General features: G+C 35.9%; 4 protein-coding genes across 6 annotated transcripts; 2 read left to right on the plus strand and 2 right to left on the minus strand.

The window, feature by feature from the left end:
• The first annotated feature begins 2683 nt into the window (after positions 1-2683).
• Positions 2684-6579, plus strand: LOC134753888 (surfeit locus protein 6 homolog). 2 transcript variants are annotated; one of them, XM_063689850.1, is made up of 5 exons: positions 2684-2703; positions 2850-3012; positions 4616-4975; positions 5338-5549; positions 6375-6579. In XM_063689850.1, the coding sequence occupies exons 2-5, from the start codon at positions 2898-2900 to the stop codon at positions 6543-6545; spliced, it is 858 nt and encodes a 285-aa protein (XP_063545920.1). In that variant the 5' UTR covers positions 2684-2703; positions 2850-2897; the 3' UTR covers positions 6546-6579. The 2 variants fall into 2 exon arrangements, with proteins under 2 accessions (XP_063545920.1, XP_063545921.1); XM_063689851.1 differs by lacking the exon at positions 2684-2703 and adding an exon at positions 2771-2793 and having other exon boundaries at positions 2888-3012.
• Positions 6580-18713: 12134 nt separating this feature from the next.
• LOC134753964 (zinc finger protein 664-like) lies at positions 18714-21524 on the minus strand. 2 transcript variants are annotated; one of them, XM_063690000.1, is made up of 3 exons: positions 21418-21524; positions 19181-20019; positions 18714-19054 (listed from the first exon to the last, which is right to left on the minus strand). In XM_063690000.1, the coding sequence occupies exons 2-3, from the start codon at positions 20012-20014 to the stop codon at positions 18863-18865; spliced, it is 1026 nt and encodes a 341-aa protein (XP_063546070.1). In that variant the 5' UTR covers positions 20015-20019; positions 21418-21524; the 3' UTR covers positions 18714-18862. The 2 variants fall into 2 exon arrangements, with proteins under 2 accessions (XP_063546070.1, XP_063546069.1); XM_063689999.1 differs by having other exon boundaries at positions 18714-20019.
• A 1086-nt stretch (positions 21525-22610) lies between these two features.
• On the plus strand, positions 22611-25174 carry LOC134753981 (large ribosomal subunit protein mL51). The gene is made up of 4 exons (XM_063690024.1): positions 22611-22823; positions 22956-23075; positions 24695-24842; positions 24964-25174. Exons 1-4 carry the CDS (start codon positions 22762-22764, stop codon positions 25105-25107), a joined length of 474 nt encoding a protein of 157 aa, XP_063546094.1. The 5' UTR covers positions 22611-22761; the 3' UTR covers positions 25108-25174.
• A 308-nt stretch (positions 25175-25482) lies between these two features.
• Positions 25483-48176, minus strand: LOC134753947 (glucose dehydrogenase [FAD, quinone]-like). Its single transcript, XM_063689974.1, has 6 exons — positions 47256-48176; positions 40723-40939; positions 32676-32877; positions 29935-30146; positions 26241-26390; positions 25483-25748 (listed from the first exon to the last, which is right to left on the minus strand). Exons 1-6 carry the CDS (start codon positions 48131-48133, stop codon positions 25539-25541), a joined length of 1869 nt encoding a protein of 622 aa, XP_063546044.1. The 5' UTR covers positions 48134-48176; the 3' UTR covers positions 25483-25538.
• Positions 48177-72089: the final 23913 nt, after the last annotated feature.

Raw genomic sequence — 72089 nt, forward strand, 5'->3', positions numbered from 1 at the left:
TTGATTATTTCACTGTAAAATGGTATATAAATGGTGTATAGTGCCGCAATTTTCAAGTACGACTATAAAAAATCCAGACAAATTGTTTGTTTCCGTTCCAACAAATCCTAAAAAAAGAAAAATGTGGTTAAAACTAGCGCGAAGAGACCCAAAGAGCATTTTAGCGCATACAAATGTTTTTATGTGTGAAGACCACTTCGATGTAAGTTATATTTAACTGTAAATAAATATGGTAGTTAAAGCAGCGGATTTTGTTGTATTTAACGAAACAAGATCTAGGTATTTAATGTATTACTACATAACCTCATAACATAGCTCTTTCAGCATTAATAGGTAGTTAGTAGCATACTTTTTCTTTCAAACTAAAGTGCAGTATGGAGATACTATTCTCGTCATCGTATTCTATATATATATCGTCGTCGTATTCGTATCATCGAAATCGAAATGTTAGTAAATAAACAATTTCTACGTATACTCACACAGCTGTTTTTACATTTCTAAGTTCCGCAGCATAGTAATCCGGATTATCTTTAAAGAAAAGTGCGTCTATGTCTGGTAGGTTGCCGCTATCAGCTTTCACATATTTCGGCTCCATTTTGAGATTCTTATGAATATTGTGCTACTAGATATACGGATAAATCGGAATATATCAGAAAACTGTGGAACAATAACAAAAATTAACTAAATACAAATAAAACAGTTAAAACACTCAAGGCAATCAAGAATGTTTACCCGCGTGTGACGTCATCCGAGCGTTGACCAATCACAGAGCGTTCACGTCCCTGATGAAATTTCAAAAAATATTAAATTTTCTTTCGTTTATTTTCCAAAAACTAAACATAATTTACATTCAAATATAGTGAAATATACTTTATTAGTTTATTTATTTATTTATTATTATTTATTTATTAGTTTATATTCGTTATATATTTTTAATGTTGTCAAATACCCTAGTGGCCTAACTAGCGCCACCGGAGAGATTAGCAACTAATATAATTTACAGCTGAAAGCTGGTCACTTTTGCAATAGTTCTGCGTTCGCAGAACCAAAGAGTAGTATAGGCAGAACGTCTCTCTTTGGTTCTGCCATAAGAGATTGTCGTCCTTTCTATACCGTCCATAATGAGAACATTTATTTGTGTTTACATATGATAAGGCCTCAGAATAATGAGGATAAGGCCCACGGTCATGGAAACTGTATAAAGGAGCCAAATCTCTATGTATGAAAAGTGTCATAGACCTAGCATTACATAGACCAGCTATACGCGTGCGCCCGTAAGGGATAGACATAGATGACGTCATAAACGTGGGGATACCATATTGGTAAAAATTACCCCAATATTTGATATCACGTTGGGGCGATTACCCTGGAGGCAAAGTTAGCTTGTTTGACGGTATTAAAAAATTGTTAAATAAAATGTCAATGGGCCGTTCTTTTTAGGCGTATAAACAATGAAATACCTCCTATAATTCGCGCAGGTGGTACAAAACTAAACATGTTTAGTAAATAAAACGTAAAATAAAATGTATTATGGGTTTTAATTTAAAGAAATCACAAATCGCAATCACACCAATTAATGTACACCACATTTAATCTTCACAACATTTGTTTACTTATTTTTTGGAATTAGAAGTACGAAAAAACTTCGAGGTGAAAATTACCCATAAAATTATGATATTTTCATCTGGTCTCCCTAACATGATTGTTATGCAGCTAAATTAAGAAGAAGTTTAAAAATGGCTGACCTCAGACTCTTACCTACCTACGTAATTTGGGCGGATAATTTTACAAATAATGTTTTGTTAATTTGCGTAAATAATTGTGATATTTTTATTGAAATCGTTTGATTCTACATTGCTTTGAGTGTAACGTAATTTTACGATGTTATTCTCACATATTGCGTTAAGAGGAAGGTGTAAAATACCGTACTTACGTGTGAAAGGTTATGATCTCATATTTTTGCTCAGAGCGGCTATTACAGCCGATTACAGAACAATTCACCAGTATTTTATCAAAGTTCAAGCATTCAAAACGCTAACCATCACTATATTTCATAAGAGAAAGCACAATTTCATACAAAACAACGATAATTAAACAAGCAACGAACAAACATGACATGTCACGTACTTATTTGTTTGCCACAACCTCGGTTGTGGCAGCGGTGGAAAAGTGAAACTATGACAAGGACAAACAATAATAGCGCTTTCTCTGCTACTCCTACTGAAAGATACATAAGACTATCCCGTTCGGTCATTTTCCCCCACTCCTCATGACCGATCCAGTTATACTAGATTCATGAAAAGTGTCCATCAAAAAACAGTAATTAGGCGGCGCCACCATACACCGAAATACTACCAAAAACAACCTACGTAATTTGGTCGGGTTATTTGTTGCCTTATATGGTTCATGTTATACTCATGTCCCAGAGCCTAACTAGCGCCACCGGAGAGACTTTCACAACAATTCTGCCATAAGTGATTGCGATCCTTTCTATACCATCCACATGACCATCCATAATTATATTCTTTGCCCACGGGCAAGTCAGTATTGTCATTTTTTTTCTTTTGGATTTTATGGCCTGGTTACTAGACCTTTAAGCCAAACAGTATTGTCAGTGTCACTAGTTCACTACACGACTACACGTCCGTCACTTCGTCAGTGACAGTGACTATGCTCACGTTTTTGGATATAATAAATTTGTTGGTTAGTAGGATTTGCGCGTGGTATTATTTAGATAACATTTAAATTGTTTTAATCCTAATTTTTTGTGTGCTGAATGTAATAGTAAAAGAGGTAGAATATAATCATAGTATTCTTTGTGTGTATTTAGAAATAACTTGTTGTTTCAGTTAGATCAAAATATAATAACTTGACATAAAGCTTAGAGAAATATAACGATGTCCATCCAAAAGAAGTCTATTAAGTCTAAGCAGTTGAAAGTGGAACTGAATAAGGAATTTATATTCCTACAAAATGTCTTTTCTGTTTTGTCCATACCGCAGCAAACAAAAGGTAAGTAAAGACAATGTTATAAGTAACTGCGAGTTGTGTTGCCAAATGAATTACATTTATGACTATGTATGTATTTTGTAATATGTGTGTGTATACTGCTGTAATTTAAGCTTATTGTGTTTTTTTTCTGTGACAATAAATGACTTTTTTTTATTCCACACAAGGCACACAATATGAATATTGCTTAATATAAATTTAAGCTAACAACATACTTAATTATTAATTTTATAAAATAGCTTATTGCTATCACTATGATTGCTGGACCTCTTCGCGAGTAAAGGCCTTCCCCAGCCTCCGCCATTCTGAGCAGTCCTGTGCTACTACATCTTGCCGTTTGTGTGGCCGCGGCATGGTGTCGGTGATGTCATCAACCCATCTTGTGGTTGGTATGCCAGATTTTCTTTGTCCTTGTGGCTCTTTCCAGTGTCACACGTTTGGTCTATTATTGGTCACTTATCCTTGCTATATGGCCTGCCCATTGCCATTTAATTTTTTAGACAGTTTTAATTTTCTGCCTGTAATAGATGGATCTCGTTCTCTTATTTTTGTGTTCCTCACTCTGTCTAGTCTTTTTAAGTTTAGTATTCTTTCTTTTTTGGGGTCTGGCAAGTTTGAATCTTGTGTCTTATGTCTTTGGTGTAAGTCCAAGTCTGACAGCTGTAGGTCAAGCACGGCCATGCTATGACTTAATTCCATAGCCATGCTATAGGTAACTGCTTCTAAGAATGAATGTTTTAGGACATTCAGGAATTCTTAATTTGATATAATTAAACACTACTACACATACTAACCAATCAAAGAAAGACCACAACAAGGCTTGATGTAACAATTGATGCTGCACGATTTTGTTGTGTTAAATAAGTATAGAAATTTTATTAGCAAAGCATTTTGCTTACACTTAAAGTTATTCTCTTTGGCAGTGGGTTTTGTTTTGTTGTGTTAAATAAGTATAGACATTTTATTAGCAAAGCACTTTTACACGAAAACGTTACGGTGCATTACACGGGGGGAGGGGGTGTTAAAAATCTTCTAAAATGACGTTATGTAATTTTTGAACGCCCCCTACTACTATTAAACAGCTTTAACAGATTACCACAAACACTGTTGGGATGTATTTTAAACTCATTAATGTGATATAATATGTTTATTTTCTTTCCTATGAATAGCTATCACGGTAACCAAAAAAAATATTCCATACATTATGTGCATTGGCGAGAGACAGGGAAAAATGGATAGGGATGGAAGAGGCCTTTGCCAAATGGCATACAGACCAAACCGATGTTGTCTGCAACAGTAATATGTTAAATTATGTATTTCGATAAGTTGTGTACAGTAATATTTAAACTCTCAAATGGTAAAAATGGTCTGAATAAAAGGCTTATATAAATAATATATTATATTATTATAATGTGCATTATTGGCATTGCTTACCCCATCAAAAATAACATGCTATTGAATTACCATTGTTAAGTTTATTTTGGACCTGATTGGCGCGCGATTTGATTATTTATTGTAATGTTTTGTTTTCTAACTACATAAATATACTGCTGACTTAAATGAGTTATGCATAGACTTTAATTTATTCTAGTCATATATTTTTCAGATGAGTTTGACGATGATGACATTGAAATAACCAATGGCGAGGCTAACGAAGAGGGGAAGAAGCTGCCGAAACGGGTGACGACTATTGCAGAGTTAGAAGAAAGACTTGAGAAAATCAAGTCACAAAACAACTTCCACTTGAAAACCAAACTGGCTAAGAAAAGTCTTGCAAGCAAGTTGAACAAAAAAATCAAGAAGAGAGACAGGATAAATAAAACTAAAGTAAAGCCATCTGTAGACAAACCTATATTACCGAAGAAAGAACACAAAATGGAAAATGATGTTGCACCAAAACCAATTTTTAATAATGATGGAAAACTTGTCTTTTCCAAGTTTGATTTTGCAAACACTGGACATAAAGGTTTGTTGTTAGATTTATTTGTACATGACAATAAATAAATCAATTTGCTCTGAAAGCACAACATTATTTCTGCTTAGACACTAATCTGTGCATTTCTAAATAATTAGCAGTTTTATCACAGCCTGCATTTAGATATGACTGGGTCATGTCATGTTGCTATATTTGTTTAACATTCAAAAACCTATACACAGTCGGGCTGGTCTGGCTTTTCAGTGGTTGAACACATTCACAAATTATTTAAACATGAGTCGATGATTTCTCAAATTGTGAATGATGTTGATGAAAATGCCCCCTACAGTGTAAACATCAAATATCAGCCATATAAATCATATTAATCATTTATGTTCTTATATTACTTATAGACAGGCTAAACAAGGGTGAGAAAGATCCTAAAAAAATCTTAGAAAATCTCAAGCAACAAGAAGAAAAGTTCAGGCAACTAGAAGAAAGTGAAGAAAAGTCTAAAGTGAAGGAATTGAAAGAAAAAATTGCATGGAAAAATATGTTGCAAAAAGCTGAAGGCCGAAAAATTAAGGATGACCCCAACCTGCTAAAGAAATCAATTCAAAAAAGAGTAAGTCATCTCTTACACAAAAAGCATAGTCATAGATGAAACTATCTATTTCTTTCTAAAAACTGTCTAGGGTCATTCCACAGCAAGAGTAATGTGAGGCAGAGGCACCATTTTTAACAAACTTCGAGAATAAGGAGGTTCTCAATTTGTCTGTTTTTTTTTTGTATGTTTGGTCAATATAATCAAAAAGTGTGACCAAAAGACAAGTTAAAATACCAGATTGCATATCGTTTTTGTTACGGTATTAACAACATCAATTGACAGCAATGTCAATATGGAAATTTGTGTGAGTGAGATACAGCCCTCCGGTTTGATGCTCTCTTTCGGACTATTTTCTCTAGTGGCCTATGATCAACTGTCTTGCTTGGTGAAAATGGTCAAATTGTGATTAGCAAATAGTATAATTACGATACAAGTGCGAAAAGTAGAAAATTCGCAACTAGTGGCGATAAATTAAAACACGACCGAAGGGAGTTGTTGAGAGTGAGAAATGGTCACGAGTTACGAATTAGTATACTTGTGAGAAAAGGTATTCGCACGTGTATCGTACAACCTTTTACAGTACATATGACCCTTTACATTTTCAACATAGGCATGTAAAGTGTTAATTACTAAAGTGGTAAAAAATTACCGCCCTAGTGCGGTAAAGCAGCACTTTAGGTGCCTATGTACAAGTTGTACAACAGTACTATACAGGTTATAGGTATACACACGGGACTGCACTTATTTTTTAGCCACCAATAACAGATTAAATTCAGATATTTGAAGTTTATATAGGCCTTCAGAAATCGAATAATTCTAATCAAATATATGCAATTATTACAGGAACAAAAGAAGAAGCACAGTAAAAAGCAGTGGGACAACAGGATTCAAAATGTTAAAGAGGCCAAAGACGCTAGACAAGCTAAACGGACCGAAAACATTGCCAACAAAAAGAAAGAAAAGAACTCTAAAAAGATAAAACAGGCTGTTAAGAGAGGGCGTGTTGTAATATAAGAATAACTATAAGTAAATACAAGGTTTGATAAAACATTTTTTTATTCGTTAGCCTAATGGAAAGAATCGGAATGAGAAGGGCAAATGTCGCAAAGGAACAAACATAGACTTCCTAGATAGACGGTTCCTTTGTGGCACTTAAGGCTAGTTCGGACAACGTCAGTCGAGTCGAGTGGCGAGTATTTTGGTTACTAAAATCGATCACCTCACCAAAAAACGTTCGCACTACAGACGAGCGAGTTACAAGTGAATACAGAGGGCCTACCCCGAACCACGGTCGACGTGTTGCCTCCCTGTCACACTTACGTAAGAATTTACAAGTGCGACAGAGTGGCAACACGTCGAACGTGGTTCGCGGTAGGCCCTCTGAGTAGGCAGTTTTAAAATGAATTGCTGGTTCGAACTACGTTAATTTAGTCGAGTGGCGAGTATTTTAGTTATTAAGGGGCCGTAGTCGATTTTGGAGCAAAAATTTTAAATTGATAGATTTAGTCGTTGAAATTATACACGTTTTGTTACGTAATATATAAATAACAAGTATTGGTTTCTATTAGCACGTCTTCTCATCTTGCCTCTTAATAATGAGGTCGCGAGCGTGTGTCACCGGTAATATATGAAAAGAAGGGGTAGTTTTTAAAAATTCATCAAAAATTTATGGTGGTAAATTATACAAATTGATGTATAAGAATAGTTTCAGCAAATGTTGTAGATTGTTTAAGTATCAAAATTATGTTGAAATTAAGTCGATTTTCAGAGAAATTGTCACTTGTTTTAAAGTAATTTCTGGAGAAAATTGATTTCGTCTAACTTTCATTTACACTACTTCAAAGTCATAATAATAAAAATGTAGTCTGATAAACGTCAAGTACAGGATATGTGTAATACAAAATTACCATGTTTAGCCGTCCAAACTTTACGAAATTTACAAATAAGAGCGACAAAATCAGTGCTTTACACGCGTTTACCTAAACGTCCATCAGAAAAGCCAACATTAATAATTTAGTGAGTCTGTTTTCAAAAAATTGATCTGATAAAAGGTAAGATAAGAAGACGTGCTAATAGAAACCAGTACTTGTTATTTCAATTAGGTAACAAACGGTGTACAATTTCACCGACTAAATCTATCAATCTTACATTTTTGCGACTAAAATCGACACCGGCCTCTTAAACGTGACTGAACACCAAAAATTAAGACATGTAGTAAAAGCTCGACAATATAAATAAATTAATAAGTATACTAAGATCTAGCGCCGGAAAACGATCAACGATTTCAAGAGCAACGAGACCGGAAGCCCTAGTGTAAATTTCACTCGATAGCGTGACTTGCGTTCGCGTTGGCGTTGTCTCATTTTGTTGAACAGCGCGCCAAGCGGGACTTTTGGAAACTCAAAATAAATAACTAAATATCATTTCTTACACAGATTGACTAAGTCCCACGGTAAGCCCAAGGAGGCTTGTGTTATGGGTACACAGGCAAGGTCACTACCCACTAGGCCAGACCGGTCAAAAATCCAACGCAAACGTGTACGTCACGTCACACTATCGAATGAAGTTTACACTACTAGCTACTTAGCTAGGGTTCTGGCTAGTTAGTCTGTTATACTGTCCCGATGACTAAATCCGTGCGTTTAGAACTGGCAGCTGTTGATCTGTGGAAGTTATAGGTACCTATATTGTATTTAAAATATTATTATATGAAAAATTTACACATCAACCTAGTTCCTCAGTAAGGCTTGTGTTGTGGGCCCTAGATGACGATCAATTATATACGGTGTGGAAAAAAATTATGGGCCCTGGAGGTAAACTATCTTAAAACCTTAAGTTAGCTCATTTTACTTAAAGAAAACATTCTTTTATTTTTAAAAAGAAACAAACCTGCATTCAAAGATTCTTTTTATTTAGCTTGTCTCGCCCGGGAATCGAACTGACTAAAAGTTCCAAAAAATAAATACCATCTATTTTATTCTACTAGTCAAATACAGTTAATTAACATTGATAACATTTCTCCAAGAAACATTAGGTCTTACACTCGTCTGTCGTACAAAATATCCATAAAATCCAATATTAGTACTTACTACTTACTCAAGAATATTCTTAGACAAGCAAAATTAAAAAAAGAAATGAAAAATCTATGAATGAAGTTTTATTTTTTTAATAAAAATGTTTCCTAAATGAGCTAACATAAGGTTTCAAGGCACTTTCCGTCCAGGGCCTATAATTTTTTTCCACCCTGTATAAATACATAAGAAGTTTCGAACCCACAAATACATAAATTAAATAAATACATTTGCTTCTTTGGCAGGGTCAGGGTCACTACCGACTAATAGGCTAGGATAGGAGGCCGTCGTTATTACAAGCTTTTATTCAATTTGCCCTGTATCTTCAAATCTTGAACGCTAAATATGACCCACTTCTCGATTTCCGATTGAGCTGAAATTTTGCATACCCCCTTGAGTGGCATGGGACCGGCACCCGGACCCTACGGTAAGTGGCAGAGAGCCGGACCCTGACATTACAAGTCGTTGAATGGCCGCTCCTCTGATCTGATTGAACGTGGCACGGCCATTTTGGAAAAATATACGTTTAGTACCGGGGCCTCCGCGGGTTCGCGTGTTAGAGAAATAATTATTTCTCAAAAAAAAACCAAAAAGTATGGATGCTGTATATATTTAAACCTTGTATAGTTGGTTTTATCATAAACATTCTGTCGATCGCAGTTTACCTTAGCATGTTACCACTCGACCAAGAAAAATGGCTTATTTGATTAATGCCATTCCATTTATGTGAATTTTGCTAGATTCGGAAATAAAACAATTAATTGTAGAAAACACAGATTTAATTTATACGAGGTTCTAATGCAAAATTTTATTCATTTTATACAACTGCGTACTCCGTAGAATGCTTGCGACTCGACGGTCGGCGCCTTACGGGCGAGGTGGGTAGGTAGCGTAGATGACGCTATTTCTAACGAACGCGGGAATTCGACCGTTAGTGAATGTCCTTGTTTATTGACGAATGCATCTGGCAAGTGAGCAAGCAAGGAATAGCTTTAACGGTTTTATTTTAGGCGCGAAATACGACATCGCGCAGGGTCCGGGAGGCGGTCTCGGCCACTCACGGGCTTGTTATTACCTTATTACTGTCGGATGGTTTTTTTATTGCATTTTAGGTGAGGGTTTCAGAAATGCTGTCAAAATAATACGTAATGAAACAGTAAGGAAACTTCGTTTATTGGTGAAAGGTATACGTAATATATTCTCGTATGTTATTGTATTAGATCAATATATAATAGTGCGTAAGCTTAATTCTATCTGACCATTAAAATAATAATTATTATGTGTTTAGAACATTATGTAAATGTTAAGATTATTGATAAAAGTCAATAATAAAGCAGGAGGCATACTGAAACAATCAAAATATGCACATGGAATTACTCCGATGTTGTTTGAATCTTATCAATCTTATCATTTATCGTACCAGAATGTACCTATTGGAAGTCTGCACCATTCATACGAGGGGCGGATGAAGGTCTCACGGCCGAGCAAAATAATATACTCCCTAGCAGCGCTGACAGATTGTTTTAGTCGGTGGTACATGAATGCTAAAAGTAAGTAGGTACATAATATGGCGAAGCACTCCAGTAGACAGGAAATGCCATGAGATAATGCGCTATTAGTTATATATCTAAAAATAGTGTTGTAACAGGCTCGAGTTCGACAGCACTCTTAGCAACGACCCACGAGTCTCCCTCTTTCCAAATAAGTGCTGTAAATCGTTTTCTGAGAAAACCAAAAAACCCACTTCCTTAAGAAAATTTGTTAATTTTTTAGTCACCCGTTCTTTCCTAATGGTTGCTTTTACACTATCATGGATGTCCACGGCCATGCTACGTTTTATGCAGTCAATTTTAGTTTACCGTCAACAACACAGTAATTTAAAAGCGACCAAAAGGATAATAGTGCCCAATGTAAAAAAAAACTATTTACTTCGAAAATTTACAATACTGCATAACTGACCGCAAAATTACCTTCCGCCTCTCGAAAAAATCTGGTGAAAATAAAATTACATTACTAAAAATATTCTATGATATACTAAAATCATATTATGAACACATTTTTTCTTAATCCTACCTCTAAAATAAAATCCACACCAATCTAATAACTACCGATACAACACATCGAATGAGTTTTCTTAATGGTTGATGTCTAACCGGTTGATTCAGCAGTAATACAAACGTGAATTCGGTTTTGTTATGATAGTCATTTTATGCAGGTTTTGTCCTGCATATTATTTTTAAATCAAGATTAACCTTAAAATATGAAGCGATCAACGCGTTGAAAGAGACACCTGCAAGTGCGCACTGGGTGCAAATTATAAATCGAGTCGGCAGTTTGTTTATATTTAGGAATCGTTGTCGCAACAATAATATGGGCTTCATAAAAATAAGTCGATTGAAAAGCAATTAGTGGAGTTTTGTTGATAGAAACTTGCGCATTTAGGATTTTGTACACAAAATGGAAGACCTGGGATGTTATAAAGAGAGAACAAGCAAAACGCTAAAACTGACTGACTGCAGTTGGAATTGGAAGTATTTAATTTTGGATAATTCCTTCGGACTGTTCAGTGGGCTAGCTAAGATAGGTATTTAGATCTCAATTAAATTTAATCAAATATTTGCTGGCTGTGGGGGTTAAAACATCTACCTGTATAAATGACTTCGAACAACCTCAATTAATCGGTATGAAATGAATGCTTGTTGGGTTAGGATAAGAGTAACACCAAAGATAGATATAACTCCGTAATAGATGGATACAGTCGGAAAAAACGTGCCTCGAAAATCAAGAAAATTTGATTCTCGTTCAGAGGGCGCTACTAGTTTTGGCCTACAGTTGTATAGATGGCGTTGACGGTTTCGTTTGTTATTTAACAATTTTAACGCATATCAGTGAAAGAACATGGGTCAAAATCATAAAAATAATTAATGCAAATAAAAAAAATCATTTATCTATATTTAAATACATTCTATCGTATTTTTATAAATCTTCATTTTTAGTTTTAAAGTGTGTCGACAGATGGCAGTGAATTTAATGGGGTTACAAAATTTACTATGACAGTACCGCTCTAGTATAAGTTACTCTATGGTAACACGAACCTATCCGCCGCCAATACAATCGAAGTTACGCTCTCGTTAAAACTACAGTTTGAGCTAACATGAACATTCAATTAATTGACATGTAGGTAAAGTATAGTTCATTGTAAATTCTTGTAAAGGACTCGGCAGGACAGGCTTAGCCTAGTGTCAGAGTCACTGTGAAAACATTGTTAACAATGTTTTCTGGCAATAAATATTTTGTATTTTTTTTTATATATAGAATTGGTACGCACTAGAAAATTGTTATTTTTTTAAGCAAACGTTATAACAAATTTATGAATGGTCAATTTTAAATAGTAATGTATTTAGCTTTTAAATATGTATAAAGAAAAACCTCTGTTATGTAAATAATTACGAACTTTTTTCATAATGGACCCCATCATCTGCACAACACTTTTGTCGATATTTTTGGCGTGTTTTTCCCATGTAGATCGCAACGAATTAATATCCTGGACAATTTGACTAGTCATGTTTTAGTTATTTGTGCAACAAGAGAGGAAAGTTGTTTTTTCTTGCGAGTGTTTATTTTGAGTACCGAGAAAGCGAAAGATTCTAAGGTAGAATCTTAAGCGTAGCGAGGGACTCAAAAACACGAGATGTAAAATAACTTTGCTCTCGTGTTGCACACATAATTTTTCACCCCAGTAGTGAGAACATATTAAAGGTTAAAATGTATTTCGAATTACACAGAATAAACAGAAAAAAATGTAATATAATACCATACCACTCCATACCATAAAAAAAATGTAATAAAAGTATGAAGTGGCAGTTCATGGCCTTCACTAAATTAAAAAGCTACTTTGTTTCACTCCCTGGAGTGAGGAAAGTCGCACTTTCCTCACTCCAGGGAGTGACGAAAGTAGGCTTGTTCGAGCTGCATAGATGAAATTTTTTTTTTCATGATTGCCCAGTAGTTTTCGATAGATCGAAATTAGGGACAATTCGCACTTGGCCGGTTTTAGCATCTTAAGCGAATTATAGTTGGTCAAGCAAATGTTGTCAGTAGAAAAGGAGGCTAATTTAAAAAATGTAGGCGCGAAGGGATATCGTCCCATAGAAAATTTGAATTTCGCGCCTTTTTCGACTGACAAGATTTGCTTGACCCTGTCTACGTCCCAGACCGATCAATCTCTTTTTCTCAATTTCTATGGTCGAAAACTTTAAAATAATATACTAGTATAGCAAAATAATATTTTCACCATGAATACTTTGAAGGTTGGTGATTGAACTGTAATTTTATTGTTATTTTTTCGCCATGTAAAAAAATAATTAAACCAAAGAAAATTGGAGCGGGTAGAACTTTTACATACAAAACTTCTACTCGCTCTTATTTTCTTTGTAAATCAATTTTTAGCAACAAAAACTAGTACCAGACAAGATACCTACGTTACGTAAACGTTCATGCCAAATTTCATGTACAGTACCGGCCAATAATTTATCACTTTTGAGTGTTTTTGTATGAGCTTGTATAGAGTAAAGAACATAGGTTAGTTAGTAGATTGCATATTTTACTAGTCATTTTATACAAATATATGATGAATATTGCAATGAAATACTGTGAATTACAATAGGATACTCAGCATATTACTAAAAAACCTCTAGTAAAAAATTGAAGTTAACAATACATTTAAAAAAAAAACCTCTATGAAAAACCATTACATGAGACCAATTTTTCTCATCGCCCGTACAAAGGTATACTACTAGGCCAAGCAATAAGAAGGTATAGAGGAAAATGCTAGGAACACAATTTTTGACTTCGTAGCTTTGTTTGGACTAGTTAGGAGATGAACATATCAAAAGTCCCCGACCGTAACCCTGGTGCTGGAGGGGAGAGGGGGGTTTAAAGGTTCAATTTTTCGGTTTTTCGATTATATCTCGGAAACTATGCGTCTGAGCGACATGGCCACTTATAGAAAATGAAAAGTGATTTAATTTGTTACAAGTTTTTTGATATCTTGTATAGTTTTTGAGATATCCGCTCTTGAAAGTTTATTTAGGGCTCTCATTTTTATCTTGATTATCTACATCAGTGAAGCTGCTAGGCCGGGTTTGGTAACGTTTTCGTATAAATCGTGGGTGCTAATTTCATTTATGGTATCAACATTGACACCTTTCCGATATAAAAAGATATAAACTTTAAACAAATAACTTTTTTTAAACTTCTCTTCACGCTTAAACCGCTGAACCGATTTAGTTGAAATTTGGTAAATAGATGTTTTAAGTCCCGAGACAAGATATAATATAGTTTTTACCTCAAAAATCATACTTTGAAGGTGTGAAAATTGGTGTGAGGGGAATTCAGCTTCTTCGCCGAAGTTGAATTTCTGAGGTTAATACTGTTTAAATTTAGGTTTGAAGTTATGTTTGGTATCATTTTCAATTAAATCAAACATGTAGACCATCCCAAATATTATTTAAATAGGTTCAGCGGTTATTGATTCCCTATACAAATTTCCACCCCACTTTTCACACCCTTAAATGATGATTTTGGTTATAAAAACTATCCTATGTACTGTCCCGGGACTCAAACCATCTCTGTACCAAATTTCAACGAAATCGGTTCAGCGGTTTAAGCGTAAAGAGGAGTTTTTTGTTTTTACTTAGGAATGGTGTCAATGTTGATACCATAAATGAATTTAGCACCTCCGATTTATACGAAAACGATACCAAACCCGGCCTAGCAGCTTCACTGGTGTAGATAATCAAGTTAAAAATGAGCCCTGAATAAACCTTCAAGAGCGGATATCTTAAAAACTATACAAGATATCAAAAAATTTGACCTAATAAAACTTGTAACAAATTAAATCACTTTTCATTTTGTAAAAGTGGCCATGTCGCTCAGACTCATAGTTTTCGAGATATAATCGAAAAACCGAAAAATGGAACCTTCAAACCCCCCCTCACCCCCCCCCCCCCCAGCACCAGGGTTACGGCCGGGGACTTTTGATATGTTCACCTCCTAACTAGCCCAAACAAAGCTACGAAGTCAAAAATTGTGTTCCAAGCATTTCCCTCTATACCTTTTTTTGGGCATTCATTTCCTGGCGTATACCTAAAACGGTAAGGTAGAAGTCACACACAAATATACTACATATAAAAAAGTTATACCGTAAAAACATGGAGGTGATATATTATTGGCCGGTACTGTAATTTAAGCTTGTCGTTATTATTTACAACGACGGGACTTAATCGCGTAAAATAGTTTGAAATTTACCTCCGACGTTTCGAGGACGGCGTTGTCCCCGTGGTCTCGGAGAAGACTCCTCCTCGCCGAAAACGCTGTCCTCGAAACGTCGGAGGTAAATTTAAAACTATTTTACGCGATTAAGTCCCGTCGTTGTAAATAATAATGAGTAAAAATCGTGAAAGTTTAAATCAGTGTTAAGCTTGTCGTTTTAAAATAAGAGCGTAACTTGGATTGTATGTCCGTCCGTAACACCGTTGATGTTTTGCACTACTTTGAGAGTTTAATCTTTTTACCGGTCTAAAATCTATGAAAATAGAAAGTCTGTCAAGCCATTTACGTCAGTAGAATAGAGCAGCAAATTTAAAAACTGTAGGCGCGAAGGGTTATCGTCCCATAGAAAATTTGAATTTCGCGCCTTTTCTACTGACAAACTTGTTTGACCGGCTATACCTATATATGTATAATTGACTTTGAGTATATTTCCAGATACCATAATGTAGCCATATTTTCCTGTAACTGCATTGCTGACATACTATAGTGAAAATTAGTTAAAAATTACAAAAAAAACCGCAAAAGTCAGTCATCAAACTCATCAATTACAAAATTCAAGTGAAGAAACAATCATTTAGATACTGCTCATTGCTCAAATTAGCTACACACTATACACAATGATACATATTATTAGCATTTTCTTTGTATTACCAACTGATCAAAACCATTTAGGTAGTGGTGGTGGGATAATTTTAACTCTAGATTAATGTTACCAAATACAAGACCAAATAACTATTGGCAGAACCGAAACATGGTACTTAACTGCAATGTAAACTATAACTTAAATTACTACATAATTACCTCGGAAGCTAAATATGAATTTAAACAATTGTAAATAGTAGATAACAAACGAATATTTATAAAAAAAGCCTCAATATATATTTTTATTTAAAAGATCAACAAACAAAATTCGATTAATATTTATAAAAAAATTGCAAGACTGGGAGTCTTGATTACCAAGCCCCTATTAAGTATTGTTTAGCCTCGTATGCGTGGGCGTCTTGAAAAGGCCTGTACCGGAAGAGTCTTTTCGGCTCTACTGTATTTGTTAGAGAGATTTGGTTCCACTTTCTGATAGGTTACAGACGTTTATAACGCCCGCCTGTACCTACGTATGATTATGATGACATTACGACACAATAAGTTAGTTTTATGCCTCAAGCCGGACCAGACAAACAAAAAATAAAATTAACTCAATAACTTTTCTACTTTATTGTATTTTTTATAGAATTTTGGTTGTTTCACTCTTTCAGCGAATAGATCCTTGTAATATTTTTGGTCACAAATAAAAATAAACCATCAAAATGATGTTATTTGTGTAGAAAAACAGTAAACTACTTAAGAAAATCAAATCATTATACAACTTATGTTTAGGTAGACCAGCATTTACTATGCATAAAGTAAACAAAACAACTACGAAAAGTATGTCTGTTCATTTTTAGTTGTTTAATTTCTCGTTTACTCAATACCTACATAATAAAATATTTTACAGTACATATGGTGCTACTTTCTCGCACTAGTGCGTAAAAGAGCACTTTCGTGCATATGTCGAAAGTTTAAAGGGCCATATGTACTGTAAAACGTTGTACGATACACGTGCGAACTTAATGCAGTGATACATAGGCTTTGGAGCCTTATATAGCCCCTAACACAAAGAAGAATAGTAGAAAGTGTCTTTTCTTGTGTGCAACTGTGTTGAAAAACGTCGTATGAAACGCGTGTGCATTGGTCATTATACACATCGGCTTTCTTATTTCGCGCGCACAATATCGCCTCGTGTGTAATGACCAACTTAGCACACTTGTATCACAATGTACTAATTTAATGTTATAGAGTGGCCCTGGAAGAACTGATCAAATCGGATAGAGACGTAAGTTATTCTCGGCAATTTAGGCTCTATGCAATTTTCGTTAATAAATGTGCAATGTGGTGGTTAAAAATATTCGTTTTAATAAAGTTTGCACCACTATATTTTGAACTGTCTGTCCTCACGGTCGACTTAGACATCGACTCACTGTAATGGCCATTGTTCTATTTAAGAGTGTGAGAGTGTTAGTGAGTGTTGTGTGTAGGTAAAGTGACAACCCTAGCGTTCAAGCAAGCAAGTTAATAATCAAGATCAAGTGCGGGTAGTTCGCAAAACCCGCGCGGCAAGATGTTGATACAATTCTTCGCCAGTCTGCATGTGACCACGAACGTAACGTCACGTTCGAAGCGTCAGGCCATAAATAAACGTAAGTTTGTACGCGATTAAGTCCCGTGTTAGTTTTAAAATTAAAAATGATACTTTCTTATCAGTTTATGAACAATTAAGAGAGCCTTTACCAGCTGGTGTGGTGAAAATGTATATACACTACTGGCGTTATTCATAAACGTGTTACTGGCCTGAATTAGCTATGAATCGTTTGTCTTCTTCTGTCATTTTGACTTATGTATTTGCAAGAAAGGGATAAAACATAAGATTTATGAAAAAGGTGGGTATATGTATATATGAGGCTAGCTGTACATTAAGTATAGTTTTATTCTTATTATTTAATACATATGAAAATAAAGTGTAGCCAAACTTAATAAATGTATTAATATTAATGCTCAACGCAAAATAGAGAAAAACGATTTTTATGTATCAACTGATACAATGAATATTTGAATGAACAAACAAATTGCCCAAACAGCGAGTACGGTTGTACATCTTCTGTATAGAGCTGAATGCACCTATCTACATCGACTGCATTTAGCAGTAGCCAATGTCTGATTTAGAGAACATACCAATCTACTTATATAGACACATGTATAGTATACATAGCAACTAATAATTAAGTGTGTAACAATAAAAAATAAATTAATATTTTGGAAAAAGAACATATTGATATATATTTTTATAACCATTATATGCTTAAGGCTTAGCCAAAGGTTCATTGCACTATACAGTTTCTTATCTAATTTTTTGTGAAACAAAAATAAGTCTAAAAGTAAACATTCAAATAGAAAATATTCAAATTAGAAATACAGTAGTATTATAGTTGAAACTTAAATGTTTCTATTTTTGTCTTTGGATTGGAGTATATATGTAGGGCCATAACATAACACACATCTAGAGGCAATCGTTTGTAACATTTGGTCAATTGAATTATCCGAAATTCTTGGTTCTTGAGATATATTGCATTATATCAAATATTAATTGCACACAAAAGCGTAAATTGTTTACGACTGCTACGCCATAGCTAGGTGCCGCATGTTTGCGTGCCTTCATACTTGACTTATGGAGCCCTAAAGAAGTTTTACAAAACATTTAAGCATTTGGTTAACCTAAAGCATCCATCTATTTCCAAAACTTATTACCTAAAGGTTATCAAATAATAAAGTTAATCTTTAAAATAGAAAAATAAAAAAGTGATTAACTTAATACTGCACATTAATTTAACTCTAAATCAGTCGAGGCTTGTTAAAGTCAAATCAAAAATATATTTGTTGTTTCACATCAGTATGTGAATATTGAATGTTTCATTCCCTATCAATAAAGCTTTCTCGTGGAACAATTTTCTTATTGGTGTACTAATTTTAAGGTATAAAATTATAGCCTGATAACAATTTGAACACATTCAAATATATGTAAACTGATAATATAAGAATATATGCTAGCAAGAGGAGTCATCTCATCTCCTCCACTGCAATATTTTATCAGTATTTGAACATGATCAAGTAGCTATACCGCTTAATCTAACTGTACTAAACTACTAACTAAATTCTAAACTTTAAATGGTAATAATAAAGCAAGTCGTGAGGCGGGATATTTGCATCAGTCTTGTGTAATTCTCAATCATGAAAAGTATTTTTTACTGTCATCATTTCAACTATTTGGTAATCATGTAAAAAAATGAAATTAGTTATACCCTTTTTATGGACATGTATAGGTTGTAGGCTGCTTAATCAGTTCAATTCTGATTTTAATGATGAGAGTGTTGCATCAAGCACTCTGCCAGCTGCATAGCCAGGGATGTTGAGGTAGGCAGGCTTGTCATGCTCACACAGGCCAGGCTGTGTGCAGCAGCGGTTGCCTGAAGAGCTGGCAGAGCTTGGCGCGCCGCTCAGTCCTCCACCGATCCCTGCTTCCGATGATCCCTGACAAATCATCTTGTGGTTTGTAAATTGTTCCAAAGAACGCAGCTGTTCTCCACAATTGTCACACTTGAGTTCTCGGGCATGGACTTTCTTGTGGCTATTTAACGACCTGGAGTTGTCAAATACCTTTGGGCACATATCGCAATATTTCAGCACTTTCTCTCCAGTGCAAACCACTTTATGGTTGTTAAGTCTGTCTAAAGACATATAGCGTTTGTTGTTGCAAAGATCGCATTTGAACTGCTTCTGAGGTACTCTGCCAGTATGGACTTGCATATGTTTACGTAGGTTACTCTTATCTTTGATGTACTTTGAACATACTGAACACTTGTTTACATCTTTGCGAGTGTGATTAGCATCTAAATGTCTTCTCAGATGTGATTTCTTGTGAAAGGGTTCCAAGCAGATTTGGCATCTGAATGGCTTTTGCGCAGGATGCACACCAGTTAGATGTGTGTTAAATTCGAGAATAGTAGGGTAGCTCTTTCTGCAATGTGGACAATGAAACAGCTTCCGACAGATTGCAGCACTGGAATCACAAAATGGATCTGAGCAATCATCACAGAATGAGTCTAATCCTACAGGTGGTGTCACAGTGCTTCTGTAGTGGTCTAGGTCACCCCCTAAAGGATCACGTTCGGGGGATGGTGCTCCTCTGGGTTCCTGCTTAACCTTAGCCTGGTCACTATTTTCTGAAAAATCATCATGGGATGGAGTGGTCCTTGAAGTGCTTGCCAACATCCACCATGGATTATAGTGCCATGGGCCTAAAGCTGACTGTACTCCTTGACCTTTTATGTCACCAGGCTTCGTTTGAGTTTCTGCATTAGAAAACCCAGGAAAACTGGGCAACTCTTGGTGTTTAGTCCGCTCAAATATACTGTGCTGTGATATAAGATTTTCATAATCACTTGAGTCCAATTTCCTTTCACTTCTATCACTTTGATCCCGTTTAGACATTTTCACTGAAATCAAGAAATAAAGTATTTTAACATCTATTTATTTAGTATATCCATATATCTACTTTATTGCAATAAATGAGTGGATCAAATTTGTTTGTGTTGTTATTTTGTCCCATTGTCAAGGGTAAGTGGTACAGTTTGTTAGAAAAAATGTTCTGGTCTAACATGTTCTACTAACATCCTTTGTTAGAAGGCCCATTATGGACATGGTTAAATAGACTGTGACTACCAAAAACTTCCATGTTTGGTAAATATAAATACCATAAAACCAGGATTACTAACCATAACCATGGCAACAAGTGACACTAAAAAGTTGATTCACCCAAATTCATATGTTGTCTCAAAACACGAAAACCTCCTACCTAAATAAATCTGTTTTGGTTGCAAAGATTTCATTAAAATATTAGTATTGTAGCATATTTGTACCATTTGTATTGAGTAAAAAACAAATAGTAAATAAATATTGAGTACAAGATCAGATGTGCGATACAGTAAACTGTTTTTATGTAAATAATAGTACACACTATGCCATACAAAACCTTGACCTCAATATTTCAAGCAAATTTACTACTACACTTTCATTATGAATATTTAAGTAAGGGCCAAAAGTTGAAAAAATACATATGTAAATAATGATACTTTGTCAATAGAACATTACTTCAAATCATTCCTTATCTGTAGCATGAGACAACAAAACGAGGAAAAGAGAGCGTCTATTGCGCGCCATTTTGTTTTTAACAAAATAACTTTTAAAACAAAGATTAAAATTGCAAACATGTTATTGTTTACATAATATTTCTTTAACAAACTTAGCAGTCGAATATTATATTGTTAAGCATTAATAAAGTATGTAAATAAACCTAGTATCACTACAGATAGAAACATAAACAATGCACACGCCCAATGAAATTTTAACACCCTTGCGTAATCGACTATGAATCGAAAAAGTGCACCATTACGCAGCTTATTGGGTTACAGAATCAACGTTTTTCGTAGCTTTAACTGTTGGTACACAAGCCATATAAGTAGAAGAATTGGGACACATATAAAATATCTGGTTCCGGAAATCTGATGAATAGGTTGAGTAATAATGTTGTCCTCATGCCTGTAAACAACGCAATTATGCGCCTAACTCATTTACCGTGCCTTTTCTAATTCATGCTTTATTCTATGGGTTGGTTTGTAAAGTTACAGGAGACATCATTTTTCAAAATTATAAATAAACTATAGATTGTAATAATAAAATAAATGAATAAACAAACAAGAAACTTGCAAATTTATATTGTGGATAGACATTCTTATTAGAATCGGTTTCGCATGGGCAATTATTATTCATATTTGTTGTAATAAATAGCAAAACGGTCATGGAAAGTGTTTAAGTAATAACTTTGAAATACATACGTTTACGGCGAATTCCTTATAAAATTTCAACAAGTTATTTCAATGAACATCGGCCATTTTGTTTGGTTGTAAGGTAAGAGTTTTGAAGTTTATCTTGTCTGTGGACAAGGTTTGGTTCGTTTTGAATAGTACCAACAGACGGGTCTACCGGACCGCATCCTTGGTCCGGTCTTATATATTTCTCGCTTTCACTCATAGCTTCGTCCTTAACGAATGTGTAGCAAACCCCTTTTACTCAATCGAACATGCCTTACTCTCTCCTATATATAGTTGGTCAAGCAAATCTTGTCAGTAAATAAATGGTAAATAAAAACAAAAAACTATACTCATCCTTTTTTTTTGGGTGCTAGTACTAGTGTAAGACAAAGATGATGATGATTCTCTCCGTCTATGTTTGAAATGAGACAGTCCTTTGACAAACTATATTAGGGTGTGCGCACACGAGCAACTTTTGTCGCCGCGACTATTTTGTCACTCACATCAAGTCTATGGGCGAGTATGGAAGTGCGCACACGTAGCGACGTTACTCCCGGGAGACTTTTCTGACCGCGGCGCGGGTTCGGAGACAAGCCCGTGATGAAACTGTCTCCTTCCCTATTGGTTTCAATGCAAGTGCACGCACGGGCGACAAATAAGTCGCCAGTCGGCCAGAGGGTCTACCGCGAAGTACGTTCGACATGTTGCCTCTCTGTCGCACTTGTAAATTCGTATGTAAGTGTGACAGGGAGGCAACACGTCGAACGTGGTTCGCGGTAGGCCCTCAGAAAGTCTCCCGCTTGTCACGTCGCTACATGCGCGCACTTTCATACTTACACATAGGTACGATTTATTAATCTGTGACATAGGCTTGATGTGAGAGACAATATAAAATCGCTGTCGTGCGCGCATACCCTCATACTACTCTTTGCCTTAAGGGTCCTCCACACTCATGCGCGAATCACGGCGCGAAGCCGCGAACGCGAGTGTGGAGTCTAGTTCGCTATTCAGCGAAATCGACTCCACATTCGCGTTCACGGCTTAGCGCCGTGATTCGCGCATGAGTGTGGAGGGCCTTTAGATCGTACGAAGGTTGAGGTCCGGTACGTCCGTCTGTTATAGTCTGTATCAGTGTGGTATAACCTTAAATTCTGACATATGTGTCAAATTGTCATTTTGACGTGTGGTGTCAAAAGATACTGACAAATGGACACTGAACAGCCAGCCCTGCCAGCCCTGAGCCCGCTTTGCCTCTGCTCTGCCTTCGTTCCCAATTTTTCCAAGAGTTGTATGAAAAGATTATATTTTTGTTTTTTTCGAACACCTTGATACCACACAAGCTAGCAACGATAGTTTAGTGATACCGAGATGGAGTGGATAGGCTCAACAATATTGAAATCATTCTGGAGACCTACAATAAACGTGATAAGGTTAGATTCTTACTACATTTGCAATATTATCTACAATATGCCGACTAGCTATCGAATATTTTTAGTACTTACAAAAATATTTTTTGCTATATTGTATCTTATAATCATGGCAATCAAAACTGTTTCTTTCAGAACAAGGTATCATGCTGACAAGACTCGGCTTGTGAGACGGTATGGGTACGATGAAAAACTTTGGTCTGGTGGACTCTTGCCTAGATCCAATGGCAAACCCCTGCCCATACCTGAATACAGGTAAACTTATATGTATTTAATTTATTTGTTTAAAAATAGAATAGAATAGAATATAAATAATTTATTTGTTAGCACACACAAATAGAAAATTATACAAAACAGAGAAACATAAAAAAGAAAAAGTGCCACGAAATGGTCTCACCTCAGCATGTTGCTGGCGACTTCCAGCGCTGATCTTCCGGTGAAACAATCACGACTCAAGTGAGTTAGGTTAGGTTTGAACGTAACATTACGTAAAGATAAGTATCTAGTAGCATTTCGGTTCTGTAAGAGTCGCAGTTCAAACTCTCCGGGTCCGAGTCCAGGTCCGGGTCCGGACCGGGTCTGGGTCCTAGTCCGGGTCCCAGTCCAAGTCCAAATCAAAGTAGCCAAACGTGTACTATGGGTCGTTGAAGAGTTTCATTCTGATCATCATCAACAGTTCCAATACATCAAATGCGATAACAATGTTTTCTGATGAAAATACAAAAATCTCTATATGTATGCCTCTAAGATTTGAGGAATTCCATCGATTCCTGATGGATCCCATCATCAGAACTTGAGCTTGACAAAAATCATCATCAGCAGTTCCACTTCATCAAATGTCACTTTTTTAAATCTAAATGCTTGATTTGTTGATAAAAATACTAAAATCACTGAGGAATCGAGGGAACTCATCAACTGTTAAAGGTGTCATTTGAGGAGTACCCTCGATTCCTCATGGATCCCATCATCAGAACTGCGTTTTGATAAAAACTGGCCAAGTGCGAGTCGGACTCGCGCACCGAGGGTTCCATACTTTTTAGTATTTGTTGTTATAGCGGCAACAGAAATACATCATCTGTGAAAATATCAACTCCCTAGCTATCATGGTTCATGAGATACAGCATGGTGACAGACAGACAGACGGACAGACGGACGGACAGACGGACAGCAGAGCCTTAGTAATAGGGTCCCGTTTTTACCCTTTGGGTACGGAACCCTAAAAACAGGAGCAATCTGTATGTATATACTTACAATCAAAAACAGGAAATTTTCAAAATCGCTCCAGAAATTACAGAGATATGCAGTAACAAATATTAAAAAAAACATACAACCAAATTGATAACCTCTTTTTGAAATTTGGAAGTCAGTTAAAAAAAAGAAATAATGTCATGTAATCACATGACCTTTTTTTTTAAACTTTAACATTAAGTATGCAGTTATGTCCATTTCTTTTCGATGTTGTTAAATATTTGGTTCATTTTTATTTAGGGCAAGTGTGTATTCTATACTAAATATCACAAGAAAATGGATATGGTTAGATGCAATTTACGAGCAACCAAAGACATATCTAGACTACCTCATTGATCAAGGTTCTCTACATTACACACAGTATCAAATTATGCTTATGACTGTTCCAAATTTTATAGATAATTTAGGCATTTAGATTGAAACAACTGATTTGGATCTATTCGTACTGTCACAAACATAATATAATGGCATAACCAGTAATCTGACACAAAAATTTTAACGAAGAAAATAAGGGTAGGAAGCCGATTTATTAATGTGGCAACACTGTCCAGTAGCTGCACAGTGCTGTCGTATTAGAAGATACACAGTATGTACTTATTTAACAAATACTTTGTCTTATTTTACAGACCTAAAAATGCTTGGACTGAGCGCAGAGCCCTATTTGGACAAAATGACTACATAGATATTCTGGGAAAAGGTGACCTTCATCCAGTGAAGACCTTGTATACACTCCCCGCATGGATCAGGGGCTTCCAAGCTCATCAAGAATACCATGTAAGTCTGTAATGTAATAACTCTTTGAATTTAATCCTGCATGTTGCTTTTTCTGTAGGAACTAGCTTGTCATGTTACTTTCCTAGCTACAAGTTTAATTTAGCTAATTATATTGTTTCAGGTCATTCTTAGGAAGAGGAAAATGTTTGTAAAGACCGCCAAACCAGCAATGCGGCCAACGAAATGGAAAGACCTAGAAAAACGCCTGTCATTCTTGTATAGGAAACTTAACAGAAAAACAAAGACTGGGAATTCCCCAGATTAGAATAATGTATATTATGCAAATAACTGTGTAGGTATATATGTTTAATAATAAATGTAGTATGTAAACTAGTTTTTTTTAAATGATTTTGCATAGTTTTTCAAGTACAGAGTAATCATTCTTTTAGCTTTGTTTGTACCGTTCTTTAACAACAAAAGCATTGATGGTCCTTCAGATCCTTGCACTGACATATCTGCTTGCTAGAAAGAGGTAAATGTTTTATATTGCAGTTGGTGGTACATATGTATGTATTGTATGTGATGGTTGGTGTGTAGAAAGCTTCGCTTCCATGTTGATCATCACAACTAGTGAGTATTATATTCATTGATCGTGAGACAGGTATACAGTCCACATGATGTGTTTAATTGAAACAATAACAAATTTACTTATATATATATTTTTTAAATCTAACTAGTGACTAATATTTGGCATCGTTAATATATAGGCACATATGCCCAATCTTCTTTGATCATGTCAGCCGCCTTCTCGGCGATCATTACGACGGGCGCGTGCGTGTGCGCCGCGGGGATGCGCGGCATGATGGACGCGTCGGCGACGCGCAGTCCTGACACGCCGCGCACGCGGAGCCGCGGGGACACCACTCCTGTAGGGTCACCACTCGGAGCCATCTTGCAGGTCCCGACCTGCAAAAATTCGTAAGAGTTATTAAAGGCTTCTACAGACCTTGCAACAAATGGCATGCGATTTTATATACTTGCCGGCTAAGTAGGAGCAAAGCATTCTATCTATCGATCAAATGCCGCAATGTATAGCGAATCGCATGCGATTATCGGTGACCTTTTTTTATTTATTTATTTATTTTTTGAGGGTTTTTGGAAGGAATGCCTACCTTCTTCTTTTGACATTTGCTTGGCACACTTTCGATATTGGTCGCGCATTTTTTAAAGTTGACAGGCAAATTGAAGATTAAATTTCTGCATTACACGAACCATTGGCTCGCTCCAGACTACGCGGCGCGAGGCTGCGAACGCGAGTGTGGAGTCGATTTCTCTGATTAGCGAACTAGACTCCACACTCGCGGCTTTGCACCACGACTTATTATCTTATTATATATGATAATATGATCGTATGTACATATTAATTTCATGTGAATATTGTGAATGAAAAAAGGGTACCTGGTGGTCTAAAGTAATGGAGGTCTGCATGATAGCGCATTCCCAGTAGTCGTCGGAGTCGAAAATAAAATTCTCGCAGCCCGGGAACGGCGTGTCGTGTAATCTCGTACCGTACCGCTGGAAGGCTTTTGTGTTTATTATGTTCTGTATCTGTAAAACAAGAATTTTGTTACCATCCACCTAAATGGATCCATCCATCCATCCACGAATGTTGTTTGTTGACTTAGTTTATTGAAGTGACAACAGACATCAATGGAATACATATTGTGTAGAAGAAGTATAAATTCAAAATTTAGATTAGCCAGTAATATACAACATACTCCCCCGTAATCAAAATATGGTTATAAACATAAACCTATACCTTTTACACGATTCTGATGCCCTATAAGAGCTAATGGCTTGATGAGCACACTAGCCCACATCTCCAAAGTAGAAGTATAGCAGGTATTAACAATATTGTCTGTTTAAATAGGACACATATTATTATTTGTTATTATACAATAAAATATAGTAACTATATGCTTGGTTCTGTCTTCGCGGTAGGCCCTCGTGTCGGTGCTCTTGCAATACCGTTATGTGCTATTTCTAAAAAAAATTAGCTATTTTGGTGATTTTTGATCACATACACAACGAAATCCTTTATATATTTCAAAAAAACCTGCACCTGCTAAGCCCGTGTTTTTCATTGCAAAGAAAATGGCGGACTGCAGTCCTGCATTAACATTCACGGTCCAATTCGCTACATGACAGTCCTGCTACGCAGGACGTCATACCACAGACAATCCTGCGCGGCGGACTACAAGCGGTGGGCGGGGCTTGTAGGACTTGTAGGACCCAAGAGGCATCCTGTTTCATCCGTCAGACGTATTGATGAAGGTCGACCATATATGAAGGGTACACGCGGAAAGAACATGTCTAGTCACTTTTACCGGAAAATGAGATTTTCACTAAAAATGTAGAGCTCTTAATGAACTATTAGTTATATCTTTTGCTTCCACTGTATAATATATGTAACAACTTTTTTTTAGTTAAAAAAGACCTGGTCACGGAATTACCATTAATTATTACATGGTTCCAAATTTTAAAACCGCGTTTACTCAAAATGTTACTTAAGTAACAAGACATGTTCTTTCCGTGTAACGTATCTTATAACGTATCTTAGGCTAATACAAAAACTGGTAATTTATGGAACTAAGGAAAGGGAGACGTGGAATAGTACATTTCGATGCTAGTGCGGAAAGTATGTCATAGAATGACATTTCCGCACGTGTATCGAACGACGTTTTTTAATACAGTTGCGAAAAAATAATAAAAACAACAAGTAAGGAATTCTTCTTTCAAACAGAAAAAGAATTATTCAAATCGGATCATGGGTGCCGGAGTAATCGCTGAAATCATTATCATCAAAACAACCATCATCATCAACTCCACTTCATCAAATTGGTGGTTTTCGAAAGAAAATGCTCGAGTTGCTTAAGAAAACACCCAAATCTATGTATGGACATGTGCCTTAAAAAATTGAGGAGTTCCCTCAATTCCTCATGGATCCTATCATCAGAACAGCACAAGATTTAAGTGGGCCCAACTTGGAGGTAGTTCCTTTCAAACAAAAAAATAATTGTTCAAGTCGGACCACGGGTCTCGGAGTAATCGCTGAACATCCTACATTAAAAAAATCATCATCACTATCATCAAAACAATCATCATCATCAGGTCCACTTCATCAAAGTGGTCGTTTTCGAGAGAAAATGCTCAAGTTGCTTATGAAAACACCCAAATCACCATACATGTGCCTTTAAAAATTGAAGAGTTCCCTCAATTCCTCAGGGATCCCATCATCAGATCAGAACCAGATTAATATGGGACCGACTTGGAAGTAGCTCCTTTCGAACAAAAAAAAATTACTCAAATCGGATCACGGGTCTCAGGGTAATCGGTGAACATACATTAAAAAAAAAAAAACCCACAACCGAATACAGAACCTCCTCCTTCTATGAAATTGAAGTCGGTTAAATTAATCAATTTTGAAAATCAGGCACTACACGTGAGTATTATATTCTTTGCACTACACAATCTCGCTCTTACTCGTACTTATGGGTGCGTCGCACACGCAACGCTTTTTAAGCTCTCGTGCGAATGGGGCCTTAAGGCCGTTCCATCGGTTTGCCGCTGTCTCTGTCACATTTCGCAAGAAAGAACGGGAAAGATCATGCGCGCCAAGTGTCAATTTTGATCGAATTTTATCGATTTTTATTTATTTTAAAACGTTACCCTACAATATCGAAATTAGAAAGCTATGAAATTACTATTTAAGTTAAGGTTTTTTTTTTCTTCTTTTTTTGTTTTGATTGATTTGATTAAAAGTCAGAGTTAGAGGTTACTTTGGGAATTAATTGTATCGAGCGAAGTGTCATAATTCGTGTATCGGAAGCTATGATATTAAAGATAATATAGTCAAGAACTACATATATTTTTTCCACGTCTACGAATATCATCGCCTGTTAGAAAAACAGTATCATATAAGGAGATTTTTCGCCTTCTGGCTCAGGGAACCGCCTTAAAGTTGAAAATCCAACAACGTTTGATTAAAAGCGCCACCGCCATCGTGTAAATAAAAAACAAAAAACCGGACAAGTGCGAGTCGGACTCGCGCACCGAGGGTTCCGTACTTTTTAGTATTTGTTGTTATAGCGGCAACAGAAATATATACATCATCTGTTCATGAGATACAGCCTGGTGACAGACAGACCGACGGACAGCGGAGTCTTAGTAATAGGGTCCCGTTTGGTCCCGTTTTTACTCTTTGGGTACGGAACCCCAATACACATGTTTTCATTTGTGTCATTCAAACGCTTTTTCAACGCGCGTTGAAAAAGCGCTCGTGCGCATGAGGCCTTGCTCTTTGGTCATTATTCGTATCAGCCCATAGATAAACGTAGTGGTTATAATTCTCTTTGATAGATATAGGGGCAGCAGCCAATGAGCGAGCAGTTGTTTTTTTTCAGTTCAACTTGAAAATCTTAACATTTTGTTCTTAGTAATTTTATATTTATAACATATTATATTAAGTGTATGGGAAAGTATGTGTAGTGGAATTTAAGTGTCCCAGAAAGTTGTTGTTATGTGTCCGTGAATTATTAAAAATTACAATACAGAGATACCAACTCAAAGATATAATAAGTATCATAGCTCGCATGTAGGTAATGTTAGCTCGAGTTAGTTCACAATTGTGCAAAAAAACTAGAAAATTGAAATTACGACGTAAACAGGTATGTAAATATAATTTGATAATACATATTTATTTATTTTTCGCTGGACCCTGCATGATTGGCGCGAGAGTATCTCGCCGCGACATAGACTACCCGTCCCTCTTTAATTCATACAGTTAGTAAAAGACGGGTAGTCTATCTCGCGGCGAGATACTGTCGCGCCAATCATGTGCTTGGGCTACTGTAGTGTACAGCGTACAGAAATCAAACATAAAACGTCTTATTTCTTATGGTATTAAAATTTTTCATGATTAATATGTTTATATTACCTACTGTAGAATATTTATATTTAAAAATATGCGTTAATACTCTATTGATTCCTGATCTATAATATAATCCAATATGACATAATGAGGCAAAGCGTAGGAAAAGGTGCCTACCTAAAATCAACTCGCGAATTTAATACCAATGAGTAAAAAGCTCACCAAGCGCACGCCTTCGCGCAGCGCATTCATGTCGTCGGGATGATGGAAATAGTTAGGATGGATGCGCGGCGGGTCCGCGAAGCGGGCGCTGCGCAGCGTCAGGCGGCCCACGCTGCGTGGCCGGATCAGGACGGGGTTCATGGCGAACGAGCGCAATCTCGTCTTTACGGGCATGCTCCCGTAAGTCTTCCAGAACCACTCGTCGGTAACTCCTGTTTAAAAAACCTTTGCTAAGTATATAGGCCAAGCAACAAGAAGGTATACAGGGAGATGCTTGGAACACAATTTTTGACTTTCAATAGAGGATAGAAAAGAATATAGTTTGCAGAAAAGGGTAGTGTAGGTACATGTCTTAGTGTAAATACAATAGTTTCACCTTTTCCAGCAGTATGCAACAGCGTGCAAATACATTTTGGAGTTTACAATTAGATAAACACGTCATTCTTAATGATACAAACAAATAACAGTGGACAATTTGACAATTCGAAATTATTCAAGATAAGATAGGTTCGAAAACTATTCAAGATGTCGAAAAATTTGACTACTTAAATTAAACTTGTAGCAAAATTAATCAGCTTTAGTTTTGTGTGAGTGGTCCTGTCGCTAAAACGCAGTTTCCACGATATGTGAAATACCGAAAAATGGAACCTTCAAACCCCCCTCTCCCCCCCGGCTCTAGGGCTACGGCCGGGGACTTTTGATATTATTATCTTTACTTGATGAACCGAATATGTGTGGACAACCAGCCTTAAAATTTTGCATATTGTAGCTTTTCCTCAGTCACCCTTTGACCACGAACGGTAACCGAAGACAATATTTTGTATATTATTCTAAATAAAATTGTAAGTTTTTGATTAGTAGCAAGCATATTGTCTTCGTTGTAAAAGTTATATGTTTGATAAAGGTACAGGCCCCGTAGACAACATGCCAATCGCTAAAGGGGCCCACTGACTATCAGTCCGCCGGAAGATATTGGCCTGACAGTTAGAACAAAAATTTTACAGTTCCGAACACCTGACGGGCCGATATCGTCCGGCGGACTGATAGTCAGTGGGCCCCTTAACGCTACGTTGCGAACGAAACGTAAATGTCACTGTCACACTAATATGGAAGAGTGATAGAGAGACACAAAGCGATTCGATGGCGAAACGATAGCGATTGTCACCTTGGCTAGGCCGGCAGTTACTGTTAGGTACTACCATCTACAGCATGCTTTTTTTTAAATGGGGCACTGATGATCTCCTTAATTCAGTCATCTGTCGTCAGGCATCTGATCTCACCCACTGATTGCTACACACGTACCTATTTCGCGTTCGCCTCTTTCGGCTGACTAGCCGATGGATTGTCCGTTGATCGTCCATCATTCAGTAAAACTTGTTTTGTCCATCTCCCGATTTTTTTTACCAGAATATTATGTTTATGACATGATTTAATAATATAACGTATGCGGAGTGAAATTTTGACAAAGTTTTGAACATGTAAAAAGTAAACAAAAAATTAAACTGAAATTATATCCAACTGGCAGTTTAAAATCTATATATCTGTCAATTAATCCGGTAAGTTTGATGGGCATTGGATTCTTTCTCTTGAAATTGTGGTCAATCTTGAAGAACACCATCGCGAAACTGTATGTAATTTCTCCAGTACTATTTCCCTATGGCTGAAAGCGAAGATAGTGGAACATTTTGTGGAAGCGAGTTAGAGGTAACGTATGTTTATAATATTTTTATAACCTTGTTCTTTGGAAAAAAAAATCGGCTATAAAGTCTGGTTCAGGTAAACCTTCCAGCATTAGTCAGTTTCTTGGGAAAGATCGATTGAAGAAAATGACGGCCCGCTGAGTCACAAAATCTTACAGAGAGGTCATGAGAGTATTCAAATGTGGCAGTAAAACTGTTTAAAAATATCTTGAAGATATGAATTTGAATTTGAAATCATTTATTTCATGTAACCGTGACACATACATTTTGTTAGTAAAAAACAGTTTCAAAAGGGTTAGTACCTAAGCCTAATCCTAATCCTAATGGGCCGATATGGGCATCGGCAAACATCCAGGAAAAGTTAAGGTCACCGTATCCGAAAATAAAAATAAATAACTGAAAATGTGGGTACGTCATACCGACCAAAATGTGTAAAAAACAGCTGTTTTTGCGTAATGGGATTTTTGGGGGACTAATCATATGTCACTTAAAATGGAAATTTATGGCAAGGTAACTATTATTTTGAGAACACATGGTCCAACGGACGAGAATGTGAAATATGTCGAGCATACGAAGTTTACTAAAAAAGTTTTTCTAAGGAAGATAAAATTTTAACTAAAAAAATGCCAACATGTGTGTTTTCGACACCGATGACTTTAAAGTACCACAACTTCCGTTAAAAATCTCGGATTTGAGTAAACTTTATCTTGCATTTAACGTTGTTAAAAAAATTATTAAAATACATGAAAAATTATGAAAAGTAACCATGTTGTTTTTATTTAATACGACATTGAATTTTGTCCAGATTTCACTCCGCATACGTTATAAATACAGTATATGAGAGTACGTATAATAATAAATGTAACAATCTTAGTAAAACCTTTTTGAAAGTCATAAAGCCCCCTTATTCATAAAACTTAGCAAACCTTTGTTAAATTTTGTCCCTTTCTCACAAATGTCAAAATGACAGAAAACAACAAACGAAGGGCTTGTTAAACTTGACAAGCATTTCTGAATAACGCCATAAAAAGAAATTCATACCTAGCAATCCTCGTAAGACCCCCAACATGTCTCCGGCAAGCGAGCCTGCACCCATGACTAGTTCGATGTCGGGGCGGGTCTCGGCGTGGTCCTCCGAAAATCTGGTCCGGGTGAATGCCAGCCCCGCCGCTCCGCCTGGGAGCGTTAAAGGCCCCGTACCCGCTAGATACGCCATTGCTGAGAGTGGCGACGCTGCTGTGAGCTAGGGGTACAAAAAAAAATAGAACAATTTTACAGATCTACCTAGTCCCACAGTAAGCTCAAAGGTTTGTGCTGTGGGTACTGGACGACGATATATATAAAATATAGTTTATATTATGCTTTCTATGTTTATGTATAAATATATATACATATCCATAGCCCAAAAACAAACAAATATTTGTGATAAATACTACATAAATAAATGCACCAGGATTTGAATTCGAACCCGGGCCGTCCTGCGTCCTTGAAGGTTTTCATGAACCATATTTTGAATTAAGGTTTTTACTTTAAAGTTTTATTTTTCGAGTCCCTTGTCTTTTTCACGGTGTTTCCGTTCAAGGGCATTTAATACCCCACGCACTGAATAACCTATCACATTAGGACATGAAACAATCATCACCATCATCATATTCGTTATTTCATTGCATGTTTGAGAAAAGCAAAAGCACTATACCTCGGCGTGAAAAGAGGTTGCCGGTCTATTCTATTCGGCGGGCAACCCCTTACTTCACGGCCTCTGTAGTAATGTACTATCGTTAAACATCAGTTTAAAAGTAGATAGGTACATGGCGCTAGTCGCTATTGTTGGCCGTAAACTCTTACTTTATAGAGTATATATCTGCTTAACGGTTCAACAAACAATTATGAAAAAAATATATATTAATCTCCATTTTATGTACAACATTCCTAACGTTTGACTTCTTCCCTATGACTTATAGTTTCTCCATAAAAGGAACATTACGACAGGTCGTTTTGCGACTAACTTTGCTTATATCTCCTAAACGGTTTATTCAATTAAAGTTATTTTTAACCTAAAATAAATGTTTTAACAGGCACTACAAATGCAACGTTTCATAATGTTAAAATAATATTTTTTTAAAGAAATCGAATATTATTCAACATTTCGTGCGTATGCAGCTCGAAAAAAGCGTGACCGGCAGTCGTGTGCTAGCTTTGAGACGAGGAGGCTGTGTCGCTCATCGCTCCGTGCCTTCCTTGTACTCTGTATGCTTGTGCTGAGCCCAAGTGCAATAAAATTGGAGTTATTGTGGCCAAAGACTAAATAACTGCAGAAAGCTGATTTGATTCTGACGCGCTTGAGCGCGCCTAACACGGTGTTTCGCAGCCGATTATAACGAAAATAATGACAATATTTCTACTTATGTTTGAGAAAGCTTCATTTGAAATATAAAAATAAAAGTTTTCTAACATGCGGACATATTTACGTTTTGAATAAAGTTCGATTCCTAACAAAACAATAATTAATTGATTAATATAGGTTATCAATTTACGTTGTATATAGATATTTATTTATTCATTTTTAAGTTTAATTTTTTTTATTGTGTTGGGAGATTGGGTAATCTCCAATTGATTGGTGGTGGTTGATGATGAAAACGAACAGTGTCAAGTAAGAGTCAATTGATATTCTTTTATAAGCTAATCATAAATGAAAGTAGGCATAACCCAAATATAAACTATTTATAAATCATGACCCTTACAATTGATTAAGCCGTTTAGTAAAAAGACCAAAACGGCCTGTCGTATTTTTTTGGCGAAACTATAAATTAAGGCGAAAGGAAAAAATCAAACGTACTACTTACCACCGCAACGATAATATACGAGTACCTATGCTATAATGTAATAGTTAGTTCGTATTTTACAAATGTTTTCTTGTTCAGATACGAATAGACCTTGCATTTCGTGGAGGTGGTAAATGATTATAATGGTAAATAATACCTCTTTAATTCAGAAACTATATACTTACTTACTGTTACGGTCTAGAGCGTATGTCTTCTAAATGGGTTAACAAAAAATTATGAAAAAAAAATATAGCTATGATTCTTTATTTATTGTTCAACAATAGTTTTACCGTAATAAAAATAATACAACGGGCCATTTTGCGGCTAACTTTGGTTATTTCTACTTAACGGCTAAATCAATTAAAATTATTTTTAAACTAACAATAATGTTTTAAGAGCTGACGGTCTTTGCACCGCGATAGCACCGGCCGACGATTTGTTTTATTAACAATATCATCTAAATTCTAAACTACCATCTGACAAAGTATAATGAAATGGGATGCGATGACTGAAAAGATTTTTTTTACATGTTCATGTGACCAGCTGACCTTCCACCGAGATACAACCGGCTGACGATTTTTTTATTCACATTAGCATCTAAACTATCATCTGACAAAGTATCATGCGGGAGGCGATGACAATTTTTTTTGCTTTTTTCGCTGACTGCCATTCCTCAACCCACCAACGGAGCGGCAGCTGACGTCCACGGGGGTTCATCATACATAGCCGTTAACCATTATATCGGATCGGAGTTATTGTGGCCAAAAAATAACAAACTGCAGAGCGCTGATTTGGTTGTGGCGCGCTTGTAGTATAAATTTCCCACGAATGATATTCCCACGTAACGTTTGAGAAAACTTCGAACTTCGAAAAATAATACTAGTTTAACACTAGTTCCCAAAATTTTATATGTAGGTAGACTAGGTAGTAGGTACTTAATTTTATAAGTTAACTATTAATGGCATTATTTATATTTATTTATTACGGATAAAAAAGTGACTATAAAATAAACACACTGTACGCCTCAATTTTACATACCAAGCTCTAGCTATAAATTTTAATCAATCGAATTGGCTCAGGTATTTATTTGTAAGAAACAGATAAAACACAAATGTACTAATTGAGGCTTGCAAAGTATAATGCATAAGGGAATATATTTTTATTATAATTTACGACCTCCACTAAACGCATGATCTACTCATACTCAAACGACAAAATATCTGCAAAAGATACACAAATACGAGTATAGCGCCAACCGCGCGCCTCTGGGCTGTAGCTTATTCTTTGAACCTCGTTGTGGTAAATTCACGTACGATCGCAGTGAGCGGGGTGCGGGTACAGAGACGCTGAGACGCTCAAGGACACATCAGCGACTATCGTCTTAATAATGTTGGGCAAATAGTACTACGGCTGTAGCGTAATGAAAAGATCCGGACGCGTACACCCATTGATATAAAAAATATATATCCATGCTTACAATCGACCGTTATTCACAGAAAGTAATTCACTCCAGTATTTTTCAGTGTAAATATTGTGTAGGAAAGTTGTAATGTTAGGATCTAAGACAAGACCATTAATTAGATAATTAACTATTTGAACGCCGTGCCTATTAAATATAACTCGTCATCGTAAACCTTACTGGGACGCATCCACTCCAGTATTTTTTCAGTGTAAATATTGTGTAGGAATTAGGAAAGTTGTAATGTAAGGTTCTACGGCAAGACCATTAATTTAGATAAGTAATTAGCTCTGTGAACGCCGCGCCTATTAAATATCCTTTCATCTGTGGCTTGTCAAAGATGTGCTATTTAAATAGTGAACTTTAAGTTCAAATATTTAATATAAAATTGCCGCAAAAACTGATGCGCGATTCGGGTCTCCTACAGATGAAAGGACTCATCATCGTAAACCTTACAGGAAACTGGAATGCATGAAGGTCTATATTACACTGTAAATGTGCGCGTCAGAATCCACTGGATTGGGGCTCATTTTACTATATACTAGAAGTCTAGCTGCATACTTAGTTCCAATTAAACAGTCGATGAGTCGCTGCTGAAAATGGAACTGTCCCGTGAAACTTTTAGAGCTATGATTTATTACGAGTTTAAAAGTGGATTATTAACACAACAACCATGTGAAGAGGAGACCGATTGACTGCTGCTTTTATAGTAGTGAAGACCTTCAAAGACGACAATCTTCAAAGACGACAATATACCTACAGGTGGTATTCGAAATTAAACGTGGCCGTGTTTCTCTCACGGATGACTTGCGTGAAGGGCGACCAAAATTGGCCGTCACTAATGATTGATGTTGTGCGTCAACTGATAAAGAAAGATCGGCATGTGACATTGGGAAATTTAGGAGACTTTAGGTATTGGAATGAGTCAGATACAAATTATTTTCCTACAGCATAACTTGGGCGTAGAGGAAGTTATTTTCCCGGTGGATTCCTCACTTGTTCTCTGAGGACCGGAATTGATGTTGTGCGTCAACTGATAAAGAAAGATCGGCATGTGACATATCGGGAAATTTTGGAGACATTGGACTGAGTCGGATACAAATTATTTTACCTACAGCAAAACTTGGGCGTAGAGGAAGTTATTTTTCCCTTCACTAGCTCGGAAAGCCGTCTTTTATCCTTTAAAACAAGCGGGGAAAAACGCATTTTATCCACTAGTGGGGAAAGTAATTTGACCTTGGATAGAGCGTGTTTAAGTAGCTTTTGACAGATAACAAAACGTAAAACGCTCATAATAATGGTTCGTTCGATATTAATTATCATTAAATAAATGGTTTGAGAATTTAATAAAAAATACTAAATTTAGCTTCATTTAATGATTTTAAGTCATAAACCTTAAACTCCATAAGAAACATTCGTTTTATTTTAATGATGTTGAATGTAATTCTGAACGCACAAGTTGGGTCGATGCAATTTCAAAACGCATCGTCAGAAATGTCAACATTGTAAAAAAAAACTCTCACCGACTTCGACACGTAAAAATACATTCCAGAGTTTTCTGTTATAATATCGTATTATCGTAAAAAAATGAGTGATTACAGTAATGAACATGATCTAACGCCTTTGGATGTTGCACTTTCCTCGCTATAGTGAGGGGAAAAGTGTTGTGTTACACACGGGTGCAAATGTATTTTACTTCTCGTGTGTTGAAACACTCCCTACGCTCAGGATTCTATTTTAGAACTACTCGCTTCGCTCGTGGTTCAACTATAGAATCCATTCGCTTGCTCGTGTTTCAATTCCACACTCGCGGGTAAAATACAACTTTGCACCCGTGTTTAACAAATAACTATTCCCGTGTTCTCTGACGACCAGCAAACGGCACGTGTCGATTGGTTCCGCACAACTTTAAATAGATTTAACGGAGGAAGCTCAAATGCCGTTTTAGTATTGTGTCAGGTGACTATACACATATGAGCTTGAAACGAAAAACCAATCTCGTGTATGGCAATCGATATATACCTACTAATCGATCAAGGCGACAAAAGTTGTGTGTTCACCAGTACGGTCAAAAATATGGTGGCAACGTTTGAGACAAACGTTGCCAGTTTGTCTCCAAATCGGGTCACTTGTCACGTGGCGACTATTCCTCTTTGAGGGCCGAAGAACGGTCAACGCTGATTGGTATACTAGTATTTGTTTACCGATTGTCTATGGTGATCTGCTAAAAAATAACCCTAATCGCCGCATCATCCTACACCTCGACAATGCCAGCCCTCACACAGCTCAGAGAACAAAAGACTATCTAGACGGCAAAAAAGTCCCCCATTGATTTTCCGAGAAAAAATACTCTGATTTTCGTTTCGCCGACGATTCGTAGACGGGTTCTTTGGCAGAGTAACGATTGGCAGAATCTCATTACGCATAATGGTTGGTCGTTTGCAAGAGTAGTCAGTAAGCAGAGCAATGATACGCATATTTACTTTTCGTAGAATAATCATTTAGCAACTTTCACAATTACCCGAGAAACCATTAGTCGAAACACAATAGAATAAAATAGAATAGATAGTTAGTGATCATTTGGCATGAATATTGATTAGCAGAACTTCTCTCTTATTTATGGCTAGACTAGGACATAACTAACCTACACAACAACTTTTAGTTTGAGTCTGATAAACGTGGTTTCGATACATTTAATTATCTACTTTTTTCACTAACACAAAATTACCATAAATTAAAACTTATATTGCATAGGTACAATACCTATGCTTTTGTTCATATTAAGGTTAAAAAATCGCTTAAAACCTGAATTAGAAGCAATCACGGTATTCTATACTAGTTTTTTGTGACACAAACTTACAACGGCAGCAGGATGTATTGTTAATATTGTTATTCTTAGGTAGTCAACTAACAAGAGGATACATTTAAAAAACCGGCCAAGTGCGAGTCGGACTCGCGTTCCAAGGGTTCCGTACATTACACAATTTAAACAATGTATTTTTTGTGAAATGTAAGTGAAATGTCTTTAAAAAACCCGTAGGGGGTCGGATCAAAAACTAAGTAATTAAGTCCGACTCACGCTTGACTACACATTTCTAATAGATTTTCCTGTGATCTATAGGTAAAGAACTATTTTGTGTATTTTTTTCAAAATTTTAGACCTAGTAGTTTCGGAGTTAAAGGGGGGAGGGGGGAATGGTAATTTTTTGTATATTTTCTTAAATAAATTCTAAACTGTTTATCCTAAAATTATAAAAAAATATATTTGAGTTTCTCACAATGAGCTCTTTGATTTGATATGTAACACGATATAGTTTGAAAAGCTTTATTTTTTAATTTTCTCATTTACCCCCCAAAAGTGGTCCCCATGTTTAAATTTTATTTGTTCACGTTACATGTCCATCTTTGGGTCACAAACTTACATATGTATACCAAATTTCAACTTAATTGGTCCAGTAGTTCTGGAGAAAATAGGCTGTGACAGACGGACAGACAGACAGACAGACAGACGCACGAGTGATCCTATAAGGGTTCCCTTTTTTCCTTTTGAGGTACGGAACCCCAAAAACAAGTAAATATAATAATTTTAATAATTTATATAAATTATCATCTGTATAAGCCAGCAATCTGTTTCTAATGATTAATCTAGTCTGTACCTACAGATTTGACATGATTTGATTTGTTTTTCTTTTCAACACATCAGCTCGTAAAGATTATCTTTATTGTTCAAAATGAGTATTGATTATAAAGATGCACTTTATCCACAAGATTGGCAAAGTATATAATTTGATGCCGATTCTGAGGTTTTTCTTCTTGTTGGTTGGTAGAAACGGTTTTTAAATGAAGTAAAAATGTGAAACGTTATTCGATTGAACGTTACTTAAACGAAAACATTACTCTGCCAAATGAAATTCTTCCAATAATAGTTCTGCTAATTTACAAAGAAGCGAACTGAACGGTATGTGAACCAAGAGTCTACGTAACGTTGGTCGACCAAAAGTTACATCTACAAATAAATCACTCTGCGAAACGATGTTCGGCGAAACGTTATCTGCGAATCGATAATCTGCTAAAAATTTGTCGAAGAATCAATAGGTGGCCCCTCCATACAGCTCCGACTTACCTAATTCCCAGCGATTTTTTTACATTCCCGAAAATCAAGAATAAGTTGCGTGGTCATCGTTTTCAGACGCCGGAAGAATCAGTCGATGCTTACAAATCGACCCCCCACTTCAGAATTCAATAACTGCTTTAAAAACTGGTTTAAAGGAATGGAATGAAAAGTGCATTAAATCCACATAGTATAAAAGAAAGTCGCTTTCCGCTTTCTGTCCATCCGTCTGTCCGTATGTATGCTTAGATCTTCAAAACTACGCAACGGATTTTGATGCGGTTTTTTTAATAGATAGTGATTCAAGAGGAAGGTTTATATGTATAATATGTAAAGGTTTTATGTAAATTAGTTGAACTACCCGTGCAAAGCCGGGGCGGGGCTAGTTAAATATAAAGGAGAATACTTTTATTTAATTTGAATGCATATTCTTTTCAATACCCGTCATTTTCAGGGCAGCCCTCGTAATCGCTTCTCCGTGGCTCTCCCTAAAATTGTTAACCCTTAAATGCATAATGATGTATATATGCATCGTATATTTGATGGTCCGTGGCTCAATATGCAGCTATCCAAAATATTATTCCCTCAATCTATACAACATGACACATCTATTTCAATTTATTAAAAAGTTATACAAAAAATCATGCATTTAAGGGTTAAAACTTAAAATACATACTACAAAAAAATATGTCTTACATCGTTAACACAAAGTCGAGAATCATTCACAATGAATGCATTTCCCGAGAATGTGACGTGGTCCTGGAGATTGTGTCCCACTGGGAGGTCCACTATGGGCGTGATGCCCGTTTCTAAAAGATGCTGCTGTGGTCCGATGCCCGTCACCATAAGAAGCTGCGCGGAGCCGATAGTGCCGGCGGCCAATATTACTTCGCGCCGAGCTCTCACTCGATACCTACAAAGTAAATTGATAGTGTTAGAAACGAAGGCCTTATTTCACGATACACCCGAACGTAATAAAAGTAAGTGGTTACGAGACCATTTCCATTTATATCTTAAGAATGATATGAAGATGCTCCTTGGGTTATACTAAAAGGGTAGCGGGACCTTGCGCAAGATGTGCCGAAATAATTATCTATTACTTTACTTAGGTACTTTTATTGCGTTATGCTTGCTAGTCATACTTGTTATGGCCATTTTTTGCCCGGATGCTGCGCTTCATGATAAAAGCAAGCCGCTTTGCACAGTGCTAGTAGGGACAAAACTGAGTGATTTGACCCGCAGCAGCGCAAGTTTCACCCCTTAGGAACAGAGATGGCGCCACTTCTTTAAAAAATATTTCAAAAATTTTTACAAGCTAAACCAATGAACCGATTTAAATGTGTAATATCTCAAATGAAAGCTCATTATATACATTACTTTTAAAAAAATACTCAGAAAATATATACTGATTACTTTCGACAAAAAACGGCATCTTAAGTTTTTTTTTTTACTCGATTGATAGTCTTTACTTGGTTTCTCAAAAAAAATGTATGAAACATGAATAGCTTAATGCATGTATATATTACTGAATACATAACAAGTATTATAAAAAAAAACCGACACCGATACCTCTCATACTTCACGAAATATAAAAGTTTGAATGTGTGTAAATTTCTTTAAAATATATTTCAAAAAATTCTACAAGCTTAACTATTTGACCGATTTCAATGTTTAATATCTCAAATAAAAGCTCATTATATACATTACTTATAAAAAAATACTCATAAAACATATACTGAACCCTTTTGGCAAAAAACGGCATCTTAAGTTTTTTTTCTTACTCGATTGATAGTTTTTACTTGATTTCTTAAAAAATATATTATGGAACATGAATAGTTTAATAAATATATATATAGTACTGAGTATATAAAAGTATTACAAAAAAACCCGACACCGATACCTTTGATTCTTCACGAAATATTTAAGTTCAATTATGCACGTTCTTACAAATAAATCCTTTAAAAGAAATCTTCAACCGCAGTAAGTGCACTGATTTTAATATGAAATGTGTCATATGAAAAGAAATCACCCAATTTATTTTAATAAATAAAAAAATTATAAATAAAAACTGAATAAAGTTTTTTCCTGGTGGTGAATTACAAAAAAAATATAACAAATCTAAAATTAGGAATTATTTTTATTTAAAGTGACTACATTTGTAAACAAAAAACTTAAATGTCCTCTTCGGGTTCATATTTCATATTTATTTATTGCAACCATGGTTTTATAGGTATTACAAATTCTTGGTAGTTCCACATGGACCCCGTGGGGGCATACCAATATTACATGCATACTTAGGATCTAATCTTAAATCTATGTGTATAATATAAAAGTAGGTCAATTTAGTAGTTTTTATACATATAAGCCGAATTGAATCAGATAATTGTCAGTGTATTAAATACAAAAATAAACGGGCAACTAATTATTATTAGGTGATGTCAAATTATATGGTTCACCGGTAGATGTAAAACTGAAAAAGAATAGTCGTTTGGAAGTACTCATACCATTCCAATACTACAAAATCACTGATCATACATGAACTGGTTGCTGTAGATTACTGTTGAATTATTTTTGTGCCTAGTTGATAACCATTAAACCTATAATTTTGTGCCAGACCAAACAGTAATTAGTGGTCAGCATGCAAAATAACCCTGGATTGAAAATTACATTAACTTACTTTTGATTTGTACAGCCACATTTGCATGATTTACACTGGGCTGTGCATGGCCAGCTGACGCGACGACACCCACAATGCATAGTTTCGCAGCCAGATTTGCAGCCACAATGGTCCAAGAGGCTTAATTGAGACCAAATCGCTGTAACTGCCGACCATTCCGGAGTCCAACTCTCTTTTTCCTCAGTCCATCCCCGAAAAGATGTACATGGTATGGAAACTTCTGGTTTCAGAGCGTTTCCCCATATATGAGATCCCCTCTTGGTAAGCTGCTCGAAGTGCATGTTTATAGAGAGCAGCTGATGTAGGTGGCAGGGTTGGCAAGTTCTAATTTCTCGGCCAAATCAGATTTGTTCCCTGAACGACGCCCTCCATTGACTGACAACGAAGGTGGACAAATTTGGTTTTCGTACTGGAAGAATTCGTTCAGATCAAGCTGCCTTTCTCTGGCCACTATAAAAAGACGGGAAAATAGGAGTATGTCAACTTTTAAGTTTTTGATTTTGTTAGTTGTCAGGTGTGTAACTACATATTTTAATTATAGTATAAAGTTACCCTAGATTTGTGTTATTGTTTGGCCAAACGGAACACATAAACGTAAATGAAGTTCACAAATATTTGTTTGCTTCAAAAAACAAGCTTGTGACAAGCCTGCCACCTACATCAGCTGCTCTCTATAAACATGCACTTCGAGCGGCTTACCAAGCGGGCCATATATGGGAAAACGCTATGAAACCAGAAGTTTCCATACCATGTCCATCTTCTTGGGGATGGACTGAGGAAAAAGAGAGTTGGACTCCGGAATGGTCGGCAGTTACAGCGATTTGGTCGCAATTAAGCCTCTTGGACCATTGTGGCTGCAAATCTGGCTGCGAAACTATGCGTTGTGAGTGTCGTCGCGTCAGCTTACCATGCACAGCCCAGTGTAAATCATGCAAAGGTGGCTGTACAAATCAAAAGTAAGTTAATGTAATTTTCAATCCAGAGTTATTTTGCATGCTGACCACTGATTATAGGTCTGGCACAAAATTATAGGTTTAATGGTAATCAACTAGGCACAAAAATAATTCAACAGTAAATCTACAGGCACAAAAATTAATATACTATATTTAATCTACAGCAACCAGTTCATGTATGATCGGTGATTTTGTAGTATTGAAATGGTACGAGTACTTCTCAAAACGACTTTTTTTTTCAGTTCTACATCTACCGGTGAACCCGAAGAGGACATTTAAGTTTTTTGTTTACAAATGTAGTCACTTTAAATAAAAATAATTCCTAATTTTAGATTTGTTATATTTTTTTGTAATTCAGCACCAGGAAAAAACTTTATTCAGTTTTTATTTATAAATTTTTTTATTTATTAAAATAAATTGGGTGATTTCTTTTCATATGACACATTTCATATTAAAATCAGTGCACTTACTGCGGTTGAAGATTTCTTTTAAAGAATTTATTTGTAAGAACGTGCATAATTGAACTTAAATATTTCGCGAAGAATGAAAGGTATCGGTGTCGGGTTTTTTTGTAATACTTTTATATACTCAGTACTATATATATATTTATTAAACTATTCATGTTCCATATTTTTTTTTTATGAAATCAAGTAAAAACTATCAATCGAGTAAGAAAAAAAACTTAAGATGCCGTTTTTTGCCAAAAGTATTCAGTATATGTTTTTTGAATATTTTTTTATAAGTAGTATATATAATGAGTTTTTATTTGAGATATTAAACATTAAAATCGGTCGAATAGTTTAGCTTGTAGAATTATTTGGAATATATCTTGAAGAAATTTACACTCACATTCAAACTTTCATATTTCGAGAAGTATGAGAGATATCGGTGTCGGGTTTTTTTTATAATACTTGTTATTTATTCAGTAATATACAAATGCATTAAACTATTCATATTCCATACAATTTTTTTGAGAAATCAAGTAAAAATTATCACTCGAGTAAAAAAACAAACTTAAAATTCCCGTTTTTATCAAAAGTATTGAGTATATATTTTCTGAGTATTTTTTTAAAAGTAATGTATATAATGCGCTTTCATTTGAGATATTAAACATTTAAATCGGTTCATTGGTTTAGCTTGTAGATTTTTTTTAAATATTTTTTAAAGAAGTGGCGCCATCTCTGTTCCTAAGGGGTGAAACTGCCGCTGCTGCGGGTCAAATCGCTCAGTTTGGTCCCTACTATCACTGTGCAGAGCGGCTTGCTTTTATCATGAAGTGCAGCATTTTGTTCATAACAAGTATGACTATGCTTTTTAACCGACTTCAAGATTTCTAAGGAGGAGGTTCTCAATTCGGTTTTTTTTTTTTTTTTTAATGTTTGTTACTCCATAACTCCGTCATTTCTGGACCGATTTTGAAAATTCTTTTTTTGATTGTAAGTATATACATACAGATTGGTCCCGTTTTTGTCAAAAAGCAGTTCTGATGATGGGATTCATGAGGAATCGAGGGAACTCCTCAAATGTTAAAGGCATACATATAGTGATTTTAGTATTGTCATCAACAAATCAAGCACTTACATTTAAAAAAGTGACATTTTATGAAGTGGAACTGCTGATGATGATCAGAACGGAACTCTTCAGTGACGCATAGTTCACGTTTGGCGATTTGTCCTCTTTGTTATGTTTGTTAAGCAAGTTAGGTTTTCAAGAAACATTTTTGTCAAGCTCGAGTTCTGATGATGGGATCCATGAGGAATCGAGGGAACTCCTCAAATGTGAAAGGCATACATATAGTGATTTTTGTATTTTTATCAACAAATCCAGCATTTCCATTTTAAAAAGTGACATTTGATGAAGTGGAACTGCTGATGATGATCAGAATGGAACTCTTTAATGACGCATAGTTTACGTTTGGCGATTTGTCCTCTTCTTTATGTTTGTTAAGCAACTTAAGTTTTTAAGACATATTTTTGTCAAGCTCGAGTTCTGATGATGAGACCCACGAGGAACCGATGGAACTCCTCAAATGTGAAAAGCATACATATAGTAATTTTTGTATTTTCATCAACAAATCCAGCATTTACATTTAAAAAAGTGACATTTGATGAAGTGGAACTGCTGATGATGATCAGAATGGAACTCTTCAATGACACATATTTCACATTTGGCGATTTGTTTTCTTCCTTATGGACCCAGACCTAAACTTGGACCCGGACTCGGACCCGGACCCGGGTCTGAACATGGACCTTAACTCGGACCCGGACCCAGACTCGGACCCGGAAATGCTACTAGAAAAGTGGGTTAGGTTGGTGGGTGGGTTTTGAACTGCGATTCTCACAGAACAGAACTGCTATCAGAAAAGTAGGTTAGGTTAGGTTAGAGCTGTGACCCTTACAGAAAAGAAATGCTATCAGAAAAGTAGGTTAGGTTAGGTTAGAACTGCGACCCTTACAAAAACGAAATGCTACTAGAAAAGTGGGTTGTTTTACCTCCTTTTCTACATAATTAGGCAAAATATGCTGTCTTTTTCATTTCATTATCTGGAATCTAAGAGTGCACCATCAACAATAAGTGAACTTTCAGCGGCATCCCCCATTGAAGTCGGTTTTTTTTTCTTAAAAATTATATTTGACGCTATTATGTCCCTAAGACGTAATGTTTTAGTTGATACAGGCATTATTATAAGCAAATCGCAGTTCAAAAAGTGATTTAAAAGAGAAAATCGTCAATATCTGGGAGTCTATAATCTATAATCCCAGAAGAGTGAAGAGTTGGTAGCGACGATGCCATTGAGGATCAAGGCTGTGCTGTGCTCAAGAGTAAAGGCGATACAACTAAGTGGTAGGCGAACTATTTTGCACACTCAAGATCAATAGCCGAACTTTTATGCGTTGTCGTTGGTAGAAGAATGACTACAATACAGAAATATTTTGTGTTTGAATTGTATAGAAAATAAACTTGATTAATTTTACAATACTATTTTTTATTTCTTGCTTCCAAGCTACTAAAATGACTAACTACAGTACCGGCCAATAATATATCACCTTTGAGTGTTTTTGTATGAGTTTGTATAGAGTAAACAATATACTCGTAGGTTAGTTTGTAGATTGCATATTTTACTAGTCATTTTATACAAATATATAATGAATATTGCAATGAAATACTGTGAATTACAATAGGATACTCAGCATATTACTAAAAAACCTCTAGTAAAAAAATTAAGTTAACAATACATTTAAAAAAAACCTCAATGAAAAAATGAGACCATTTTTTCTCATCGCCCTTACAAAGGAATACTACTAGACTACCAAAAGCAGTGAGGAGGAAGTCACTCACAAATAAAAAAAAAGTTATACCGTAAAAACATAAAGGTGATATATTATTGGCCAGTACTGCAGCTTTGATTTAATAGATTTTCAATTTTATATAGTAGCCTTAGTAACTTGCTGGGAATTAATTCCTCAAAACGCTTTTTTTTTTGGATCTGTTTTGATTGGCCTAATAATTAAATTAAGTAGGTACATCTCGTACATTCTATCTTTGATTACTAACTTTAAGTACCTAGCCAGTACGGACAATAAAAGTGAATTACTTACCTGATGTTACGTTTTAAGAACTCTACACCATAAGTGATCTTAGTTTTAGGATCGACGAGCAGTTTTGTTACTGTGGAATATTTTGACACCTTTAAGTTTGGTCGAAAGCGGACAGGTTCCAGAAAGGCTTTGGAAGTGCTGCATCTTCGACCTTTCCTCATCGTGGCTTGGGGCTTAGAGAACCCTATAACATTGTCTCCATTTGGATCGTTCCATTCATAACCGAGTTCTTCTCCAGCTCTTCTAAAAATACTCTCAAGGGGAGACCGGTACGGGGCATAGTCAATATCCATATATCCTCCCATGCCGTGATACGAAGAATTCATTAGCTCGGGAATTCTAATATTTTCCGACTTTTTAAAATAAGGCAGCAGTTCGTAATAGCTCCAGCCAGTGTTGCCCATTCGCGCCCAGTCATTGTAGTCATCCGGATGTCCTCGTTGATAGATTAGAAAGTTTAATACGCTGCTGCCACCGAGCACTTTTCCTCGGGGTAAGAAACAAACTTTTCCTCGCAGATCTTTGCAAGCTTTTCTTTGAGGCTCAGAGGTGTAGCCCCAATTCATCGGAGTCAAAGATAGGAACGATGCAAATATCGGGATGTCTGAGAAAAAATTTTCGTTGCCTCCGGCTTCTAGTAACAAAACTTTCCATGTTTTTACTTCGGTCAATCTGTTTGCTAGGACGCACCCCGCCGAGCCGGCTCCAACAATTATGAAATCGAACTCTTCCTGGTCATGAGGGGTATAATCTGGCGGGAACCCCTCTGTCGGATTACGGGGTAATGGCCTAAAAATATCGGTCCAGAAATCAAACACTTTAGATATATCCGTTGCATTTATTATGACAATAGAATAGATAAATAGTATTCGTCGCATTTTGGGTATGGAGCTTTTTTAAATCTCATTTCTTTATCTAGTCCTGAAACAAAATAATCATTGAGAATTGAAAATTTCACGCAGGCATTCAAAGACCCGTAGGTATCATTATGATGTCAATAATTTCAAATTTCAATCAATAAATCTCAATTGTAATTAATAAGCATATCAGGTAATATACCTATAGGTATACATTATCCCTATGACTGTTCTAAATCCTCCGTATTCTGATCTTCATTCTTATTCCTATCCTTTTGCCTTTGTATGCCTTCCAGCAATCTATGTCAAAAACCTATGTCTAAAATGATATAAAATCAACTAGGAATAAATCAATACCTAGGTAACTAGGTATAGGTATAGTATAGGTAGGTAAATGGTATAAATAAGATCATGAGTAACGCGAAGGTACCTCCTGCTTTATTTTGCTATTGTCTCGATTTTTTGTTACAGTAACTTAGTTATTTTTTCTACTGGATGATAACTGTCAACGTTAGATATTGGACATGATATCATTTGGTTTATTAAATTACGTTGATGCGACTCACGTGACCCACCATAAATACATAATATATGTTCAACTAAAGTCCACGCAAAACAACGTTAAAATACAGTTAGCATCGAGTATAGTATAGGTAGATATCCAAAACGGCCAAATACTCTTCTATCGCAACACTTCCTTATTCCTATAATAAGAAAGGCTTGTTTTACGTTAATGCGACCCACGCGACATTCCATTAAATACCTACATAATATATTTTCAACTGAAGTCCACGCAACAAAACGCTAAAATACAGTTAGTATCGAGTATAGTATAGGTAGATATCCAAAACGGCCAAATACTCGTCTATCGCAACACATCCTTATTGCTATGGTAAGAAAGGCGTGTTGCAATATAAATATATTGCCAAATGGCCCTTCTGGGGCTGTCACTATCAAATTGATGCTGACTGTACAGTCGCCATCAGATATATCGGAGAAGCCAAGGTGCTCACAAATATGTCTCTATTGTTAAGAGACTTTTTCTTTAAGAGACTTTTTCTTTTTTTTTAAGAGAGTTCGTGTTCAAATATTTTGCGATCGAGCAAGCGAACCTGCTCCAATAAGTAGCTTCAAAATATAACAAAGACCTTTATATTGTCTAAAAAACATAACCGAGATAATCGAATTGATGACCACATTTATAGGCAGACACAAAAGGCATTTGTAATCTCGGTATTTCAATGTCGCTGTTTCTCGATTCCGCTGGCGTGTGTCTATCTGTTATGTACAGAATATAAATAACATTTAACGCGCTTGCTCGATACTAATCAGGGAACCATGTCTCGTCATTAGCTGCGATAAGTTCCCCTTTAAGCTTGTTACTTAGTAAAATTGCTTGCTTGCGAATACGTCTGCGTAAAATAAACTAGGTACATGGTAATTATTAGGTACTCTACATCTCTGCCCCTGAATCTGACTTTTTAGTGTCCCAAACCTTCTGGTTATTGCATCCTAGCGAAGGTATCTGGAATTTAATAATTACTTACCTATACTATAAGTTATGCTCTTATATGTATGTTTAAATTATTAAATTATCTTAATTGAAAACACTAGCTAAAAGGTACTTAGGAAAAAGCTGTTGAGTATAAACAACCAATCGACAAAAATGAAAAAGTTAAAGTTGTGCTTCAACTGAGCTCCAAATTTTTTTCCATATTCCCCTACAATTAAAGGTTACCTAAGTTGATGGTCAGCGTTTTTTGACGCCGGAGCCGCAAGAAGCAGACTACGCTTAAATAATGGCAATTTTATCGACGACCTGCCTCAACGTGTAATAAGTGCTTTAACAACGGATATGAATTGAACTAATGAAAAAGGGTATTAAAACCTAATTGAAAAATAATAGGCTTTTATTCAGTACAAATGCATAATTTGTTACTCCCGACAATTTAATTTTGACCCTCATATTAAATGGTCTTGAATTAGCTAAGATAGAACTTGTATTGCAACATTTTGTTAAAAATGAGATTAGATTGATATCATCCAAGGTCTGGGTGTCGGACAAAGCGCGCTATTGTGGAGTTGGAGTCGCAAACTTACGAAATAGTTCTCAGTTAAGAACGTTTCACGCATCTGTTTGGATTGCTTGTTTATTTTGGAATCCATTACTTAGTACTACCCCGAATCCGGTCGAAAGTTAGGGTGGTTATACGTTAAAAGGATTTATATGTTCGTAAAGAACTAATGGTACGTGTTTTAAAGTGAATGTTGATGCTTAATATACAAAACAAAATGCCGGGTGGCATTTTAAGGCGCCGTAGGTTCAGAGACCGGAGTTTTTGAAAAATGGTACCGCTTTCTTAGTTAATAATAATACGGTTGCCAAAAAATGTATTAGCAAACTTGAGGATTTTCTCTAGGGACTTCAGCGATTCGAATCCAGATTTTTTGACTTTCGCTCGATAGAAAAAAAAAACAGTCTTAAACGCACTTTAAAAATTTGTAACATTTTATGCACAAAAGCTAAAAATATGAAAATAGCTTTTAAAAATTTATAAGTAAGTTTATTTTTGAGGGAACTCAGCGATCACTTTTTCTTTATTTTAAACTTAAAGTTTACCTAGTGGTTTACTGGTACTCAAAATGCCAGTAAACCATAGTTTTTTTAAGAATATTTTATATTATGAAATGTAAATTATGCTTGTAATGTTTAAGTGAGCGTTCCGTGACTGTTTACAAGCCAGACAGCAAGCGTACGCTATAGGTACCTACGTACCTAGTATTACGCAGCGTACTACGTAGGCGAACAACACGCGAACGCGAAGGAAAGCGATGGGGCGCGTGTGGTGAATCAATCCTTTGATACCTATACCTATAGAAGTGTCCTACGTGAGCGATCTCGTTGCGAATGCGAACGCCGTGGGCCCGCCGCGGCCCGTTGCGGCGCTTCGCTTCGCGTTCGCGAGTTGTTCGCTTACGTAACGCAGCGTACTACTACGTAGGCGAACAACACGCGAACGCGAAGCGAAGCGATGTGGCGCGGGTCGAATCAATCTTTTGATTGTACCTATAGAAGTGTTCTACGTGGGCCATCTCTTTGCGATCGCGGACGCCGTGGGCCTGCTGCGCCGCGCCGCGCCGCGCCGCTTCGCGTTCGCGAGTTGTTCGCTTACGTAACACGCAGCGTTAGGTAGCTATGCGTTCAGTAGGAATATGCCGGTGTCTGCCTAGCGGGTGCACATGGCTGTAGGGAGGAAGGAGTGTAGTCAGTGTAGGTAAGGTGGGTCACTCGTGTATGGAGGAAAAAAAAGTATCAGTAATCCTTCAGAAATAGTTAAAAAAAGTAACGGAATAATACCAATAAACAGTTTTTAAAATTATTTTGCAATCGGAATTCATTTTCTACCTCCGGATCCATTTCAGTTTTTCATATAAATATTATTGTCTTCGGTTACCGCGATAGTTACTCATGAAATAAAACTATGAAAACGGATTATATCGCGTATATTGAATTTATAATACATCCCGACGTTTCGAACTCTTTACAGCGTTCGTGGTCAACGGGTGACTGAGGAAAAATTACAAAATGCAAAAATACCCACATACTAAAATAATGAACAATCATAGACTACAAACTTTAAGGCTGGTTGTACATGCAAAATCGGTTCATAAGGCTAGTTATACACTATAATTATTTTTCAAGTAAAGATATATATATATACGCGATAAAAATAAACTATGCCGGCTCCAACCCTACACCACGGACCCGAGAAGATTTAATTCCCTCCTAAATTGTAGGAGGGTATCCCAATATGGGACCGGCAACAAACTCGGCGGGACACATCTTTTCAAAACATCAGAATGTCCAGCATCATCCAACACTACGGTCTCACAGTCTATGTCTCGCTTGCTCCTTTATCAGGTGGACTACAGGATCCCAAGCTGGTGGTAGAGAAAAGCCATCTTCCCTATTAAAGTTTGGATATTTCTTAATCTCAATGGCCTCGCGCAGCATTCTGGGTATGTAACGCTTCTCCTTGGCAAGAACCAGAGGCTTATCAAACTTGATTGAGTGATTGGCTTTATCCATGACATGCTCACAGACAGCAGACCTAGGTCGACGGTGCTTGACATCAGCTATGTGTTCCTTCACCCGAGTGGAAATGCTCCGTTTCGTCTGCCCGACATATGATAGGCCACACTCACAGTCCAGCCTGTACACTCCTGCAGTCTGTTGTCGTCTGCACCCGTTGACCACGAACGCTGTAAAGAGTTCGAAACGTCGGGATGTATTATAAATTCAATATACGCGATATAATCCGTTTTCATAGTTTTATTTCACATATAAATATTGTTACATTTTGTATGGTCTGCGGAGTAGGTATATCTATGTATTGTCCCTTTATTCAAATCAAACTTTAGATCTCTTTAGCTATTATTGTTTCGAAATAGCATGGTTCAGAGCGAATCAATTAAAAAAAAGTACTCCAACTGTGCGGCGCACATGTCTAGAGCGTAGTATATTGATTTACTCTTACGTCAACAACTTTCGGTGTACACTTATTTGAATAGGTACCTAATCATTGTTGGGTACCTATTCTTGCGCTTATCTGGAACTGGAAGATTATAACATTTGTAACTTTTAACGCACATGATAATTATAAGAAGTTAATGTAACAGGTAAAATTTGTAAAATTATTTTAGAAATCGTACCACATCTTATCTTATATCCGTGGAATTTTTTGATTGGTTGTTATGTAAAGAGCATACCGGCTTTGAACTAACTAAATAAAAAAATTAATAACATTTTGAAATTGAATTTATTTATTAATTACTTTACTTAATTATAAATTACTTTTATTCATGACTTATTTTTAAGCTTCCGCTACCGGAAATCGAATTCTTTACCCAACGCCTCAGATAAGTTGTAGATCTACCTATATAATCATTGCTATTGCTATTACTTTTATCTTTCATGTCCACCGCAATATATAGGCCAGGCCTATAGGCTTGATGACAAATTTTCATTAATGGTATCAATCGATCAGATTTGTTTTTACAAAGATAGATATAACTCCGTAATAGATGGATACAGTCTAAGGAAAAAACGTGCCTCGAAAATCACGAAAATTTGATTCTCGATCAGATGGCGCCACTAGTTTTGGCCTACACTCGTATAGAGGGCGTTGACTGTTTCGTTTGTTATTTATAATTTTAACGCATACCAGTGAAAGAGCATGGGTCAAAATCATATAAAAATAATTAATGCAAATAAAAAAATCATTTATTCCTATTTAAATACATTTTATCGTATTTTTATATATATTTATTTTTAGTTTTAAAGTGTGTCGACAGATGGCAGTGAATTTACTGGGGTTACCAAATTTACTATGACAGTAACGCTCTAGTATAAGTTACTCTATGGTTTTTAGGATCAAATGTCTATATGGGACCCATTGCATTAAAACAATACAAAAGGTTGAAATGATAGTCAAAGTCCGACAGTCGTACTTCACTCGCGAAACGCTCCTAACAAAACGATAAGTGAACGTGACGTCAAGGTCACTGAGAGCCCATGTTGAAGTATAGACAAAACAAGTAAATTGCGATTTGTCGGTGAAATATTGCGTTTATGTGCCTTGTTGATTATACAATCTTTTTTTGGATAAAATGTAAGGAATCGAATGGTAGCCTTACTTTTTCCTTAGTTAAAAAAAAACTTAAATTTTGATACTTTCAAGGCCTGTATTTTTGTATTATTTCTATATATTATTCTAATATCCACATTATTCTTCATTTGGTATCTATTTTACTAGATTTTGTTATAAAATTCAACATGTGTCATCATCCCTATTGAAACTATTGTCCGCCTTGTACCTACATGTTTGCCAATGTTTATGCTGCATGCGTCACCTCGTAAATGGTGTGGCATGTATACGAACAATTAACACGTTGCTGTGACCCAGCTACCGAGGCGAGGCCTGGGCTCTTATTTTCATAGCTGACAGAGCCCTCGCCTGAGCCAGTATACGAACTAAACTCTAATTATTAGTTGTAACCAAGCCAGATATCGTGATCTAGATATAGAGAATATAAGTATATATTGGTCTTAATGACGCGAATGGTATGTGAGCATGATGTGAGCGTTAGGAATGACAATTTTGTGCATTAGCAGAAAGGACGACTACAGCCATTCGATTCAGCTAAAGACACAAAGTACCAAAGCTACGTATAAACAAAGATAGATATAACTCCGTAATAGATGGATACAGTCTAAGGAAAAAACGTGCCTCGAAAATCAAGAAAATTTGATTCTCGTTCAGAGGGCGCTACTAGCTTTGGCCTACTTTCGTATAGATGGCGTTGACGGTTTCGTTTGTTATTTAACAATTTTAACGCATATCAGTGAAAGAACATGGGTCAAAATCATAAAAATAATTAATGCAAATAAAAAAAATCATTTATCCATATTTAAATACATTTTATCGTATTTTTATAAATCTTCATTTTTAGTTTTAAAGTGTGTCGACAGATGGCAGTGAATTTACTGGGGTTACAAAATTTACTATGACAGTACCGCTCTAGTATAAGTTACTCTATGGTATAAATTTTAAAATAATCGCATGTGTATTTGTATTTCTTTTATGTGTATGTTTATTCACTGTAATTGTGTGTGTACATAAATGTAGGCTTCACAACGTTTGCAACACCTACTGTTTCGATAAATTTCTCTGTAAGGTTGTCTGGAAGAGATCGTTCTTTAGTGATAAGATAGCTTGTTGTCTGCCTCTATATTTAATCACTTGGTAGGGTTCCGTACCCAAAGGGACCCTATTACTAAGACTCCGCTGTCTGTCTGTCTGTCTGTCTGTCCGTCTGTCACCAGGCTGTATCTCATGAACCGTGATAGCTAGACAGCTGAAATTTTCAGATGATGTATTTCTGTTGCCGCTATAACAACAAATACTAAAAACAAAATAAAATGAATATTTAAGTGGGGCTTCCATACAACAGACATGATTTTTTAACTGCTTTTTGCGTAATGGTACGGAACCCTTCGTGCGCGAGTTCGACTCGCACTTGGCCGGTTTTTTTCTTTTGTATCTTTTAATTGAGGTGTGCCAATAAGGAGTATTCTATCTAACTACATATCTAGCTATTAATTCTACGATTACGTTAATTGTACACAACTATGAATTAAAACATATTTTATTATACTTTACTATTAAATAGAAAAACGAATTACGAATTTAAATAAATACGAGTATGTATAAAAATAACTACCGAAAAATATAAAAAATCTGTAAAATCCTCCCCGTTAATTTAAAGCATAATCACCTCTTAAGGCCACTTGCACCATTCTACTAACCCAGGGTTATGCGGTTAATACGTTAACCCAGTGTTAAATTTTACTGGTAACCAAGGTAACTCCATGTTTAACAGGTTAACCCCGGTTAAGTGGAATGGTGCAAGTGCGCTTAGCTGTTATGTTAACAACCATAGTAGTCGGGAGTGTGACTTGTATGGAGATGGAGTTACACGTACATTACACAATTATGGTACAGGCCGGCAATGGTACACGTGCGAGTCGGACTCGCCCACCGAGGGTTCCGCACTTTTTAGTATTTGTTGTTATAGCGGCAACAGAAATATATCATCCGTGAAAATTGGTGACAGACAGACGGACAGACAGATAGACGGAAAGACAGACAGACGGGCAGTGGAGTCTTACTAATAGCAAAGATAGATATAACTCTGTAATAGATGGATACAGTCTAAGGAAAAAACGTGCCTCGAAAATCACGAAAATTTGATTCTCGATCAGATGGCGCCACTAGTTTTGGCCTACTCTCGAATAGAGGGCGTTGACTATTTCGTTTGTTATTTATAATTTTAACGCATACCTACCAGTGAAAGAACATGGGTCAAAATAATATAAAAATAATTAATGCAAGTAAAAAATAATTTATCCATATTTAAATACATTTTATATTAATGTATTTTTATAAATCTTCATTTTTAGTTTTAAATTATATTGATAGATGGCAGTGAATTTACAGTGGTTACAAAATTTACTATGACAGTACCGCTCCATCTTATTATATCCTTATTGGTAATAGGGTCCCGTTTTTACCCTTTGGGTATGGAACCCTAAAAACTATTACGGAGACAGTACCTTAAAAAACGACTACCTTACACACTTAATAGTTTGCCTAAAGACATCCGACTGGAAACAAATAAAAGTATATTTAAAAGAAAATTAAAAAGTTATTTACTAAATTCACTGCCCTACTGTTAAATCATTTATAGGTAATATTAGTTTAGGTATTACGATTCCTGCATCGAAATTGTTAAAACAGTTTTTCGGAATTTCTGTATAAAATGTAACTTTGTTGTTTATACAATATGTATGTAATAAAGTGGTGCAATATTCTCAATTACGGTATAAATACACCCCAGTCGCAAAAGGTACATTAAATTGCATTGAAACTCGAGCAGGGACGGCATTGACATCAAACACCCCTTCATACATACTCGTATACCTAGAGGTATATAGCGACGTGCCATCATTATCATATATCACGTGAATTCGCCTTTGCAATTCTCGCGAGCAGGGTGAACTGATATTACGTTACGTCGGCCTATGTCACGGTACTCACGGTCCTTTGTTCTTGTGCTTGATAGTAGCTGTAGCTACGTGAGCTGGTACAAGACTTTGGTACATAGGTACGTACTAAATAACATTACTATAATTTACATTCGACCTTCCTATGTAAGTATCTGTATGCTATGTAGGTACTATAATGAAAAATATGTACATACAATATAGTATGTCTCGGTAATAAAACGGAATCGTTTGACATTGACTCCTCATCCTCAATCGCCAAAATCGAGATAGAGAATTATAGCAACATATATTTTATCTAAGAAAAATCAAAATAATGGGTATAATCAAAATATGGGATATGACATATTAGCAATGTATGTGTATGTGCTTTTCATTTTACATACCTACATATCGTATCGTACCTATATGTTGAACCGCAGCATCGAACGAAACATTATGATTTGTGATTATTGGGGTGACAGTCACCTCGCTTTAATAACCCGGCTGCATTTTTAACCAACTCATAAACACAAACTTATATGAAAAAATGTAGTGAGTATAGAGTCTTTGAACCGCAGTGAGTATAGTTTTTAAACTTTTACCTTTCTCCATTCAGGTAAAGTTACATAGAAAGCTGTGTAGATGTGTTTACCATTAGAGGTGCAGCGATGCAAAATCAATACTCGTATTATGGTGTCACACCACAGCACACCGTGTGCTACGATTACGAATGTTCACTGTGTACGAGTTCGGTTTATTATTATTAGGTAAGTATATACGTAGGTAGGTATACGTAATGGATGTGAATGGTTAATTTGTAAATTCTATACCTGAACTAAACTAGTGCGGCGTGCCCTCGGTATCTTCTCATGTAGGTATATCATCATCATTGGCCTTCAACATCAATTAAATGATGGTTTAAACAGCGTCCCTAACACTGCGGCACTTACTTATAGTAGGTATATAGGTATTTATTAACCATACACTCTCGAATACATAAATAAGGCAGGCAATAAGCGGCTTGCTGAATTTACCCTCATGACGTAACATAGACACGTTTCCATTCTAATTTCGGCGGGTATCGGAGTACATTAATGAAATATGGAATTTATAATCCGTGTAGGTACCTCGCGTTCGGTGACTCGGTGGTGAGTACCTAATTCATTGGCAAAGCATCCATCAAACTCGATTCCTTGCACTTATTCCTACAATTCTCAAAGAATAAGCTTGCCGCAATGGATCCGGCTGCGTCGACCGGGAATGTTTAACTGTCCGGCCAGATCTAGCGAATGCGAATGTTGTTCTTTTTGTATAAACGAATTAAAATACTGTACCTCTAAGATTTTTCACCACGAAACTACCTATCGTATACCTTGAAACGAGCAATTCTTGTATATATCTATCTATCTATATATATTTATATATTTCGGGGATCTCAGAAACGGCTCTAATAACGATTTCGATGAAATTTGCTATATGGGGGTTTTCGGGGGCGAAAAATCGATCTAGCTAGGTCTTATCTCTGGGAAAATGCGCATTTTTGAGTTTTTATATGTTTTCCGAGCAAAGCTCGGTCGCCCAGATATTTTAGTTTATACCTACAAATTAATGGACATTTTATTCTGTTGTGTTAGTTCAGACTGACAGCTTGACGTTAGGTACAGTAGCGACCAAAAGTATTTTGACAATGATAATCATAACTGTTATTGTATGAAACATATTGGTTATGTCAAATTAATTTTTTATAAGGTAATTAATGGTTTAAATAAGCTTCTTAAAACACGTAATAAACTTAGTTTCATCAAAGTTATATAGGATAGACACTCGTCTACCGACCCACTGTCTTAGTAAATTTTGTAGTCACAGTAAATTTACTGCCATCTATCGCCATGAATAAATGATGGTTTGATTTGTATTTATTATTATTATATGATTTTGACCCATGTTCTTTCACTGATATGTGTTAAAATTGTTAAATAACTAATGAAACCGTCAACGCCATCTAGCCGAGAATAGGCCAAAGGTTGGTATTGGTGGTAGCGCCATCTGTGCGAGGATCAAATTTTCTTGATTCCGAGGCACGATGTTTCCTTAGACTTTATTCATCGTATAACGGAGTTACATAGGTCTTTGGTTTCATCGAATGAAAATATAAACTTGGCAACAAAAAATGACAATTTACTGTTTCAAAAATATTTTGACACGGTCTTTTTTAGGGTTCCGTACCCAAAGGGTAAAACGGGACCCTATTACTAAGACTCCGCTGTCTGTCTGTCTGTCTGTCTGTTTGTCCGTCTGTCACCAGGCTGTATCTCACAAACCGTGATAGCTAGACAGTTGAAATTTTCACAGATGATGTATTTCTGTTGCCGCTATAACAACAAATACTAAAAACAGAATAAAATAAATATTTAAGTGGGGCTCCCATACAACAAGCGTGATTTTTTGCCGTTTTTTACGTAATGGTACGGAACCCTTCGTCCGACTCGCACTTGGCCGTTTTTTTACAATTTTATTGATAACGGGCTGCAGAATTTAAATATTTTGGAAGTAATTACATCTGAATTGCCAAAGCATAAAGCATATTCGAACGATTTTATTTTATGCTTAAAATAAAATCGTTCGAATATGCTTTATGCTTTGGCAATTCAGATGTAATTACTTCCTGGTGCGGCTGCACTTTAGAAAGGAAAGTAGCAAGCTGAGGTTTCGCGGACTTTGGGTGTATCACTGCACTGTCTGGAATAAACAGTCTTGAAACTGCATCACAAATAAGCCTAGAAGCGGTTCTCCTCGAACGACGTATCGTGTAATAAAAAATATTTTAGTAGAAGACCCATGGAAGAGTACAGCAACGATTGAAAATGAACTAAAAAAAGTATAACATAAAGGTTGTTGATTTTACTATTAAACTACGCTTAATAGAGTAAAGAGGCCCACTGACTATCAGTTCGCCGGACGATATCGGCCTGTCAGTTGTTCGGAACTGTCAAACTTTTTCTCTCCCAAGAAACTGACTAATGCTGGAAGGTTTACCTGAACCAGACTTTATAGCCGATGTTTTTTTCAAAGAACAAAGGTTATAAAAATATTATAAACATATCGTTACCTCTAACTCGCTTCCACAAAATGTTCCACTATCTTCGCTTTCGGCCATAGGGAAATAGTACTGGAGAAATTACATACAGTTTCGCGACGGTCTTCTTCTAGATTTACCATTATTTCAAAAGAAAGAATCCAATGCCCATGAAACTTACCTGATTAATTGACAGATATATAGACTTTAAATTGGCAGTAAGATATAATTTGTTTAATTTTTAGGGTTCCGTACCTAAAGGGTAAAAACGCTACTAAGACTCCGCTGTCCGTCTGTCTTACCGTCTGTCTGTCACAGATGATGTATTTCTGTTGCCGCTATAAGAACAGATACTAAAAAGTAGGGAACCCTCGGTGGGCGGGTCCGACTCGCGCTTGTCCGGTTTTTTTGTTAGATTTCACTCCGCATAAGTTAGAAACACACCCGACTGGCTTTAAGTTAATGTGTACCAAATCGTCTTTCAAAAAATATTTCATGAAGCTTTTTTTTATTAATTAGATATTATCCTGAAAGTGAAATACAGCTATATTATTTATAAAGTAGTTTCTAGTTATTAGGCAGCAAATAGAATACAATTTTTTATTAAAATGTGGCTGAAAAGTCTGGAAAAGCTATAGCAATGAGAGAATCATCCAACTGAAGTTGAACAAAAAGAAGTTATTTCACTCTCGCGGACGAAGTAGCAAGTAAGTTTTGCTAAATTTCTAGTGACGACATGGGTATATTATAATAGTACATAAAAAAAGGAAATTCGCAACGAGTGGTGATACCTAAATTAAAACACGACCGAAGGAGTGTTTTTAATCGACACAAGTTGCGAATTACCTATTCGCACATGTATCGTATAACGTTTTACAGTACGAGTACATGGCCCTTTAAATTTTCGACATAGTTACGTAATGTGCTAATTATCGCACTAGTGCGGTAAAATAGCACCATATGTACTGAAAAGTAATTTATTTAATTATACCTACTCGCGTACTTCTTGTCGAGAGTTGGTGAGGATTGTCGTTAGCTGGTTTGCTATTGCTATTTTTTGTATGGGAAATCTTGCACTTCTTACTCTTGCGCTGACACTTAGGATCCGATTTAGAAGATATTTATTACGAAGTTAGTTTGAGTACCGAGGAAGGACAAAGTATAGTTTTTATCACGGAAACATTCATCATCATAGCCAGACAACATAGGGACATCATAGGGAGACAAAAACGTACTCTAGTGCTAGTGATTAATTCAAGTGTTATCGATATCGATAGCAAGCAATTTCTAAATCATAATAAGTATAATAACATGTGACTTATCCATGAAGTCAATAATATTATTAATTAAGAATATTAGTTCGTTTACTATCTATGTATTTGCAAACCTCTTTAATTTATACTTATACTACTTATACTTACTTTATCTTTACTTTACTGTAGGTAAATATTCTGTAAGTAAATAATATGTCATTTGACAATAATTAAAATTACATAAGGAAACTTCTTTCGTCAGATAAAGATAATTTATTAGATTTTAGGATTAGTAATTAGAGACTCGTTTGCAATGAGGGTGGTTTATTTCGGGAACGGATGTTTTTGGTAGTATAAAAATTTGGATTTCATTTCTTATAAAATAAGCATTGAAATTAATATTTTAAGAATGTATATTGATTGTGGGTTTGGTTCTGAATAATCCGAATGCACTGGAAACGTACAGTCGTAAGTCAACCGGGCTAAATGCGTCACTTGGTGTAGGTAAATGCGTCTATTGCAGTGCAGATATCTTCGAAACTCAACATGTATTAAAAGGGTTGTACTCCATCCGGTTTATTAAAATCTAAATCCGTGCTTGAAGTATGTTAAAAATCCGCATAGTCTAGTGCGTATGATGATAAAACTGCAAATTGAGGGAACCCTATTACCGGCACTCGACTGTGCAGTCATTATGTCACCGATTATGCTATTGTCATGACAATAGCATAATCGGTGACACAGGTCTAAATGGCCGCACATGGACCTTCTATTTACATCACGAATAAGTTTGACCTTCAATGATTATTATTACGTGATAACCTTCGTGATGATTATTTATTACAAAGTTATAAGTTGGGTCATTTACAGGCAAATATGGTGTTACGTTAAGGTTAATTTCAAAATCCATTTTGTAGTGTTATGATATTTGATTGATTACCTATTACACTACCGCTCAAAAGTATTTAAGCACCCGCAATTTTCACCATACAATTGTATACAATAATTATTTTCAAAATCATGCTGTTCGATCGCAGGCAAATGACTCTCTTACATGTTGGATTGAATTTTTATTTAGGTAAATATATTGAGCCTCAAATTGTTACCAAAGACATCCTTTAAAATTTCGAGTTTACTTTATGCAACGATTTAAAAAACCCTTATGTACTAGTTCATACACAATGAAACGGTTTTGTACTGGAATAGTATTTTATACAATCGTGATATAATAGAGAGCTTTTCAGTCGAGTACCGTGTTTAAGCAACGAAGCTTGCTGAGTTGCTTAAGTTAAGGTACGAGATTGAAAAGCTTGATTATATCACTATTGTATACAGTACTTTTTCTACGAGACAAAAAAATAATACTTTCAACTAGTAGAATCATATAAGTAAACAAACCAAAATATACAGCTAAGATACGCGAGCTGCCGCAGCCCGCGATACCTTCATACTCGTACGCGTCCCGGCTGCGGCCGCCGCGGGCCCGGCGTCCTGGCTTGTTGGTCAACTTGGTCAACGACACCTCCTCGTAACTCATGAGGCCCTGGTACCCGCTCCTTGCTAAATTCAGTTTTTAGACAGTTTTTTTCTCGATTTTGGCCACCGTAGCCTATGGAGACTAACAAGCAACGCTAAGCGGTTTTCGTAGGGTATGGATGTTGCTATATGAAGGGTGTCACATGCGCGTTTCTGACTTATGAAGCAATTATTTCTACTACAACATAAAATAAAATGTTTTTGTTGGCCAACCAATCACAAAGCAGATGCCACGCAGCAGCGTGTTTAAGTAGGCTAATTTGCATTAAATCGAGTCTCCTTAAACAAGAAACATTTTATCGAAATGTATGAAGTTCTATTTTCAAAAATTTTATAATTGACTAAACCGTATCGATAAAATTCTTATGCTTGAGTCGGAAGTGCCATAGACTATCTAACGTTGAAAAGAGTAAGGTTGTAGTGTTGCATGTTAAGTTGTAATACACAGATTATAATCGACGAGTAGAAAAAATTAGGCAACGTACACGAATATTCTGCACATAATTTTGAAGCTCGATATGTCCGGTAAATTAAAAAGTAAACTCCACAAAAAACTGTTACCCGACTGCGACTTAGCGGTATAATTCTGAAAGTCGATTTTGTATACAATTGTATGGAAAAAATTACTAGTGCCTAAATAGTTATACGTACCTCTAATGTCAGTTTTTTTATACGCCTTTGTCTCTAGCTTACGGTTTTTAGTTAACTAGGAACCTTTTAGTTTCGCCATCTCCGTCTGACCGTCCGCGTCAAAATTATTATTTCTTAAATTAAGATTTTATTGATGATAATTTCTTTGAACAAACTTTAACTTGCCTTGAACAAAGATAGATATAACTCCGTAATAGACGGATACAGTCTAAGGAAAAAATGTGCCTCGAAAATCACGAAAATTTGATTCTCGATCATATGGCGCCACTAGTTTTGGCCTACTCTCGTATAGAGGGCGTTGACGGTTTCGTTTGTTATTTATAATTTTAACGCATATCAGTGAAAGAACATGGGTCAAAATCATATAAAAATAATTAATGCAAGTAAAAAAATCATTTATCCATATTTAAATACATTTTAACGTATTTTTATAAATCTTCATTTTTAGTTTTAAAGTATGTTGATAGATGGCAGTGAATTTACAGTGGTTACAAAATTTACTATGACCAAAGATAGATATAACTCCGTAACAGATGGATACAGTCTAAGGAAAAAACGTGCCTCGAAAATCAAGAAAATTTGATTCTCGATCAGAGGGCGCTACTAGCTTTGGCCTACTGTCGTATAGATGGCGTTGACGGTTTCGTTTGTTAACTATTTTAACGCATATCAGTGAAAGAACATGGGTCAAAATCATAAAAATAATTAATGCAAATAAAAAATTCATTTATCCATATTTAAATACATTTTATCGTATTTTTATAAATCTTCATTTTTAGTTTTAAGGTGTATCGATAGATGGCAGTGAATTTACTGGGGTTACAAAATTTACTATGACAGTACCGCTCTATCTTATTATATCCTCTTTGCTATGACAGCACCGCTCTATCTTATTATATCCTCTTTGCCTTGAATTACCGTTTATAGAATCTAGACGATTTCATTTAATTTTATCAACTTTGCATTGCCATGTACCTAATACTTACCTTACATAGGTGTTACATTATAAGATTTTTTCCCCTTACTAGCTCGGAAAGCTGTCTTTTATCCTTTAAAACAAGCGGGTAAAAACGCATTTGATCCACTAATGGGGAAAGTAATTTGACCTTGGATGATGAATGCATGAAGTGTGACGCTCATAATAATAGTTCGTTCGATATTAATTATCATAAATAAATGGCTTGAGAATTTCATAAAAATACCAAATTCAGCTTTATTTAATAATTTTAAGTCATAAACCTTAAAATTCCATAAGAGACATTTGTTTTTTTTTATAATGATGTTGAATATAATACTGAACGCACAAATTGAATCGATGTAATTTCCAAAATGCATCGTCAGAAATGTCAACTTTGTCAACAAACATTTTACTTTAAAACTTTTCTCACCGACTCCGACTCACGTAAAAATACACAACTTCCAGAGTTTTCTGTTATGGTATCGTAAAAAAATGAGTGATGAAGATGATCTAACGCCTGTGGGTGTTGCGCTTTCCTCGCTATAGTGAGGTGAAAAGTTTTTCACATCACCTATTCGAAATAGGGCTTTTTCTTTCCCGCTAGGAGGGATCAAAGTGGCACTTTTCTTCCCTGCTAGGAGGGATCAAAGTGGCACTTTTCTGTTCTAGGACATGTTTATTTTTATTTTTTGCATACTATTTTTTGTGAGCGTCAGGACGGGTGGACCTTTGCGATTTCAACGAAATATTTATAAAAATATTGTACCTTCAGTGTACCTCAGTGTACCTTTAATAAAAACCAGTGTACCTCTCTATAAAACGAGATATTTAACAAAAAAGGTCCACCCGCCAACCTGACGTCAGGATATGTGATGTGAACATGCTGGTTATGTGTCACATGGTAGCAAAATTATTTCCACCTTGGGCGTTACACCTGAATCCCTCACTAAGCTTAAGATTCTATTTTAGAATCCCTCGCTACGCTCAGGATTCAATTATAGAATCCTTCGCTTCGTTCAGGATTTAATGTACGCCCTCGCTGTAAATATGTCATTTTGCGTCCTTATGACACAATCTACAGTGTTAGTGTTACACATGGGTGCAAATTTATTTTACTTCTCGTGTGTTGAAACACTCGCTACGTTCAGGATTATATTTTAGTACCCTGAACGTAGCGTTTCAATTCTACACTCGCGGGTAAAATACAACTTTGCACCCTTGTATAACAAATAACTATTATTATAGTCTCGAGTATACCCCAATGGATTTGAGTTGTTTTATTTAAATCATTTCTATGCGATCTTCCGGCTGACTAACTAAACAAAATTTCAGTTCCTTGGTACACCAGACCACCAACTCTACTGTACCTACTGACGTCTAGGGCCAAATAAAACTAAATAAAATAAATCTGTAAAAATAACTGTGTTGAGAATTTCTTTTTAAGGAAGTTTATTTAGTGCAAGCTACTCGTAGTTCATTTACAGCTAAACGTAAGTAATTTAATTGTGTATCTCCTACTTAGCTATAATGTAGCAACATGTAATTGCTTTATATAACAAAGTGGAGGAATTATAATCAGCTGAAAACCAGATGGATGAACGCTGAAACCGGTTCAATGGTGACGCTAGTAGCCAGGTCGGTGGTCGGTGGCTTTGAAACTGGACTAAACTTGTACGAGTCACGTCGTCATAGTTATTGACCAACTACTTACTTGCGCAGAGTTGTGTTGGAATCGGAAATTATACGGATTCCGAGGGGTTTTTCGCAATTAAAGATTTATAACCAGAGAAAAATCCGTATTCATACCGTGATCGACGGTATTTGTGCATTTGATTTTATAGGTAGGACATAGGATAAGATCTGAATTTAATATCTCTAGACGTTTTAGGCCCTCGTGATTAGATTGTACCTATACCTAGCCGAAATATCGGCATTGCATACACGAACCGTTACTTGGTCGTCAGCATAAACATAGGTGTATATTCACAACAACTGTGCGTAATCTGATGGGATGCAGCACTGAATGCTTGGAGAATCGCCTTCTGTATTCTAACAATAGTGCGCACTGTATGCTATTGCAGTCCGCTGCATTCCGCGACAATCGATTCTGTTTAAATTTAATTTGTTTATCAGTGCCTCACGTTCTCGCATATTTGATTTAATTCTACATGGTATACATGTAATTATTAACATTTATCTTACACTCAATGGGCAATATAAATTTATTATTATTATTATACTAAGATAATTGTTAATATATTTTGCCCTATGGGACCTTTGTTCTTTTTTCTCATTCTTCTTATTCTCTCATATGTATATTTCTCGCATTATCCAATTTATTTATTAAAATATTCATATGAACAGGGCTTAAAAAGTTACACCTGCTGGGTAGGTATTATGTATACAGAGACTATACAGCGCAACACCATTGTCAGACATTGTGAGTTAAGAGATTCTTGCACTATAAAATTACTAAATCTAGGCTCACTGGCTCACTGAAGCAGCACATAAAAATAGTTGCTTTGATATTTAAACGCTGTTAGTTTTCCGCTGCGATTTGCGAAGTAGAATTTGTTGTGACTTAAATGAGCCTTGATGTTTTTTGCGGAATATTCAGCGTTACTTAGGGCCCCCCGAGGCTAAACTCCGTTGAAACGAGGCTAGCGTACCGTCGCGTCGGCACATTAAGCTGATTAAACCTGCGAATCAGTTGTCAGCGCCACACCGTTACGGATATTAATGGTAGGCATACTCATACAGTAAATCCTACTAGTTTTAATTAAGGTTTAACTAAGGTTTTAATTAAGGGTTAAGAAGGATGGTGGAATTAGACCGATTGCTGTGGGCAGTGTTATTCGTCGCCTTACGGCCAAACTCTGTTGTCGAGCGGTCAAACACGCCAAGTTGGAGGTGGTGTACGATTTCGTACTGGTTGCTGTGGAGACCGCTGGACCCTGGGTTAATGAGGCTCTGGAGCTTTTTAGGGAGTTGGGCAGGCGTTTAAGGGAGAGGGGTAGTGATCCCCGCTCTGGATCTTGGCTGGTCCAACAGGTTTCTATCGCCATACAGGGAATGCTGCAAGCATAATGGGAACTTTTGGGCCAGGCTTGGTGCGGGGTGGGGATGGGCATTAGTTTTTTTTTTTTTTTTACTTTATTTAGAACACAAACAGTCACATATACAAATGGGTTTGAAGTACAAATGTACTTAACATACTTAAGAAAACAGACCTGGAGGTTCATTAGTAAGTACATAATGTTAACATACACACTAAACAGCAAAGATAAAAAGGAGATAAAAGAAAAAGAAAAACATGAGCCTACGGTTGTCCTACCGGAAAGCCGGAAAGTTACATTTATACATTTACTTTTATTTAGTTTATGGTTGTTTTTGACAAAGCTTGTTGCAGAAATTATGATTTGTATTAGTGTTAATGTAGAATAAGGTCAGGACGATGCTTGTGCGGATTATGTTTGTGTTTTAACAAAGCATGTGGCGGATTACCTTTTTGTATGATTTGATTATGTTTGAATGAAATAGAGGGTGATTATCTCAACGATTTTTTTTTTGCGGCGGAGCTGATAATGAGTGTGGACTAATTGTTTCAGAATGGTATTTTTTTTCTGAAAACCTTACACAAATTATTATCTTAAGCCAAATCGCAAAATGTTAAAAAAGTTATTGATATTTATTAAAAAAGTTATTGATATTTATTAAAAAAAAATTTTTCGGCGCAATTATAATTTTGGTGTCGTGTCCGGAATCCATTTTTCTTGAATATTTTTTATGGTAGAACCGTATCATCCATTGATTTAACTAAGACGAACTTCACAAACTTTTACTCGTTATTAGTCTACGTATATTATAAGAAAATGATTAGTACATGAATCGATACTCTAAACTAAGCATTAATAGTTGTCCGGGTGAAATAGTAAATTTTTGTGGTAAATATTGATAATGATTTTATGATCGAACGAAACGCAACAAGGCTAACAAAGATGTGCACTCAGCGATGACGCACGTGTCGTACGTCGCTAGATATGTCCAGCAAACGCGGAAGTATGTAATTTTGGTGTATTAATAATACTTTTTAATGCAATTTTGGTGGTGTATCTAACTAATGACCGAAAAGTAGTTGTTTTTGTGTGAACTGTATTTAAAACATGTTTATAGTTTCTTTTTTAAAATATAAACTTGAAACTGAAGTGAATGATACGGTTCACTTTTAAACATACTTTTATGTAATGGTTCTAATTTTGGTGCAATAATTTTGGTGGGTTTGTTGGTAATTTACCTACATTTAATGACACCAAAATTGACATATCTAATTTTGATGTGGATATACAATTTTGGTGGCAAGTAAATCTAATTTTGGTGGGTAGACGCAGTTTTAATGGCAACCAAATGATTTAAATCATAATGTATCTAAAACCACTAAACATTTGTCTTCGTTTCATTTTCAGTTGATAACTAGTTAAATTTACTTTTAATTTGCAGAAATATCTAATTTTGGTGTGGGTATACAACTTTGGTGGCTAGTAAATCTAATTTTGGTGGCCACCAAATTATTAAAATCATAATACCTCTAAAACTACTATGTATAATGAAAGGCCATTGCTACACAATATCGATTGTGACTAGTTGCGTCGTTTTATCGATACATAATTTATACGTAAACTACAAAAATAAAAAAATCCCACCAAAATTAGGTAAATTTTGAACCTGTTGAAATTCACCCTAGAATAAAAAAAATAGTATATTAAGGTTTTGTTGCACGAAGTATGTAGCATGTCCAGCAGAATGATCGTACGTCGGATCTGAAACGCTGCGTACCTATAATCCAGTTCAGCAGTAAATAAAACAGGTATTAAAAATATATATTTTTAACGATAACTTTTTTTATGACGGCAAAAAAATACAATTAAATGCCGTTAAAGTTCGCAAACAACAGTGAAATCCATTTTATTGGCTGTTTGCGATATCACAACGAACTTTGCAATTTCTGACACGAATTCATTTCTTTTCCGAATTTCGGGCACAGCGCAAAAACAGGCTTGTGCGTTTGACAAGGCCGCGTCGGTGCAATTCTCGGCGAGTCTATCATTCATTACTTCGGGCCGCGGGTTTATGGCAGAGTATTTCGTAGTCGACATTGAACTCGTGATACCGGCTCGTATCGATTCCTAAGCACAATAAATATCAAGCGTAGACCATTATCAAACTCAGAAATTAACATAAACAAGTTGTGTAACAGCTGTTATGGAAATTGCATACTAATATTACGATTACTAAACATATTTACGAATAATTAACATTTATTTACCTAGTTTAAAACTTTTGGAAGTGTGTACTGAAGTAAATATGTTTGCATGAAAAACATTGTGTGTAACACCGTAGGGAATGCTATCTCGCATGGAGATTGGCGATTCGAGATCTCGCACGAAACATCTCGACCGCCTGCAGACTTTCGAGATCGAGATTACTCTCGACGAGATCGAAATTTGACAAAGTAATTTAAAATGTGTTATTTTGATCAAATATCTTTAGTATTCCGAAATCATCTTAAAAAAAAAAACAAGACATTACTTAGCTTCAAAGATAGATATAACTCCGTAATAGATGGATACAGTCTAAGGAAAAAACGTGCCTCTAAAATCACGAAAATTTGATTCTCGATCAGATGGCGCCACAACCTTTGGCCTACTCTCGTATAGATGGCGTTGAAGGTTTCGCTTGTTATTTAACAATTTTAACGCATATCAGTAAAAGAACATGGGTCAAAATCATATATAAATAATTAAGGCAACACAAATTAGTCTCATCACATCCTATTTAATAATAACATCCAATTATGACCTTTTGGTCAGATCACGCAATGAATGACATGGACAGGGTTAAGTATTATATTGTCATGATCAACGCCATTTATTCAAAGGTCCGAGTAAACTGAATTCGCTGAAGCTAAAGGTTACTGCATAATAATGCATACATAACATGATTTTTACTGTCTGAGATGCGGCAAAATTGTATAGGGAATATGCGACCAGCGCCTCTCGTACCCAGCAGGCTCATCAAGCCATCGCCAAGTCATATAATAATTTCCCTCTTTCAACCGGGTTTTATTGTACCACGCATAATCAGAATCACCTAATTGATCAGGGTCAAATATGACAGGAGCAGCTGTCATCCTAATATAGATAACTATCAAAACTCATCCAAGCCAATTTTAACGAACTAGGTACTACGAGTATTGTCAGACGGTTTGGAGCCACGGGCCCCAATTCTCTTTACCTAAGCGGCGACCTTATTTCTGGAATACTAGTGATAGGATTTTTTCGGCTTATAAATTCATAGATAAAAAACTTCGCAGTTGTAGCCGTTGATATGTGTTCGGCCAGCGAAGAGTTATAGGTACCTACGACCTACGAGATATTTTAAATTGTTATTTTATTAATATTCTAACCTCTGTTTTGATAAAAGTCAAAAGAAATTATCAATTAAGTAGTTGATTCTTATATACGAATAAACCGCCCAGTTTTGGCCTGGGTGAATTTCGTTGAGGAATCTTAGTTAGGCTATTATAGGTAAATTCCGTAATAAAAATTAGTGATTTGATTACTATTTACTAACAGTTTACACAGTCCCACTTTGCTTTCCATATATAGTACATATTTGATGTAAAAAGCGCACGGTCTCACTGTAGATAAATATGGGATAAAACACCTATGTCGGCAGTAGTTTTGTAAATATTATTTGTTACAGCTGCTCGTAAAAAGCGTTTAAAAACGTTTGGTTTAATAAAATAATTTCAAATAAATGTCATCTTTCCACATTACTACGAATTTATCCTTTTTTTAATACAAATACATATTTAATACACGTTACGCTACAAATCGACGGTCAAGATAATCATTAATCACAATTTTGAAGCAACTCATTAATTACATAAAACCGCGCCAAAGGACTATCTCTGTACCTACATATGTACATATGAATAATTATTCAATTATCTTGACCGTTAAGTGAGCACAAGAAAATGTCTATGTAGCATATACTATTATGCTTTGGTCATCAGTTTCAGTTATGCAGAAGTTTCGCTGTATATTATGGAAGCAATCCCCACTGACTTGAGTAGTACCTACTGACCAGTAGGTAGCAAGGTAGCAAGTGCTTAAGTAACTTAGCATACATTACTAAAGAGCAAAGTTGCACTCGCCACATCTTGCTCGCTGATCACTACATATTAGGTACATAGGAATAGTCCTCACCGGTCTCACCTCTCATACATAAGCGAATATAAACCGGAGCCTGTTGTGACTCAGTTTTGGCCTGTGCTGTGCCCAGCAGCGGCACGTATACCTTTAGGCTGAATTAACTGTTTTATTAAACAAGTTAGTTTCTGCTTAAGTGACTTATTGTTGTCAGCCTGACATAATGCGCAAAAGTATAAAACGAAACAAAAAATGCAATCGCAATCCGATCAGTCCATTATTGAGTTTTGGATTCGCATAGCGGATATTATTTACGATTTATATTTGGAAAGCAGGGCAAAGCGAGTAAATAATTACCTATTTATGATTTCGTTAATAACATAATAATTGGCAAAATTATATTGGCTGTGTTTCACATGGAGCACCATAAGTGGTTTTATTTTGAGATAAGGAACCTTAAAATGGCACAGCTAAAACTCTAGTCTGGAAACATGCCACCTACAGTTTGGCAAAAAAGAGTTTAGGGAAAAAAATGTTGCGAGAAAATGCGACACGTGCCGGCTTACATGAAACTTACATACGACAAAACAGTGTGGTAATATCTATGAATACTTTTAAGTTATTATTATAATCTTAATAGTATTTTTACATAGGTAAGTATTGTATTTTGTAAGTTGGAAACGT

The sequence above is a fragment of the Cydia strobilella genome, chromosome Z, assembly GCF_947568885.1.
Source record: "Cydia strobilella chromosome Z, ilCydStro3.1, whole genome shotgun sequence".
Taxonomy (NCBI): domain Eukaryota; kingdom Metazoa; phylum Arthropoda; class Insecta; order Lepidoptera; family Tortricidae; genus Cydia; species Cydia strobilella.

What these genes read in the sequence shown, in the direction of transcription:
- LOC134753981 (XM_063690024.1), top strand. Translation starts at nt 22,762, where the DNA reads ATGGAGTGGATAGGCTCAACAATATTGAAATCATTCTGGAGACCTACA. An exon ending in CCTACAATAAACGTGATAAG is followed by an intron (nt 22,824 to 22,955) that starts GTTAGATTCTTA and finishes TGTTTCTTTCAG; the next exon opens with AACAAGGTATCATGCTGACA. An exon ending in CTGCCCATACCTGAATACAG is followed by an intron (nt 23,076 to 24,694) that starts GTAAACTTATAT and finishes CTTATTTTACAG; the next exon opens with ACCTAAAAATGCTTGGACTG.
- LOC134753947 (XM_063689974.1), bottom strand. Translation starts at nt 48,133, where the DNA reads ATGCGACGAATACTATTTATCTATTCTATTGTCATAATAAATGCAACG. An exon ending in TTCTTAAAACGTAACATCAG is followed by an intron (nt 40,940 to 47,255) that starts GTAAGTAATTCA and finishes TTTACTTTGTAG; the next exon opens with GTATCGAGTGAGAGCTCGGC. An exon ending in CTCGACTTTGTGTTAACGAT is followed by an intron (nt 32,878 to 40,722) that starts GTAAGACATATT and finishes TTGTACCCCTAG; the next exon opens with CTCACAGCAGCGTCGCCACT.
- LOC134753888 (XM_063689850.1), top strand. Translation starts at nt 2,898, where the DNA reads ATGTCCATCCAAAAGAAGTCTATTAAGTCTAAGCAGTTGAAAGTGGAA. An exon ending in CATACCGCAGCAAACAAAAG is followed by an intron (nt 3,013 to 4,615) that starts GTAAGTAAAGAC and finishes TATATTTTTCAG; the next exon opens with ATGAGTTTGACGATGATGAC. An exon ending in AGAAATCAATTCAAAAAAGA is followed by an intron (nt 5,550 to 6,374) that starts GTAAGTCATCTC and finishes CAATTATTACAG; the next exon opens with GAACAAAAGAAGAAGCACAG.
- LOC134753964 (XM_063689999.1), bottom strand. Translation starts at nt 20,014, where the DNA reads ATGTCTAAACGGGATCAAAGTGATAGAAGTGAAAGGAAATTGGACTCA.